We start from the raw sequence: 65,000 nt of genomic DNA on the forward strand, positions 1-65,000 counted from the left end.
TCCAAATTGCTATAAAATAATTGTTCCTGAAGTGCACTTGTTTATAGTCTTGCTAAAATAGATAAGAATATCATGATGATTTTTTTGGCTAATATGTATGGAGGATCAGGAGTGTCTTTGATAAAGCAATACATTTTTTTCCATTTTAAAAAGTTTTTGAAAATGCAGGGTGGAAAAGAAAATGGAAAAGGTATAGAGAATCACCATTTTTATTATAAGATAGAAAAGGGTATTTCTAACTACATTTAGGAATTGTGTTATTCAATTCAAAACACTATGCAAAGTAATCTTTTTATTGTATTAATTTTAAAATAATATTCAGCCATTTTTATTATATTACAATTTTTTAAGCCTTATGAAAATGCTGTATTGCTTTTCCAAAGATTCTCCTGGTCCTCCATATGAGGCAAAACTGATTTTACATAACATAATTACTGTGAATGAGAGAGCTTTAAAAATGAAAATTGTATGTGTGCATGTGAAAGTGAACATCAATTAAACTAAGAACTTCCAGAATTTCCTGAACCTTACACAAAATGAAAATCAATACTAACCCTTTTTTTCAACCTGGACAAGAATCTCTGAAAGTGTATTTCCGACAATTCCCTTCTTGGACTTGACGATCTCCAGGAAACGTGGTGTGTGGCGGTCCAAGGACTCAAAGAAGTCTTGCTCTAGATCCTTACTGGCCACTGTGGTGAACTCTGCAAAAACCTGGAAGGACAAAACAGAACAAAAACAATACCTTGTATAAAAGTGAAGACAGAACCACAAACTTGGTAAATAAATTAGATACGGGGAACGCGTTTGTGTTTTTTATTTTAATTTCTTTGCTTACCTATTGTTTCTTAAAGAGAGCTGGCCAGCGTTCTAACATCTGTTTTACAGAGGGCTGCTCTTCAACAATTTCCTCACGTCTCAAAGAGAAAGTCTGGGTCATCAGGCGATTCACGCAGAGTACATTTGGTGACATTTTCTTCATTTCATTTTCCAGGATCTGCCGAGAACTTTCAAGTGTTAATTCATCCTCACCCTGTGGAAAATTTGGTGGGAAGTTTGTCTCACTTCTCCTTGGTCTCTTCAGATTTTTTCCTGATGGTTGTCCATCTGGGTTCTCTCTGTTTTCTTATTACTGTTGACAGACATCTGCCATTCCACAACGGCGAAGTTTGGCAGTTTATTAAACTGAAGAGTCAAGTTTAAGTTCAATTAAACCATCCAGGATGACTCCACGCCATTTTGCAATCTAATCCTGTAAAGTGGGTCGAGACAAATTATGTTAAGTTACATACCAGAGCTTAAAAGTGACGTTTTCATTAGCGTTAGCCGCTAGCTTGAATGTCATGGTGAGGCTCATCTCTTTCTTCCCACTTTTCATCGTGTTAAAGAGCTAGAGCGGGCTGCTACTAGATATATACATTATATATGTTTTTTTATTTTGTAAGGTATGTGGTCAATTTCATGATCCATTTTGTATGAGTCTCACGTGGAAGCGGAGCTGGAGCCGGTTGCTTGTGTTAATATTAACATTAGTCTGCAAATATTTTTATCACCTTCTACATGAAAAAAAAGAAAAATCACCTGTCCCAATAATATGTGAATAATAAAGTCATAAATGACAAATGAAACCATATTTAAGTTGAATAACTTACCTAAAGAGGAGGTCGGAGTCTTCCAACGGTCAAGTCTGCAAAGTTTCCAGAAGCTTCTTTGCAGTGCTTTACTGCGCATGCGTACTGCTGAACTCAAGCAATTCCTCCAGTAAAAAAAATTTCAAGTCCAGTTAACACCAAAGAACTGAGTCTTACATCTCTTTTGGGCTAAAGAGGTACATTACTCACATTCCTTGAGTTCAATCAACAGGATAGTAAGACTTAAGTAAAGTATACAATAGTAATTTGAGTAAGAACAGAAATTAACTTTTAGAGTGTACTTTAGCATAATTTCCAAGTTTTGTAAAAAAAAAATATTCACTGTGTGAGACCATGGGAAAGGCAGATTACACAACTTGGATCCGTGCATTAGACAATTATAATGCCCTTTACGGATTCTGCATCATGCATTATAACCGTGTAATGCACGGGTGCTCGTTGTTTAAGCCTTACATATATACTTTGTGATGGAGCACATACATGGCTGCTGACATTTTCTGTGCCGCTCTTCTGATGGCACAAACACTGAAGAAACTGTTGCACCAGAGGCCACTGCAGACCACTCACAGATGAAAAACATGTATATGTCTGGAAGGGTTTTGGCCACCATGCAACTGTGCTTGTCGTTTGAAGTCATTTGAAACAACTCTTACAGACCTCACCTTTAAAAGAGGACATATAACAAACAGGTGTCCTTGAGGGTCTCTGTTCTTTAGTTTTTACTCATTTCCCTTCTTCAACACTCCATTTAAATGAATTAGATCCCCTCATAGCCATGTTCTCAGGTTCTACACCATACACAGCTTATTATGTATTAATGCCATCTTTTTTTTTTAAACAGACAGACTAAAAGACAGGGTGGATTCTGAAAATATTAGAACATCAGCTTGGTAATAGTTTGTTCTTGCACTGCAAAACTGGTCGTAACCTTTTGCTGGATTAACCAAAAAGTATAGTTTACAATGTACAGGGCGAGTTAGTAATACGGCAACTTTGTACTTCTATGCATCTTTTATGTTAAGTCAGGTCATCCACTAGTGGGCTGTGCTGAGTTCACTTCCACATTTTGATACCAGTTAGTGGCTGTAGTTGCAGAAACCGTCACAGGCTTTTAAATTCTCCTGCCACATTTACTATTGTTGATGTGTTTTTCTCCCCTGCTTTTTCCTTTTATGTCTTCTTTGGGTGTTTTTTTATTTGTCAGTTTCTGGGTTGTCTTCCTGTTCATCTTCTTCTCTGGTTTGTATTGTATTTGTGCAGTGTAAATGATGTTATTCTGTTTTCTGCATGAAGTGAGATATAGCTTCTTAAAAAACAATACAGGAGACAAACAACACTGGCAGTCTGTCTGCTTGTTCTGAACTTAGCCTAAATGATCAAAAAAGCAGCTCAGCATGGGGATCTATGTGGCCTATCAAGTTCTTTGGCAGGACAATTCAAGGTAAGATCCATCTTCTTTTGTGTCCATCGTGTAACAAAGGACTCCTAGAGACAAAGAAGATTAGGAACAGGTTTATTTATGAACAGGGTGTTGACGTTGGTCTCACCAAGCTGAGGATGAAGCAGCTGTAAAGAGGTGATCCAGAGGACAGGTAGGGGTTCAAAACCAGGATGACAAGCCAAAGAGTCCATGAGACGAGGAAGGATCAGAACCAGGAAATCAAGCGACGGAGAATCCAGAGACCGGCAAGGGGTCAAAATCAGGGAATCAATCCAAAAGCCATCTTCATGGTCGGTGAGTGAGTCGGAGCCCGGGAAGGGACAGAGGGCAAATGGCTGCGAGCAATTACAAGGTCCGACAATGAATGAGTGGAGAGTGTTTATAAAGCTGGAGGGTTGAATAGATGACAGGTGAGAATGATCGGTAATCAGGAGACTGACTGCGAGGGAAGATGGCTGGAGTGGGTGTGTCCGTGGCAGAGCCTCGTGCGGGTGTAACACAACGTCATCATCACAACTTTAACATTTGAGTTTAATGAAAGGTAACCATGGTAACATGTGTTGGTACCACTTTCCTTGGGTGATGCCTTCTTGGTCTGATGAGACTTAGTTAACGTTCCAGTTTCAATAAAGAAATTCCTAAACCAGGAAATGACAAATTCCACACTATGTGTTGTAATCCAGCTGGTGGTGATGGCAGCGAGTTAAATGCTTCATTTACCTTCTTTATATGTCAAATTTTCTGTCTTTCACTGAAACTGTAAATGTTTTTATAGTATTAAAGAACGTGTGCCATGTTTCTTTAAAGGTCTGGAGTCGGAGTTTGGCAGCTGTTAGACACACACACACCGTGTAAGGTCACCTTTGGGATGTGGGCTCCGACTCATTCATCAGGAGAGGAAAGGTTAGGCTACATGCTTCTACGAGGGAGCACGTCATGCATGATCATTCTTTACTCCAGGCTGAATGGAGTGCATCCTCTCCTGTATTTGGTCAACATGTCACATCTCATCTGTTTGTGTGTGTGTCAGCTGCTCTTCAGCTGTGTGGTCTTTGCGTGAGAACACCGTGCATGAATGTTGGCTTGATTTTTTTTTTTTTTTTTTTTACATCCACGTTTGCCCTCTTTTCCACGTCAATGGTGGATTTTTGTGTGAGGACTTAAACATAGATTCATTATTACGCCCAACACACACACCTTGGTCCACGGATGAGCCACAATCACAGGAAGCTCTCCATGTTTCCATGCGCTGCATCAGACAGCAGCAAATCTCAGGTGACAGAGGCACAGAGGAAATAAGCCTATAAAACATTAAACAGAAGCTTCCCTGAAGGACTCTTATTCATATATATGCATCTCAAAGCAACAACTTATGAAATGTGGCACGTCTGCTGCAGCATTTTGAGTGGCTACTTCAGTCCTATACAGCAGGCTTAATCACAAACACTTTGGTATAGGACCTCAGTCACAGGCGGCTTACTGAGGGGACAGCATGGCCGGATTGATTTCAAGTGGCTGCCAACGTCTTATCGGCCTCTTGCTAAGCACCCTGCTAAACGGCACTGTCAGAATACCATTGTGGACCCACTGTGAAGAAGATTTTGTCACAATGACAGTGAAAGTGTGTTTATTGTGTCAAAAGAAGTGTGAGAAAAAGGCAGCAAAGAAGGAGTCAAATATAACGAGACTTGCAGTTTAATGAGAGAGGGAAATGAGGGAGCTGAGAGAAAGGGGGGAGGGATGGGAGAATCTATGACAGAAATTGTAAGTCTAAGCAGGACGGCTGCTGATCTGACAGACGGATCGGTTTCCAATTCCAGTGCTCTCTGCTCCATTTCCACCTTCTATTAACATGCCTATTCCTCATCCTGCCGAGGGATGTAGGAGAAGATAGTATGGTAATGTAAAGTGGAAATGGAGCTTCTCTACCCCTCTATGGGTTATTTTTTAGTCATTATTAAAAGCTGTTACAGTAATATAGCATCAAGCATGCTTTTGAGAGTCGCAATAGGGTTTATAAAATAATATATAGTTATCATTTAAAAAGCTGCAGTAATGAGCAACACTTGAAAATATTTATATTTTTTTCTTTATATTTTCCTTGCAATGACATAAATAAACCTTTTAAGAGCTTTAGAAACAGCTTTTCTTTGGACATTGGCTGTTTTGTCTCTAATTTTCAGTCCAGTTTTTCTAACTGACTATTTTAGATTTGCCACTAAACACAAAGCTATGAATCATTTCAGTAAAATAGGACACCTAAATTAAAGGATGAACCAGTGCTGTAGCTACACAGACCAGACCATTTAATAAAGATTGATCCACTTTCATTACTGCATCAATGAAAAATAGTGTTTTTGCCCCAAAAAGGTGATTTTCAAAGTGGTATCTTGACTATGGGTGTATAGTGTGCAATGTGCTCAGGGAAAGATTGCGGAGCAGCTAAACATCAATCTCGTACATAGAAATGAGAGCAACAGCAGTTACATCAGAGGCAAAAAACTAACAAAACAATATGAAATGTAAGAATACTATAAATTAAAGCAAAAAATATTAAAACACAAGCTAAAAAGTATCAAATCAAAACATGAAACTGTGAAACATGAAACACTGAAAAGAGAAAAATCTTCACCGTAGTCTGGGACCCCAACTGTAAATGTGCAGTCGAGAACCAGGAACAATTAGTAGACCTTAGAGAATCCTCATGAGTCTGCCAGGAGGATGAGGAGTTATGAAATGTATTTAGATTCCAGATTGTTAAAGGCTTTTCTGGATGAAGAGGCGGATTTTAAACTGAATCCTGAATTTGACTGGGAGCCAGTGTAATGACATGAAAATCAGGATGATCTGAGAGTGATATGGGGCCTTAGTGGGTAGTCTTGCTGCAGAGTTTTGGAGAAAATGGAAAACTGGTGAAACTGCATGTAGGGTAATGAGAGTGTATTTCATATTTCTCTGGTAAAAGTTGCTGGACTGAAGATGTTTTTCAAGCTGACAGTTGAAGAGGACAGCATTTTTAGGAAATGTTCTTGCAATATTCCAGGAAGGCCTAGAGGGAGACCCAGGACCCGGTAGAGGAATTATATCTCTCGGCTGGCCTGAGAACACCTCGGGGTCCCCCAAATGAGCCTCTGGCTGAGGAGGGGCAAGTCTGGGCTTCACTGCTTAGGATGCTGCCCCCAAGAACAGAAAATGAATGGATGGATAGATGAATGCAAGATGGATGGATGGATGTAAGGATGGATGGATGTATAGATGGATGCATGGATGGATGGATGCAAAGATGGATGGTTGGAAGCATGAATGAATGGATGGATGCATGGATGGATGTAAGGATGGATGGATGAATGGATGTAAGGATGGATGAATGGATGGATGGGTGGTTGAATGCATGGATGGATGAATGGATGGATGCATGGATGGATGTAAGGATGGATGGATGAATGGATGTAAGGATGGATGAATGGATGGATGGGTGGTTGAATGCATGGATGGATGAATGGATGGATGCATGGATGAATGGTTGGATGCATGGATGGATGAATGGATGGATGCATTGGTGGATGACTGGATGGATTTTTGGATGAATGGATGGATGTAAGGATGGGTGGATGATGGATGGATGGATGGATGGATGGATGGATGCAAGGATGGATGCATTGATGTATGGATGGATGCATGGATGGATGGTTGGATGAATACGTCTTTGGACCTTCATCTCATCGAACTCCTGTTCGCTGAAACCTCATCAGTAATGCTCTCCATAGAAAGGCAGCTGGCAAGAATCCATTCCTAAAGAAAGAAAACAGGCAGAAAAGGCTGAAATCTGCCAAATGACACAGAAACATGGAGGAAAATCAGCGGAAACAGGTCTGATTAAGTGATAATCACCCCCACTCCACATCATCTTGACAGAGAACAAAACAAAAGGCAGCCGGCATCCAGAGAGGAGCTTTGGAAAGTTCTTGGAGACGCCTGGAGAACTATTCCTGAAGACTACTTACCGAAATGACGTGAGCTTGTCCAAGTGTGTCCAAACTGTGTTTAAATATAAACCTGTTCATAAATATTGATTTCAAACTTGTTAAAATTATACAAACTTTATATTTGCCTTTTTCTTTTTTACTGTATTCAGACATTATCCCAATTTGCTGTTATCCTGGCTACATACGAGGACATAAGAAGTGATTTAAAACTTTCACAGTCATCATTCTGATGACTAAATGTTATTTTCTCATAGGAGAATTTTAGGTGAGTGATTTAGTTATTCCGACAATGTCAGTAAACAAAAATAGATGTAAATCCTAACATAGGATGATGCAAAGACAAGCAAAGATGTCAGTTATTTCAACTTTGGAAAAAAAAAAAAAGGGAAACAACTCTTATCCTCAGGCTTTATAAATCTATTGTTGCATAATTGATGTGCTGGAGGAAACAGGAGAGCGAGAAAAATAACAGCATGAACTCGAGTTCACTCAGCTGTTGATGTAAACGTACATATTTGCAGCATGGGAAGCTTAACTCAAAGCTTGTGTGGTATTAATAATGTAAATTTGGTGGAGTGCTCTTTTTAATCTAGAAGAATTCACATTTTTGGAAGGTCTTTTGTTTTCTTTGTTTTTTCTTTTTGCAAATGAGGGATTTATTTCTTGCAGCAATAAGAACACCTGTAGGGAGAAAGGCAGACACCTGTATATGAAATTATGAGCAAACATGCTGTATTCAGCAGCACAGCGTGTATATACATCCCAGACCTCGGATAAAATCAGAGCGCCTGGGAAAATCCGATTGCAGTCCTCCATTTGTAGATAATCTTCAGAATGAGGCAGGGCAAAGAGAAACTGGGAATTCTGTTAACAAAATGAAGGAGAGAGGGAGAGGGGAGGGGAAAAAAAAAAAGAGCATCAGGCAAGCTTATCTCTGAAAGGCTCCTGCTACCCAACCAGGTCAGATGAATAAAGAGGTTTTAACCTAATTTCTCACATCCACCATCGCGCTAACCCTGCGCCACAACAGCAAACAAGAGACAGTGTGTGGCAAAGTAAATAATCCAGTTTTCTGACTTGGGGAAAAAAAAATGTGGCTGGAGCGCTATGATAAATGCCTTTGGATGAGGCCTCACATCAAAAAGATGCTGCCTTCAAACACAGCTTCTGTTTTCCATGATGCATCACAGCCCCTCATGTCAGAGTCTTAACTACAGCCGAGTGGCTTCATACAGGCAGAAGCAAATGAGCATGTGTGGTGTGAAGTATGATGCCTCAAACTAATTTACTTCCATCCTTAATAATGACTCATCACAAGGGAAATGATGGTGACGGTGCAGCAAAAAGCATCATGGTAGACTTGATGATGTTACACTGCCCCCTGCTGGACAGAGACAATAACCACTTATGTAATGAAGGTTACTGTTGTTCAGTTTTAGGTTACTTTAACACCAACAGCAGCTGGACTGGAGGGATTTTTTTCATTAAAACTGCAAATAATGCAAAACATACCACATAAATATGTCATGGATACCATTTAAGTTATTGACAATCAATAAACTGTATTATTTGAAGCTCTAAGTTGTTTCTGCTTCAGTACCTGCATCCACAGCATCAACTCTAATACATTAAAAGCTTAATAGAAAAGGAAAGGATGTGTATGTCAATGCTTCATAAAAGATATCACATCATACAATGTCACCAGACTGTGATCCAGCTACAATTTAAGTCGTTTTGCAGGTGTTTTTTTTTTTTCCTGTCACAACCTGCAGTAATGAAATGTCATGTGATGTTGTCCGTACTGTAAATTAAACTTGATTTTTGCATCAAAAAACAGAAAAATGGAGTTAAATCTATTTAAAGAAAGAAGAAACTGCTCAAAGGAAATATTAAGGTTTTATATCAACATTTGTACCCATCCAAGTTGGATCATCTTCAGGGAAGATCTTGCATATTTCAGCAAGTCTTCTACGCTGCATCGGATACATCTGCAGGAAGTACAGAGACCAGGGAGTGTCTCTGTACTTAAAGCAGCTTTAATCTTGTATCAGACAAAAATGGGACACGGTCCATAAACTGACAAACTGGTTTCATCAGTTCCCTGGTGTTTATAGACTGCAGACATGATAAATTCGGTCTTGTCCCAACTTTATTATTTCATTTGTACCATGCAAAAGTTAGCTTGCACTCGTTAACAGTCAAGCCTTCTTCAATATTTTCCTTTTACTGCAAACACTGACACAAAATGTTGGCAAAATCCTTGTACTGGGAGGGGAACTCGTTCTTTTGTGGTGTTCAGTGCCAGTCAGGACACCCTTCTAGCTCCAAATGCAAATGTTTTCATTTACCTTGATGACATAACTTCCTGAATTGGACGTTTCCAGTTCAAAGACTTGGGTTCAGCCTCATCCAAGACATTAATTCCAGCTTCCACAGCATAATCAAATCCTGAATGAAGTCTTTTTCTATCCAAGAAGAAGGGAAGTTGCAGACAAACATGTGTTTTCTGTGTAAAATAGTAAATATTTGAGACTTTAAAGTTTCTGACTAAAGCAGAAAATGAAGAACTTGGCATTTTAAAGATAGCACATGGTTAAAAAAAAAAAAAAAAAAAATGCTGAAATCCTTTCTTGTAGCTGGTTTACAGATCAGATGCAGCAGGTTTTTTTTTTCATGTGCATGCTCATTTTTTGTTGTATAAAATCCCAGCAGTGAAAGCTTCTATTAAACATAGCTAAAGGCTGAAATGACGAGGTAAATGTGTGAGTAATGGCAGTTGCTCAGGCCTCAAACCCCTGTGAGTTGTACCTTCTCTCTCTCTCTGGGCTGATGTTAGATTAGAACAAATGTTCTTATCTACTCTGTCGCTGCAGGCGCAGAACACCGACCGAGCGCTTGGTAAATGGATCTACTCATTCTGGGCATTTAATACAGTCCAGCGTCCAGATAAGCAACAGCACATTTGAGACGCAATGCAGCCATTTGAGCACAACAGAATAATATTTTACTGCTACTATATGTGGTAAATATACTTAAATACTGAGGATATTTACTGCATGTACACCTTGGGAATCAGGTATAATCTTTACAGAAATAACAGAAAAACAACCAGTGGTTTGGAAACAACAACAGTTTTCCAGACTGAGTGGAGATACATATAAAGTTTTCTCCAAACTTTCACATTCATAGTAGTTATGTTTTATATATATATATATATATATTTGCATATAAATAGTAATCTTAAATCAAACACTAACATATAAAACATGAGAATTACTTCAATTAAACTGTATTTGAGAAGATCTGGCAGCTTTAGGTGTAGTTACAGTCCAGAGACTGTCTGAATGTCAGTCTCATGGTGAGGGGATTGTTAAAGTAGGTTCCCCTCAGTTCCTCTCTAACACAGGCAGATAATTAGCCAATCACATGGCTGTGACTAAAACCATTTAACGGTCAACACAAGCAACGGTTTGTCATCCATTTATGGGATCATTGTTATAAAACAAATGCAAAATATAGCTATGGTTCACACATACACACACCAGCCGCTTTATTTGGTTCACCTGTTCAGTGGCTTGAATATCAGCCAATCACATGGCAGCAACTAAATGCCTTAAGTCACATAGACTTGGTCAAGACAACCTGCTGAAGAGACAAAGAGGGGATTTAAGTTACTTTGAAGGCACCATGGTTGCTGGTCTGAGTCAGAAACTGCGGATCTACTGGGAATTTTCCACACACAATCATGTTTAGGGTTTACAAAGGTCGTCTGAGGAAGAGAAAATACCCAGAATGCAGCAGCTGTCTGTCTGGACCAAAATGTGATGTTGATGTCAGAGAAGAATGGATAAACTGGAGATGACTGAAAGGCGACAGGGAGTCACTGATAGGCCTGTCGCAATAAGTCAATTAATCACATGATAAGAAAAAATGCGCGCAATGAGTTTGCCGGACGCAACAATTTTCATTTGTCTTTTTCTCTTTTTTACTCTGAGCGAGTGCTGCATTTGTTTTAAGAGAATATTAACCAAACACGGCAATACAACAAGCTTCCATCTGCACTGAAAACACATCAACTGCAGTTTTATCCCAGCTAAGAGAAAAAAAGACATTAACAATCTGCCTGGATGAACAAACATGTTACAAACGGCAAATCCACAACTTTACAGTGACATGAAAACATACTGAAGGTGATCAAAGACATTCAATTTTACCATCGCACCTCTGGTCAAGTCCAAACATGTCTGCTTATATGAGCCCTACCATAGACTATGTAACTGTGTTACAAGTGTTTAGAGACCATATGTTCCAGATAACCACGTTGCCAAAACCCCAGCAGAAATCCTGATCTGTTTCAGCAGACTGGAGACTGGAGGAGCATAAACTAGTCTGCACATCGAGCTAAATGTTCTTTAGAAATTAAAATATGTTGATCTGTGAAAGGGTGTACTTGCATTATTGATATTTTAGTTGAAAATGGTCTCAAAATGACAACAATAATCGCTTAGTGCAATATTATTGTCTATCGTAATCATTTCTGAGACAATTAATTGGATGGCAAATTATTTTACAGTGACAGGCCTAGTCACTTCATACTGGTGCCAACATGGCATGTAGAAGGTCTACAGCAGCAGAAACACACCGGGTACCAAAGCTCACACACACTCACAGAACAGGACAAAAAGATGACGGAGAAATGTTCTCTGGTCTGATGAGTCGGTTGCTGCTTTTCATTCGTGATGGGATGGAAGCGTTACGGTATCAATGTTTCACAGTCTGAACACCGCTCACCTACCCTCATACTGTTCCGTCTGATGGAGACGTTCCAGCAGGACAAAGCAGCACGTCCCAGAACCTCCAGTCAGCAGATCTCCATCCAGGGATGCGGTGGAACGAGAAATTCTCATCGTGGATGTGCAGAAACTGTGATGCTTCATGTCAATATGAAGCAAAATCTCTGAGGAATGTTTCCAACACCTTGTTGCATTTCTCAAACCAAGAATGAGGGCAGATTTGAAGGTAAAACCAGGTGGCGCAACGAACCGCGTGGAATTGAGCTTTATAAATCAGATTGCTATGATTACTGGGCATTAATGCCTCAAGTTAAAACGCTGTACTGCTGCGGTTTTTACCGTTTGCTGTCACTGCGTCTGAGGAACAAAATTGTCAAATTCATCCTCGTATGATGATTTTTTCCCAACTGGTTTGTTTATATAAAGCATTGCTTCATCTGCTTCATTGATTTTCAAAGTTATAAAAAGGATTTAACTTCAACAGTTTATTTCAGACAGTTGAATAACTTAGCAAAAAGTTTTTTTTCTTCCCTCGTACCGACTCAAAGCTGCGATTAAAGGAGTTTCTGAATAAAAAAGTGAACAAAATGAGTTTCTGTAAATGTGCCGGGTCAACCGTAACAGTCATTACTCACTAAAGAAAGGTGCTTTAATGGAAAGCTGGGAAGACATTTTCTTCAAGTGGAAGTTTGACAAATAAAAATGGGGAAAATAAACTGAACAGAGAAAATGAAGAGAAAACTATGAGGAAAAATGAACAGATTGTCTTGTGTTGAAGCTTTAAGCTGCCCTGCACTACAGAAATGAACAGAAACGTCCATTTTTTTTCTGCTTCTTAAAGAAGTGTACGATGAGGAAGATGGAAACGTCTCTTCATGTCAGACCGGCCGCGTGAGCGCCACAAACGTGCCAGAGTTTTTCTCCGTTTTCCTCTGTAAGAAGTCTTGTATAGTAATCGGCAATGGCTCAATGTTGTCCCTCCTCGGAGCGCGAAGCAAATCCACCACCGTGGAGCCGGGCTTGGGACGCCGGCGCCTCAATGCCCGTTTCTCTGCGCGAGTCTTGGGTGGTGGGAGGCCGTCGCAGATCCGAGAGCAGGCTGCAGTGATGCCGCAGAAGGAGGGGTCGTCTGAATGCGACGACCCCTCTGAGCTGCCCTCTGACGGCGAATGTCTGAAGGCAGGCTGAAGCAGCTGTTTGGTAAGGAGTGTGGCGTTTGCGGTGCCGGCAACGCCATTGCAAACAGCTCCGTTACACAGTTCAGGAGCGGCGTGAAACGAAGCTTTCAGGGTCTCCACTTTGTCCGTAGGTTTTGCTTTCCGACGTCTCCTCTGGGTCACAGAGATTGGAGGGAAAAAGGGGGGAAAAGCACAAGGTTAGATTAGATTTTTATCCTGCCACATCCTTCTAGTTTAATCAGAAGCTTTCACTGTCATACTGGAATTCTTCCAGTACAACAAATCTCACACACCTTTCTGCTCGCTGCACAATGACTCTGAGTTTCCTCTTCATGCAGTTCTGGGCCTGTTCACCAAAACATTTATATAAAAAGGTAAATTTCTTGTTCAACAGATACAGTGCTGTTAGTTACTTGACGTCATCCTTCATGTAGTCACGGTTACCTTCAGTGGTGGCGAACTGGAATGAATCCGAGTGGATAAGAGGGTAAGATGCACTCCTCTTCAAGCCCGTCTCATCACAGGAGAACTGCCTGCTGAGCAAACGGTACAGTCATGACTGAGGAGGAAAACCTTCATCAACAGAAGTCATGAATATCTGGTGTTTCCAGTTTCCAGATTTAATATTAGTTGATAACTGTTGTGTCGATAAGCTGAAGCCTTTACAGGCAGTGTAACCTCCGCTTGGTTTTAAGTGATTAATGAAGTATTTACCTTTACCTCTTGAACTTTTATTTTCTATCTAAAGCAACAAATTGTATTTTTTCTTTATTATGTTAAATTACAGGTTGTTTCGTTTAAAAATTTATACACCGTATATTTAATGATACATGTAGAAATCCAGAAAAAATAAGTTATTCTGATCTAAATTATTTAATTTAATTTTTTAATCACCTGCAATCGTTATGTTACTGCAGGCTGCAAAAACTCTAGCTTCTCTAGTTTTACTTTTTCTGCTCAAACAGAGTGTCTGGATGCTCTTTGAGCAGGTGAAGAGGTGAAAGTCACTGTTGCAGCTGGAGCAACAAAAACAATCAAGTTTGGTGTGATGGTAGACTGGTTACACCCCACTAGAAACCAGCAGAACCATAAAATACTGACGGCTGTACACTCCATGCAGCAACTTATGCTGCACATCTACCAACCAGCAGGCTTAGGAGCCCAAACAATGGGACTTATGGAGATGCACAGGAAAGATACAGCTGTAGAGAGTCCTGATTTTCAGTGCCAACATCTGTGATCATGCAAATCATCACTGAGAGGACAAATAGCCCAACAGCCGAGCCGTTGACATCAGCATGTGCTTTGAGGCCTATTTAACACTACAGTAGTAAACAACTGTGTGCTTATTATACTCTGGTATACAGTCATGGAAAAAAACGACTGGACCAGCCTTGTTTTCCAGGAATTTATGTTTCTATTATTAGCTGGGACAACTAAAGGTATATTTGTTTAGAAAACAAGGCTGGTCTGGATCTTTTCCCATGACTGCATAATGGCAAACCTTAGGAAATAATAGGAAGAAATGTTAGAAATCATTTGCTAATGTTGCTAATTCAGCAGCATACAGGCTCTATTCAGCACACAAATTCTTTTCTTCTCTTCTTACTGGAAACTCTTCCTAATACGCTACTGGTTGTCAATGGCTTAATGAGCTTACTACGTATACTTCCTCAACAGTGGTCACCCCCCCCCACTGGAGCTAGATCAAGTCGGTATTTATTATCTTTCTGTTGTTCTTTTGGTTTTGAGATCAAAAAGCATAACGGAGTCACTCAACTGTGTCAAAAACATGAATCTGCTGAACGTACAGAAGAAAAAATGTTTGCCTCTCTCATTAACAACCACCGTGCAACTAAAATCCTTAAATAACCCTCCCTACAAGCATCACGATACGCGATACCACCCCCTGGTGGATGGGGAACTTATAACAGAAACATGACTCCTACACCTTGTTTTTACATGTTTATCCATTCACTCATTTTCAGAATCACTTAGTCCAGTTAAGAGTTGTGTGGAAGCTGGAGCCCATCCCAGGAATCAGGCGAGAGGCAGGGTGCACCCTGCACTGGTTGCCAGTCCATACAGGTTGATGTTCATCAGCCTTGTCATACAGTACAAGTATAACAGTCATACGGTTTTTTTTAGCGTCCAACAGGAAATCGTTTTTCAAGTGGACAAAACTTTGAGATTAAAACAACATCCTTTAAGTCATAAACAGGTATATTTACTCCAAATCCTGGTTCTTGTTACATTGTCTTATAGTTTAAGTGACATCCTCATCATCCTACCTTTCAGGGCAGCAGTAGGTGTAGCTTTTGGGTGTGGGCGGCTCTGGTTCTGTGGTTGGAGGAACAGCGATGCGGCGGTGGTTGACACACAGCAGAAGGCCGAGACACAAACACAAGCCCAGAGACAGCAGCAGGTAATTTTGCCTGTCTGACACCTGCAAACACAGACGGATCACAAACTCACCGACACAGCAGCATCTCAGAGAGGGAAGAACTGGTAAACAAAAAGGCTGCACAATTATACATCTTTCATGCACAAATCCTCTCTTTTGTTTTATGTCATCTTTACTGTATTCTCTTCCAACTGTACAGCGAGTTTATTCAGAAGTGAAACAATGACTATAAAAGATTGTCATCAACAGCTGTGATGAGCCAAAACTCAACACCTTTTATTTTTTCTTAACATATATATGTATATTAGGGGTTTAAAGAACTAATCCACTTTTTGGGAGATCCAATCCAGATATCTGAAATTTGAATATCTGCTGATACCGATATATGCCAAAACCAGATGTGTTTATGTGAACATTATTTATGGTTATTATTGCTGTTATAACTGTGTAAGATTTCATTAGGTTGTAATAAATGACCCATCCTTTCTGAAGTTACCTCACCAATACAAATATAATAACATTACAGATCATACAAATTTCAACAAGTTTTATTCTGATTTGGGACATTTTACCTAAATACAACTATAAATGTGTGGTTCTGAAACAGAGATCCAGCTTTTAGTGCCGTGTTCCTCATCGCATGCGGCTCACTGACTCTTGACTTGCGGCTCGTGAAGCAGCCGCTGGCTTTCTGAAAATGCATCTAAACAAGTCACGATGATCCTCAACGCTGCATTTCTCTCCACAAACAAGAGCTGCAGGCTGCTTGCAGAAACTTTGCTGTCCTAACGGCCCGAACTGACCCTGTCAGAGTTGCCAGTTTTGGCTGATTTCAGCTGCACCGAACTACAAAGAGTCGCTCCGTCGGTAGCTCCGTATATATAATGAAAAAGAAACGCCGACATTCTGGAGGCATTATTGTGTTTTCACCATATATTGTTGCATAAGAATGTTGTTACTCTGTGTAATATTTAGGATAACGGTTCCTTGCTAAAAAGCTGAATGTTACTGATTTGGCAACGTAGCAGGACACGTAGCATGGCAAAGCTTTACATATAAAGCCCTCCACAGCCAGGCACCACTATATATCAAAGTCCTCATAGTTCCTTATATTCCAACCAGAGTACTTCGTTCGCAGACTGCAGGCTTACTTGTGGTTCCTAGAGTCTCAAAGAGCCGAGCAGGAGGCAGAGCCTTTGGTTATCAGGCCCCTCTCTTATGGAATAAGCTCCCGGTTAGTGTTAGGGAAGCAGACACCCTCCCCACCTTTAAGACTAGTCTGAAGACTTATCTTTTTGATAAGTCCTATAGCTAGGGATGGTTAGCATCCCTTAGTTATGCTGCTATTGGTTTAGACTGCTGAGGGACATTTCCTGATACACTGAGCTTCATGATGCAACTTCAGTGTTGCATCATTAACATGTATGTCTCCTGTCTCAGCAGGTCTCCCTGGCCGGGAGTAGCAGTTCCTGTTGTCTGTTGTCTTTCTGTCCTCTTCCCCCCACACAGCAGAGGCAGATGGCTGCCTGTCCTTGAGCCGGTTTCCTTCCTGTTAAAAGGGAGTTTTTTCCTTCCCACTGTTGCCAGTGTGCTTGCTCAGGATGGGAGATTGAGTTGGACTCAACTCAATCTGTTGGTTTCCTTATGTAGGCTATTATGAATTGACTCTCATTATGTTTTCTTCTCTGTCTGTAAAGCGTCTTGAGATGGCATTGCCGTGATTTGACGCTGTATAAATAAAGTTGAATTGAATTGAATTGAACATTCAAGCCATTTATTTCATTTAAAACATGTCCGAAGCATCAAACACATCTGTGCTGGCTGGACTAGTTTGGTATCGGTTGTGGCATCGGTACACTTTTATTAATACCAAGTACGAGTACACACACTTATTATTGAGCTGATATAAATACTGGTATCGGTACATCACTAATGTATATGTATATCTTGTATATTCATGAAGGTGATATCACTATGGATGTTCTTATGGTCTCAGGAGGAGAATTACTGTCAGAAAACACTGATGTGAGCACTGCTCTGATTTGTTTTCTTTCTCTGTACCTGTGTCTTTCTAAACACCCTGTATCACTAGTGCTCCAAAAAAATAAAAAGGTTCTCATCATGCATCTCAACCTGTTGTGGAAATGTACCAGTAATGATTCAATTCTGAAGAAAGACTAAATCCACTGTGCAGTTATTGGAAAACACACTGTTTACAGACGACAGCTGGAGCGGTGCATCTACCTCGTTCTGCAGCTGGCTCACTCTAGCCGACAGGTTGAGAACCAGCTGGGTCACATTCTCCAGCTGACCCTGCAGCAGCTGGATGGATTCAGTCTGACGCAGGTCCTGTGAGAAACAGCAGATTGAACGACCAGTGAGTAACTGGGACGCTGTGTAAAGGTTTTCGGTGTTACAAGGTGGAAAACATGCAGCATTGTTAAAAGCTTTTTCTTGTTTTAGACCACAGATTCGCAGGAAGGACGAGTCCAGCCAGTTTGGGTTTAAGAAAAACCAGAAAATAAGCAAATCACAGAACCCAGTCAACTTTCAGTGTGTTGGCTGCTGGTTTAAACTTCGCTGCTGATAAATCAGAGTATTTCTAGGAAATAAAAAGTTTTAGGGTTGGTAGAATATTATGACTGACAAAAAAGGGTGACGTTAACAAAACAAAATGACTATTTTATAGATTTATGCAATTATATTAACTGAAGGAGGTATTTTAAAGAAGCAGTGCTGCCAACTAGAATACATGTATGTTGCAAAGTTTACATATATGGTTGTTTCTATTAATCGCTGTATTTTCATAACTTTATAAATCTACAGGATTGAAAATTTAATAAATCAATTAATTTCAGTTTTGATGGCTAGAAATTACATTTATCCTCAAATAAATTCAAACGCTTTCATTAAAGAAAAGGCTGAATTTATAACAATCACTCAAATAACTGGAGACTGAAAAAAGGAACAATACCTAAAAAATTGGCTCAATTATAAATTAATAATAAAAGACTGTTTCTTTCATTTAATTGAGTTGAAGAAAAAAAACAAAACAAATTAAGACAAATTAGAGCACTTTTCTGTTGAACAGTGGGACAAAATACCTGTCAACAGGTGCAGAAGTCTGACTGAGAGGAACAGAAAACACCTGACTGGAGCGGAAACATTAAAGGATTGTTCAACTAAATATTAGTTTATGAGTGATGTAACATATTATTTTATCTTATTTGTTTGCTTTTAAAAAAGATTCTATTGAACCAGAATTAGAAAATAATGTAATGATTTTCATGAAATTTTTATTTATTCTTACTTTAGTCAATTTTAGCTTATTTCCCAGGCAGCTGTTTTTTTCTCCTTTAATAAGAGGGTGTGAATAAATCTGTATATTGTCGTGGGTTGCAGCTTGTTTTATTAGATTTATGTTCTTTTAATTTGACTTTATTCATTTTTTCATCTGCCATGGGATGGAAATTAGCAGGTTGGCAAAATATAAATCTCTATTAATCTCCTCCAAGATTAATATTTTGTGTGCATGGTCCCCGACAGATAAAATAATTGACTGAATAGAGGGGGCTTAGGAAGGATGGACCTGGTGTTCTGAAGGTCTTTTTGTTGGTTAATAAACTCCAGGGATTTGGCGCATCGCTACATTATGTAATGAAACGCAGGAATTGAGGGAGAAAACACATCTTATGTAAAGGGAAAAGGGGGAAAAGGATGGAAAATCCTCAATGTAAGAGATAATATAGAAAAAAAACAAACGATGGAGAAGCACTTCCTCTCTACTGTTGAGTCTGGATGGAAGAAACTGAGGAGATTTTTCAGAACGCCTTCCTAAAATAAACTTCCACAGAAAAACGTTAAAGCAGTGGAGATCCTGAGGTGAAGAAACTGCAAATCGTTTCCACGTACGCTGGTCTTAATTCAGTAGAGTAGGACTGGAGCACGGCCCGTAACGGAAAAAGTAACAAACCTTTTGTTTTTCAGACCACAATGGTGAAAAGGGAATATTTGAACTGACAGCTTGTTGGAAAGCACTGATCAAGGAAATGGATCTATCCCTCGAAAGAAGACTGGATTAATGTGATGCACCTTATTAATGTGATGGAAAAGCTGACAGTCGCTATGAGGGAGGATTTGGACGAGCTGTACATTACAGAAACCCCTTTCAGGTCCAATATACTATCATATTACTTTGTAACATTTTTCTTTTTATTCTCTTTTCTGTGGTTTTTTTTTTTTTTGTGTTACTGAATAACAAACTAAGAGTTGGATCTGTAACCAACTGGTTGTCTACAGTAATGTCAAGTCGCAATCCTCCAGAATAAAAAGTGTAACATGAAGAGGAAAGAAACTGCAGGGTTACCTGCTCTTCTGCGATTCTGGAAGTGTTCTGGAGTTTAATGATGGTTCTGTTGAAAGCCCTCTGCATTTCCTCCATCTGCTTCCGATACCTTGAGTCAAAGGTGGATGAAATCTTAAAACCAGGTTTTGTTTTGTTTTGTTTTTTTATTTGGATGTTGTGTGCTGGTCTTCCTCACCTCTGACTCAGCTGCTCCAGGTAGCGCCCGCTGAGCGACATGTTCACCTCCAGGGCCTTGATGCGGTTATTCAGTCTCATGAAGACGGATTCCTTCTGGCTGGTACCGTGCACCTGATTCCCGTTTTGCTCCGTGACATTAAAAGGCTCTGCATAAATATCCAAAAGGGACGACGAGGTAGGCGTAGAAGGAGTCAGGGAGGAAGGAAGCAACAAATGGCCACTGATGCCCGAGGAAGCCGACAGGTCTTCTGAGAAATGCTCCGTTTTGGTATCGGTCGCAGCCGCAGGAGGTTCGGATTCTGCCACAGTATCGGGAGCAGGTTGGGAGGCTTCGGGGGGAGTGGAGCCACTTTCAGGCTCGGCTGGTGGCCCAGCTTGATGCTCTAAATAAGAAGATGTGGGCAGGAGCAGCAGAGATTGATCTGTTTTATCTTGGATTTGGGCGGGAGTGCTAACTTCTGGTTGAGGATCATCGACGTCAGGCTTCTCCTCTGTTGGTTCCTCTGATGCTTCTTCCACTGAGACGCTGCTGCTGCTGCTGGGTTTATCGTAGGGAGAGCTGCTCAGAGTGGCTGAAGGTTCAATGTGTTTCTCTTCAGCCAACACATCGTGGCTCTTTTCTGGGTCTGGCTCCTCAGAAGACAGCTGTGGTGTTTCCTCAGTAAGGCTTGTAACGGATGACTCAGTGGCACTGGGTTTGGGGAGGTTCACGGTCTGACTTGGCTCCAGTAAAACTGGTTCAGAGATGGATTCTTCTGAGTTCCCTGCTGGCTGGGACACTTGTAATACCACTTCGCTCTCTGGCTCCGGCTCAGAAGTTTGTTCCTTTTCCTCACCACCATCGGACTGAGGCTCAGGGCAGGCAGAGGGGGGAGGAGGTAAGAGCCAAGTGGGTGTCTGAATGGGAGAGATGTTTGGCTTTGTGTACATTGTTTGGCATTTCCTCCGTTTGGACAGTGAGGCTGAACACTGCTGCTGGACATGCTCCTGGAGGGAAGGAGCACACGAGCAGGGAGAAGAAAGAGAAGCAAGCAAAGGACAGTACTTCAGGTTTTCCTGCTGTCGTTCTTGATGAACTTTTTTCTCTTTGTCTTCATCCAACTCTTCGTCCTTCCCCAGGAGAGTGATTGTAGAGCTGATTGGTTCTTCCTCGTCTTTCTCTAAAGGGATGACTATTTTTTCCTCCACTGGGGGGAGCTGTTGTTCACTATCATCAGTAGTCGGCGTCTCTGGCGAAGGGATGTCAGAAGGTGGGGCTTCCGTTGGAGGGACAGCAGTCTCTGGTGAAACCGGCACTTTTTCACTGTCTGGACTAGAGGGGCAGAAGGACACAGTTTATGTTAAATACAGTAAAATAAAAGTAGAAACCAGTGAAGAGTCTAGGCAGATGGCTGCCCTCTCTGAGCCGGGTTCTGCTGGAGGTTTTCTTCCTGTAAAAAGGGAGTTTTTTCCTTCCCACTGTCGCCTCATGCAGCTCAGGATGGGGGATTGGATCCAAGTCATGATTCGATGCAATCAGTTGGTTTCTATTATAGGCTATATATGAATTGGCTTGAAATGATGTGGATGTAAAGTGTCCAGAGACAACATTGTTGTGAAGTGGCGCTATACAAATAAAGCTGAATTGAACTGAAGGTCACTGGTCACTTCAGCTTCATCTAAAAATGTCTAAAAGATTCATCATTTCACAAAAAATCTTAATAATATACTAATGGGCTTATAAAGTAGAGACTGGTACATCATTTTGGTATATTTGGGACCTGATCTCATTAACCTGTTGCTATAATACCCAGGAAGACAAGTAAAAAGATCAGCAATAAAAATAACAAAAATGTTATAGGACTTTACCAGGACTTCCTAAAAAGAGCAATAAACATCTGCAGCTCATCCAGAATGCTGCTGCGAGAGCTTTAACTGGGACTAAGAGATCTGAACACATCACACCAGTTTTAACATCCTTACACTGGTTTCCAGTTAGTCACAGGACAGATTTCAAAACCCTGTTGATTGTTTACAAATCCCAGAATGGTTTAGGACCAGAATACATGTGTGATACGATCAGAGAATATAAACCAAGCAGAGCTCTTCGATCCAAAGACTTGGGTCAACTAGTCCAGACCGGAGTCCAGACCAGAGTCCAGACCAGAGTCCAGACCAGAGTCCAGACCAGAGTCCAGACCAAACATGGAGAAGCAGCATTTAGCTGTTACACTGCAAACAAGTGTAGATTAAACTCTCACCAAATGTAGAAACTTTTAAATCCAGGTTAAAAACATTTCTTTTCTCATGCATCGATGCATGACATCTGCACAGTAACTTTTAATTTGTTCTGCTTTTAATTATTTTAACATAATTTGTGATTTTATTGTGATTTTGCTATTTGTATTTTCTTTTATGCTTTTTTCTGTAATGCTTTTAATGTTTCATGTAAAGCACTTTGAATTGTCTTGTACAGGAAAGGTGCTGTACATATAAACTTGCCTTGCCTATAGTGGAGAATTTTTATTTATTTGAAAAAAAAATCTTTTTTTTTTTTTTTTTTTTTTTAAATTACATTGTGAAGCAGAAAATCCAGATTTTTGATTTTTGGATTCGACTTCCCATCCCTCGTAAATATGTAGTTTGTTTATTAGTACCAGAGGTAAAGTGAATTCCCAACAGAAATATTCTTATAATAAAAGGTGACAGCTACTCACTCTGATGGTAGGTCAGTGGTTCCAGTTTCAGAGGTGGTTTCAAGCTGTTGTGATGGCTCAGTCATGTAATGTTCCTGAGATGAAAAGTTGCCTTGACAACATGGAAAGGAAAACATCATGATGACAAGCTGCAAAACCGATTTATGAATTCAATGTCTACATTTTATCAATATAAAGCAGAAAACATATCGGTTGACATTGTATAACATTAAAAAAGAAAAAGATTTGTAGATAAGAGGATGCCGCCAAATGTGCTGTCTGTACCATTCATCTCCGAGTTGCCTCCAAGAGCATTGACAGCAACGTTTACAATGTTCAAAATGGCATCTGAGGAGAAAAAGACAAAACCAAAGCCACAGTTTGAAAGATCACTGAGTTAACGTATTAATCTTAGTGCACAAACAAATTCAATCACAGACCTTTTGCAGATCCAATGAGGTTCTTGGATGACTTCACTTCACCAGGTGCAGTTCCTGAAGGATAATCTGAAGATGTAAGAAACAACATCCAATAACAAAGCATTCATTTCTACTCACAGCCAATATATACACATTTTATACATATATATAAAATGTGTGTGTGTGTGTGTGTGTGTGTGTGTGTGTGTGTGTGTGTGTGTGTGTGTGTGTGTGTGTGTGTGTGTGGAGTTGCCTTGTACGTTGTATACATGTGGTGCAATAAAAACACGTTTTTCCAGACACAAAGAATAATTGTGATTAATAACTGTTATTACAATATTGATCAAAATAATCGTGATTATTATTTTGGTCATAATCGTGCAGCTTTATTAAAACCAGACATGTTTTAGTAAAACATGTCTTCACTGAGAGAATATCTGAAGCATTTCAATTGTATTTATATACTACTTATTACCAATAACTAATGCAAACCATAACAAACTGGCTGCACTAACTTGAGTGCATTTTAGCCTCTAAACATAACAGCGCCCTCTGATCTCACCCAAGTCATCTTCCTGATCATCTGGTCTTTCGGGGGGATCAGCAATCTCATACTCCTCCACCATGCTTGTGCCAAACACCCTGATCACAACGAAAAGAAAGAAAAGCATGAACCAAACCTTCAGTAAACACAGTGAAAACAACCATGCAGTCAAGAGTGGTTCCTCTTGATATGAGAACATTTAAACATTCACATGAAACTAGTGATTTAATACAGAAACAACCAAGCTGTTTTCTTACTGTGTCCTTAAGAACGTTTAATGTCAATATTTTCTGCTCCCCTTCTATGCAGCGATGTTATAAGTCTTGTTCATACCAATACTTTTGCAACAGCAGAAACATGGCTGCTAACATACGTGCATAACATCCACCTGTTCCAGCCATAGGAATTGCATGAATAACTATCATCACATGCTGACTTTTACACATTTTTATAAGTCTATAAAGTATGTAACACGCTAAATCCTGCTACATCCTCTACGAGAAGCGAGAACTTTTTGTTTTCGAGGCCCTGAGAACAAAATGACGTCATTTCGTTTACTTGCGGACGTGATTGAAGACAGTTCTCGACACATCAGGCTGGCATAAGTTTTTTCTTGTGGGGCTCAGAGAAGTATCGTGTGATTGGTTGGACATTTGAGGTGGGCGTGTTTAACACAGAAAAACAGGAAGCAGACAGTCGTTATTTCTGTATTTTTGCTGTTGCAGGGAAAACAGATTATTTTGATAAAACAGCTGATGGAGGTGGTGAGAAAGTACCAACGCGTTTACAACATGTGTCATAAAACAAGTGTGAAACCCGTCCTACTATGGCCGAAGTCTCTCAGTAAAATATGAAATAACCGATTTCTTTACACATAAAAGCTGACATCACCGACCACAGGGATACCTCCCCCCGGGTGCAGACGAAGCTTCTTGTGGAGAATTAACAAACCAGAAGAAAAGAATTTTCTCTTGTTCTTGCAGCCTCGAAAACAAGAACAAAGTTCTCGCTTCTCGTGGAGAATTTCACAAACTTAGGATGTAGAAAACACTTCAAGTTTTAACAGCTCCCAAAAGCAAATACTTGTAACAAGTCACATTTACTGCTGTATCTCAGCAGCTTGTTTGATTCCTTTGTTTGTTGCCTACCTTATCAGACTAAGTGGACAGAAATGTTCGGTACCAAAGTGAGAGACCAGCTCTACCTGGAAAAGGTATGAGAATCACATCAACAAAAACATGTAGATGTGTCACACCACATAAAAATAATCACTCTCAGAAGCAGTTAGAAATGGCAAAGCGTTCACTGTTCTGTTGCAAAGAGATCAGTGGAGTGAGTTAGAGTGTGAGTAGAGAGAGAAACATCTCAGCGTAAAGGAAGTTTAATCATGAGGCATGAATACGTTTGATTTCTGAAATGGATTCGAGTTGTGAAATGTTTTTTTATATGTGATGAGAACATAGGCAAAGAGCATGTATTGATAGGAAGTTAGATCGCTTTCTATTCAATGCTGATTCATTTTGAGGATCCATACTCAGTTCCTCCAACCGCAGTGCACTACAAGAAGAGCAGGCTAACCTTTATGTACTTGGTGAACATCTGAGGCAAGAGAAAAGGGAAAAAACAGAGAAAGGTCTTAAAGAAGTGCAAACATGCATTCAAACCAGAACTAAATAAATGCTGGTTTTATCTGAATCATCTCAGCATCTCAGACACTGAGTCTAACCACATTATAAACACATCTCCGCTTTTAGTTTAATCTATAAAGCAAAAACGGTAGAAGAAGGATTCTCTGCAGAACGGAAGTGGGTGTTTTTCAATTAAAAAACAATTAAAATGTGATTAACAGGACTAATATTTGTGGGTGTGGGTGCAATTCTTTCAATTGTGAGGCACTTCACTGTTCGACTTTCACGATCAACAACTATCAACTTATCAGTCAGAAGAAACGACGGCTAGCTCTCAAATTCACCTTAGAAACACGTATAACGTGCCAGGAGGAAGAAGACACAAGTAGTATGTTGTAAAAACCTTTTATCTTTACGGTGAGATGTACAGAAGCATCTCAACAGGAGACTAGTCCAAACCAAATTCTGATCAAATGCATTGATCAAATTAAAGACTGGATGCGCCAGAACTTCCTTCAGTTAAATGAAGACAAAAGTGAAATCATAGTTTTTAGAGCCAAGAAAGAAAGAATAAAAGTCAGCTACGTTACAAACTAATGACAAAGCCAGAAATCTCGGTGTAGTCCTGAACTTCAGCATCAAACTTTATTTATAAAGTGTTTTTCCTGCCAAACACAAAGTGCTTCACATGACAAAAACATTGTTTACATGTTGAAATAAAACTGGTTTCCACATGTAAAGATTAAACAAGGAGCCGTGCATTACGCGGTTATAATGCACAATGCTGCATCTAGAATACAATGACGCGTTGCTATGGTGACACCCATAACAGAGTTACATTACAGTCATTTAACCTGCCGAACTACTTGTGAGTATATAAGAAAATATTGCAGAAAAGTCGGCATTAGAATTATCACTGACCATGGTTTAAAACAAATAAAACATAGGGATGTAAAAACACACATCATCGTCTCTCACATAATTCACCGCAGGTTTTCCTCAATGTGGCTTTTTCGATCCAAACACACAGCTCACAAACTTCCAGCACCATTTAATTTATTTTCATCAAGAATCTAGAAAGTCTCGTTTCGGTTTCTTCTCTCCGCTTTGTTGCAGCTGTGAGGCTGCATGCTACTTAAACTGCAGACATCTACTGTATATCCTGTCGTCATCAGGCAATGTCAGAGACTCTCTTTAAATTATATAGTTAAAGTTTGTACTAAAATCACTACATTCGTAGCAGATTGCATTAAAAACAGTCCCTGAGTGTGTCTGAGTCATTAGAGATAATAACTGAATCACACTGTGAGATAGAAGATCACATAGGGATTGAAAAACACCCACTTAGCCTGGCAAACACCCACGTCCGTTCTGCACAGACCTCTGCTTGGAAAGGCATACAACACTAGCATCACGCTACTCTTTTCACAGAGTTTCTGAACAGATGCTCTACAGATGAGAAGCACTGGAAAAAGCACAAAGGAGTCAAAACATGCATCCAAATGGATCCAGAGGACTCTGCCTGAGGTATAATGCTCAATATTTACACATAATTAAAGACTATTACACATAATTAAAGACTACATTTTGTTTTTTTTATACATAAAAGTAGAATAAAGACCAACACAGCGGCGGTCCAACTAAAATTCAACAAATACATAAATAAAAGATGCTCACCTTGACATATTTAGCGTAAAGATGCTCATCCAATGGGAAGCTCTGCAGCGTGCGCTCATCACGGGCATGAAATGTCCCCAACTTTAGCCACTTATTTGTTGGGTATCTGAAAGTGTTCATTCATAAGGGCAAGGTCAATTCAATGTGGACGATCGTGGTTACAGCTTGGTTTTATTCCACACCGTGTCAACATTTAAGAGCTTCAGAGCATCATACCTATCGCTTATAGAGACAAGAAAGTCTTTAGGAGTGGATGAGAAAAGCTCAAAATTAGCAATGTCCAACTGCTTCACCTGGATGGGCTCACAGAGCTCAATAATAAACCTGAAGAAAAAAGAAATTACATTAAAAAAAAAAAGAAAATCTTCGTATATGGAAAGCAGCAGATTTCTTGGTGCAGCATACCAGATTTTGTTACTGCAGGGGTTTAGCATGTACAAGTCCATGTTCTCCTTCAGTATGGCTGAAGTGCTCTGGGTAGAAAAAAATAGAAATATATCAGTTTCTATACAGCTTAGTAACAAAATTCAGAAGTAAACATTTCTGAAAAAGCATGAGATGATGTGAACCTTAGCCTCGGGGTTAGCGCCAAGTATCTTGGCTCCACACTCCACTGAGGCGTAGTTATTGAAGTTTTTCTGGACCTTCTTCACCGTGTTTGAACCCCCGTTGCTCGAAGTGTGCGTTGTCAAAGCTATGAAGACAAAAGGAGGATTCAGAGCTGGAATTTGCTCCTTATGTTAACATCTGAGTTTAATGTGAGTTGGAATCTTACTTCTCTCTTTCTCCACCTCCATCACTTTCCGTTTCCACTCATCAAAAGTGGGGATGTCCTCGGGGTCTTTGGTGGTCGCGCTGGGATCTGCGTCTGCAGCGACTGGGGAGCTCAGGTCCTATCACGGATAATGAGAAGAGGAGAGATGGGACTCATCCTCAGGCAGAGAGAGGAAAGTAGTTCACACTGCATCTGAGCGTCTTACCTGCTCTTTCAGCATGTGGGACGTGTTGGCTTCCAGATACTTAGTGCCGTGAACAGCTGGAGGACTCAGAGGGGGGTCCGGATGGGTTTTAGTACCTATGGTGTGAGCATTGGAGGTGTTCTCCAGAACCAGTGGAGGGCTGTTGTGGGAAAAGAAAAAGAAGAATTCCTGTTCAACAAAGTTAAGAGTGCCGCTTGTCTTTTAAAGGAAATACAATCAGCTCCTCCTCCCCCCCCCGATGTCGTAATGAAATGTCCGTTACTGAGCGTGTCCCAGCAATTGTCAGGTGAGGAGCAGGGTCCCTTGACAGGTTGCAAGACTATCACAGGGCCAACACTGAACCACAGTCTCACACTGGCTCAAAAGGGAGAATTCCCAGTGACCAGTTAACCCAACGTGCATGTCTGTGGACTGTGGGAGGAAGCTCACAAAGCCTGACTGGTATTAAACTGGCCATTTTATTCTGAAATACTTTTATTTCCCTCGTCTGCATTTGGATCCCTACAGCTGGTAGACTACAGACTATTGCTTTAGACACAGTCTCTTTTCAGGTCACGTGTAAAACTGGTCCAAAGTGTTCCTGCTGGATCTAATGGCCACTGGCCAGTTATTACCATAACAGAGTGATGTGGACGGTACTGTCATTCCTGCATCATATCTAGGCTCCATAAACTCCGTACACCCCTGTTAACTCTGTGTTTTGACATTAAGAATTGTTGTTTATGTGGTCGATATTTCTCTATTTTGTAACACTGCCGTACCAGTTGTGCATTCAATACAACTGGAAATTGATTTTTGTTGTTATTCATGTTTTTATCAGTTTGTCTTCTTATATTTGCCCCGATGATTTTTTATGATCCTTTATCTCTGAAAAGTTTCAGGTGTAGCAGCTGGTTGTCTGGTTTCTGTTACATTTACAGATGTATTTTTGTCTCTTTTTTTCCCTCCTCACACTCCCCCCTCCCTCTGTATCTCATTGTCAGGTCCAGCAGAAACATAGAACGTAGCGACAATCCAAATTTATAACGTTTGACTTGCTTAGAGACTTTTTTTTTTTTTTAACTCTGGGTGAACTGTTCCTCGTCCTGATAGTAGTCTTTACATTTTGTAATCATGAACAATAAGAAACATAACTAGACCCCTCAGTTTGGTGTAAATTTGTAAAAACTCTGACCAATCCAAACGTTTGGACTGAATTGAAGTTGTTTATTTCTATTATTTCGTAAGCTTCTCCCGGCTCCCCTCCTCCCCCTCCCACAGTGCATACCTGATAGCCACACCCTGCATATAAATAATACATAAATATAATTATAAGGATGAAAATACAAAGTAGTGAAGAAGAAACTCGGAAGGCAAACATGTCTGAGAAAATGCAGAAAGGATTTCCCGACCCGGCTCGGTTTATTTACCTCCTCCCGCTAAACAGCCGAGAAAGAGAAAATCTTTGGTGGAAAAAGCTGCAAAAAAAAAAAGCCTCGGATCACTTATGGAGCAAAACCAGAGGGGGAGAAGCCAAGACAGGGCGCCACTTTCACATCTTGCTAGCTCCCCAACATTACCGACCCCAGCTTCAAATTAAGGAATATTTTAAGTTATTTTAGTTTGTTCACTTGCTAAAAAAAAAACTTTTAAAGTACTGACAGAGCTTATTTACTGATGATAAGTGAACTGTATAAGTACTGATGAGGTTATGTTAAAACTAAAACAGAAGCAGTGATATGTCCCCTTCACAACTGAAGTTAGCCACATACTGAGTTGCTGTCTCACAACCAACTTCTGATACTTTTAACGTTTTTTTTTCCCCTTTATACAGACAAAAATCTAATATACCAACCTGTCACCGTCATACGGGTTCGCCTCTTCTTCCACACAGTCAGCTGGAGGCAGGTCAGAAGCAAGGGCCTCAGCAGTGTCTGCATCAGGCGCATCACTTGAGATACTGAAATAAAACAAACACATAAATAAATAAAATGCCAAGTTTAAGTAGGATTTTAACTCCTATAAATGTAAAACATTTCTGTAGCCAAACAAACAATCTGTGATGACATTTTTAATTTAACTCCTGAACAGAAATAAAGCTAAGACAATATCTTCTGAGGAAATAGTCACGTGCCTGTCTGGGACTTCTTCTTGAAGGTTAAGTACACTGGGATTGTCTTTATTTGCAGCAGAATGAACAAAGGCAGAGTCAGGAGAAAGCTGTGAGGGGGCAGATTTCTGATCTTGAGAGATGGATGTTTTGGGATGCTGATATTGAGAGCTTCCCTCAAGCTGCGAAACTCTGTCAGTCTCCAGTTCTACATCTTCAGCAGGCTCCTCTGCTTCAAAAGCCTGATGGAAAACAGATAAATAACCGATTAAGTGTAATGCTTGACCCATTAAGCAGAGCTGCACAGATCAATACAAACTTCAAATGTTCCAAAGAAAAATCAATACAAAGAGGGGTATAATCTAACATAATATAATATGTATGAATGCTAAAAGGGCTGAAATGATTTATCAAATAATTTGAGTAACTGATTAAAAAACATCTCTGATGGAAACTGTTGACTTTGCAGCAGGATGTATGTGATGACACAAAGGAGGGAAGCAAGAAAAAACAAAGATGAGAGAAAAAAAAACAACAGAAAAGACTAAAGATATCTAAAAAGTGACCGTGACAAACAAAAGAACAGTGATGTTTGCCCACCTGATGAACCACATTTAGTTTATTACAATATATTCGTCTGGCTGCAACAGATTGTCAGGAAAAAGCAGCCAGTTTCCTCGGAGCACACGCAGGCTAACGGTTAGCATTTCAGTGTAGATCAGTGTGACGCTAGTTGTGCTGAATGCTAAAGAACATACGTTAACAGATGCTTGGATTGACTGAATACTGACTCATTTTTGTCACTTTACACATTCAAAAAAATCTAATATTATTGTGTGACTGGTTGACGGCCTTGTTTTAATTATTAATACATTGAAGTGATTTCAAGTCTTTTTAAAATTTAATTTATTTCATTTCAAAGTTGCTGGTTTTGCTCTTTCAGCATAAAGTTGTTTAATCTGCTGCTTTACAAAAAATAGAAAATAAACCTGTGATGAGATCTGTCTATCATTTTCCAACAGTTATTTTTCTTTGATATGCAAAAGTCTTTTATTAACTGTGTGGTTAATAGATAGATTAATTTGCCGCAGTCTTAGATGTGACTCTTGTTCTACGACTCTTGCACAGATTGAATGGAAACCAAATGATGAAAATATCATTACTGAAATCATAAAAAACATTAATTACATAGCAGTTAAAACCAGTTTAAAACAATGCTTAAACTGTATTAATTTACTAAAACTTCCTTCTAATTCATTCATTTTGTCTTTTCTGTTATTCTGACACATATTATACCCTTCCTTACTGCTATTGCAATCTCTTATTATTCTCTATGATTGCAGCGTGTTTTTACTCTTATCTACTCATCACTTTAACTGCTTTTTAAATGTGTTATTTTGATTTTCTTTATTATTTTCCCTTATTGCTTTTATTCATTCAAGCACTTTGGGTTGCTTGAGTGCTTGATAAAGTTTAATATGAATAAAGTTGAGTAATTAACATCTGGGGATTAATTACTTTCCTGTTCATCTCTGTGTGAAATAATATTTTGCACACAGGATGGAAATATTACAACAACAACAACAAAAATCTAGTGTGTGTCGCCACTGTGTGACTGAGTTTTCAGTGAAAACATAAAACTACAATTGCATGAGTTTTACTACTCTACAGAGATTGTGTTTGTCTCTCGCCGGATTTTAGATGAAGAGAAGCACAAACTTTTCTTTTACTGAACACGTCACCTCTGAGTGTTGCTTTTTCTCCACATCTTGTGTTATCTGCCCGACTTTTGGGCGATCATCCTTTGTCAGCTGCTCATTTTCAGATAAGGATTGAGCAGACAAGGCCGAGCTTTCCTCATTCTAAAAGACAAAGAAGAAGAAATAACCTGTTAAGTCACATGAGCTCATCCTATGCAAACCTTTGAAATCTCTGTGCCACGAGGCAGCTTATATTATCACTCAGTTAAACCATACTACCTGCTGATGATCAGTGTTTTCTTCCGTCTCCTTCTCTGAACTGACACCCTCTGAGGATTTGGGCCCCTGAGGCTCTGGATGTGACTCCGTACATCCAACATAGCAACTAGGATACCCAATACAACACAGTACAAAGGCAATCATAGGTCATTGGGATAAAGAAAAGCAATGAAAAACATTTTTAAGGCAGTGATTCATCTGTATGACTCACTACATGCAGTGACAACCTAATGTCACAACATGACGTGTCATGAAAGTCCAGGCGGTCTGTATCTTATCCATGTGTAGGGACACTCAGAGACACACCTCTACAAGGAGTATACTGCTCAAGATGACTGGAAGACCTTTGATAATAAATATCAAAACACATGTAGAACCGTTCAAGTTGTTCGCAGGCCATTCATACCCTGATGGGAAGTGTTTGTACTGTTATCTGAATCATTTAACATTAGTAAAAGCAAAACAGTTTGTTTTTTGTCATTCATGAACTCATATGAATTAGATGATTGTCATCTACTGATGATTCTATGACTGATGAAGCTGACTCGTCCAGCTTTGTGGTAACATTTAACAAGCATGCATGCCTTTGCCTCAGAGTAAATGCGGATAGGAAAGCTGAGCAACTTAATGCAAACAAAGCAGTTGTGGATAGCAAAGAGCATCTTCACTCAGCAAGGTTCACCAGTCAAGAACAGGTGGTCAAGGAAAACTAAGAAAGTTGAGACAAAATCTCAACTACAAGGAAACTTTTGGATGAACCGGCTGCGCAGAAACACAAACCATAACTCCATAAAACTGCTGAAGGGCTGCAGGAAAGCCAGTTTAACCATGCACATAAACATTTCAGCATGCCCATTACTGGTCTTATGCACAGCTTCTAATCCCATTAAGTATGAGACAGTCACAACTCGGCTGCATTTGAAACACTACTGTAAACAGTCCGAGGACAGAAATACCTTTTTAGCACACCTGTAAAGAGTGGTCATGTTAATACAACTACTCTCCTTGATTTGGGAGTGAAAACAACACAAATTAGCAGTAAAAGCCTTTAAATAACTGCAGTAATCACATTTCAGCCTGCATTATTTCAACTCAGTTATTTCCTGTTGTCAAAGCCCATGCTCCTGTGACTGGCCAACAATCCAGGCTATTATTTGGATTTCATTGTTTATTCCAGGTCAGCTACTTGGCCGCTGGTCTCGCCAACACAAATGTCATGTTGATCTAACTCGAGGTCTGACCAAACACTTTAATGTGACTTCCAAAGGGAAATGACTGGTGTTGAGACATGGTTTGTCAAATGAATGACTTCATGTTTACAGACAGGGAGTTGAATATTTCAGGATTGCATCATGTTGGCTGGTCAAAGAAACGGTTTCTGATAGGAAACTAAATTTAATCTATGATAGGCGACAATACTTCAACCATTTCTGTAGCTGCAAAGAAAATAGACATGTTCAGACATGGAAGCTTCACACACAAAAATCACGTTTTTAACAGAAAATTATGATCTCTCTACGAACTTGACCATTGGTCTTTTAGTTAGAAAATGTCATTAATGCATAATTTTATCTGCACGAACCCTCATTTTAGAAAATAAACATGCACACATCTTCATTATATTTTCCCTTTCTATCTAAAGAACAGTAATCTGTATATGTTATATTGTTGCTTTCCCTTAACGTCATAGCTTCAGCACATAATCTCTCCCTGCTGGCTTTACTGTGTTCTGTCAGATTTACATAGACCCAACAACCTCAGACTGGCACGAAGGGCTTTAATCCAGTCGGCCGCTGAACCAAATCTATTTCATGTGGGCAAATGTAAAGTTTAGGTCACTATGATTGCGATTTAAGTCCCACTTTATGAGCAAACTCACCGGGGAGGGGGGGGGGGGGGGGGGGGTTGGTTTTAGTCAGGTGCTTCACATAAAGACTGTTCATCAAAATGTTCCCAAAAACACAAGTTTACACCAAAAATAATAAAGTGTGTCAATTTATGCACGAGGTGTACTGAGTTAATAATTTATATTGAATGATAGTTAGCCAAGCCCGTTTAAACTTAGTTAGCAACTCATGCTAACTGAGCGACAGGTCAGAAGTCAGCCAGGTGCCACATCACAACATAACACCTAGCTAGCTAGCTGCTGCGTCGGAAACTACCTCAACCTCGCGTACTACTAAGAAACTGTTTGACCCCCAACCTAACAATAAAAAAAAAAAAAAATAGCAACGCTATTAAAATAAAAATAGGTCACATATGCCACACTTACCGACAGACTACAGCTACACATAGCCACACTGACACAATACGCCAGAACAGTTGTGTCATCTTCATCCCTCTCCTGCCGGGACAGACATCCTCGCCGTACAGAGAAACGTTTATCCCTTTTAATAAAGCAGGTCTTTTCAGTGGTACATTACACAAATCCACCCGCTGTTTTGTCTTAGCTTGACTGCCGAGTGAAGTTTCCACGGCTCAAGTGTGATGCTAAGCGCTGTAGCTCACACACAACTTGCTGTTGACGGTCCGATTCAATGTTCAGCAGTCCAATGAAACGACCGCACCGCTGTTGCGCAGTTTCAAACTCAAAGAGTGCAAGGAGCGCTCGTTTTCTACGCTCCTGTCGCCCGATCAAGTTGGGGGCATGCACAGTTGAGTGTATGAGGTCAACACGCTTGACAGGACAAGGATGTTAGTGCCAAAAACTATCTTTTGTTGTGGTAAATACGACTGATGGAGTCAGAAATAGTCAGGTATTGGTACATATGTGTTAAGCACCGGTCAACGGGACGTGTAATATACAAACGACAAAACAACGTTTGAGCCAAAATATCGCGAGATTTACATCAACAGCTGGCAACTGTATTTACTCCAAGATGATGGGAATCCCAAATTATAGAAATTAGAAAATGCTGACATCAAACTCCTGGATACACAAATTATAGGGTTTTTTTTATTTTAAGAGTTACAGGCTACAGAATAATTCAAAGTTTTGAGTTAAAACTATAGTTTTTATGCTACGCTCACTAGAGGGAGCTCTCTACTCAACTATGTAACATTTACTTTTGGTTTCATCAGCTGTTTGGAGGTGGAGATGTTACTGCATTACTGAAAGATTTCTTTGTTGAGTTTTTCTCTGGTGTCTTCTAAATGTGTTTGAATGGACTTAATTGGGATAAATGTAGCTTGTTTTTCCTCCATGATGGACTGTTTCAAGATGCACCTCGCCTCTTGCATTGTTGCAGCTGAGATAGGCTCCCCCCACAACTTTGAATTATATAAAGCAGGTATAGAAAGTGAATGAACTGGCTCATCATAATGAGGCTATTGGTAAAAGGCTGAATGAAAGCAGCACCACTGTAACCACAGGTAGATATAACACAGGTGCATTAGGAAGTGAGATGTAGCAAGAGGGAGAAAAGAGGCAAAAAGGGTCTTGTTCAGTTAATGATGATAATAGTCTATTCTATTTTCTTAGTCTACAAGGTGTCTTCTGGTATCATGAGACTTAAAAGGGAACCGTGAGTGTGATTTAATACCAATCACACTTTTTTATGTACTGCAGGAACAGAAACAATCTCACAAGGTACTCTTATTTCTTGTTCATTCCTAATGGTGTTGATAAAATATTTGTCAAAACTTGGTCAAAATGTCATGACTTTATTCCTCTCTTCATAAAGCAGAAGCTAGTTTTCTGCAGTTGAGTAACTCCACCCCTCTCTTGCATTGGGTGTGCTACTTTTGAGGCTACAGATTTCCACACAAACATTTGTGTTGTTTCACATAATAACCCTTAAAATACAATACTATAGCATAAAGCACCCAGCTTGACAGTCTGGCACATGCTGTAAACCCTTATACGATCACACAGCAAACTTGTAAAACAAATAAATAAATAGAAACTTGACCGGCAATAATATTCTGAAATACTTCCCTGGTGAGCAGCTCAGCTTCAATCAGTTGCCTAATCTGGTTGCAAGAATTGCACCAAGTTGTTCAAATGTCGCACAGCAGGTAAGAAATGCTGAAGAACATAAAACCAAGCCAAAAACCTTTCTGCACAAGTCTGTTGCTTCTAAATTTTCTGGCTTCACTTTTGTTCCACTCCTTTATATTTCTGTTTAACTTTAAGAGCAGTTGCTGACATGGAAATATAGCTGTTAAAAATGTTGGTGCATGCGATGGCTAATAAATGCCCACAAGAGGTCAAATCATAGGTCAGGATATTATTTATACATTTCATTAAGAAAACTAATAGTTGACACATTTTGATGCAAATTTGCTGTCACAAGGATAAGATAAAACTAAAGCTTAAAATTCAGGATAAATTTCAGTGTCCTTCAAAGTGATTTTGCCCTTTATTGACATGATAGCATCACACATGGTGCAGATTCCCAAAGCTGCTCTGCTGGACTGACATCTGGTGACTGCGGAGGCCGTCGGAGGACAGTGATGATGTGGGCTTTGTGACATGGTGCATCATCCTGCTGGATGTTTCCATCTGAAGATAATAATTTTACTTCATTAATCCTGGTTAGGAAGTTTGGTTCTGCTTTTTACCCATCCCTAGATTTCATAGAGAGCAGTAGGCTGCTATGTTTTGTTACTTGGGGAGCAGTATGGCGCCCTGGACTTGACCCAGGTTTTCCAGAGACAAGTCTACCTCTCTAACACAAGGTTAACCCAGTGGTCATAACTGCATAGACATGGTCAGCAAGAAATCTTATGTAGTTTGTGATGTTTAATGCTATAAAGAGAAGGCAGATGGGAAGTATTAGATCGTGTTCAGCAAGGTTTTGAGCAAGTTTTTAGTTTAAAGTGATGCAAAAAGTCTGAGAAACTGTATTTTCACATATGATACATACACCATGAATAGGTTAAATGAAGTTCAGTTGGTACTGAGGAACCTAAGGTGTCGTAGAAAAATATCCCACATACCATGACACCACCTTAAACCGTGATACGAGATGGGATGGATCCATATGTTTATAAAGTTTCCACCAAATTCTGATTTAGTCATCTGAATGTGGAGCTAAAATGGAGACTCGTCAGAGCTAGAAGCCATTTATATAGTCTATCATCCAGTGTTAGTGAGTCTAGGTTTCCTGTTTGACAGGAGGGGCTGCTGGTGTGGTCTTCTGCTGCTGTTGACCATCTGCTTCAGTATTGGACATGTGTTTTCAGTGAAGCGATTCTGCATATCTTATTTGGGTTATTCGACTTCATGTTGCCTTACATCTCCAACCAGTCTGCCCATTCTCCTCTAATGTTTGACTTCAAGGTATGTTGACAAAGACTGTTGATTTTTATCTTTTTTTTCAACAGTGTACCACCTGTAGGATCATTTCTCAGCCAAATACCCAGTAAACCAGAAGTGTCCATTTACATTTTAGTTCAGAGGCCACATGAAGCACAATCTGATCTCCAGAGGATCGGGCCAGTAAAAAAACAAAAACAGTGTTATAAAACATAAATAAAATGTGTAAATTTAATTGTTTTAGTACAAATAAATGCAAGTATGTTTGCATTTCATGAACTATCCTTTTAGAAAATATTATAATCAACCTGACAATTCTAGAGAAAGAAAAATTCTCCTCGCCTCAGTTACACATTTTCACAGCTTTATTTACATATTTTTCTATTTTTATTTGATATCTTTATTATATCAATATTTATATAATAGATATAAAATTACACATGTAGATTTTTTTTTATCAGATATATATAAATTGATAAAATACTTGAAATAAAATGTATTTATTAAATAATAAAATTGAATTTCTCATCTGTATTAACCTTTTTAAGATTTTTAGATTATTTTTTTAAATTACATATTGATACATTTGACATATTTATACATTTATTACAGCATCCAGATCACAATTGATTTATTAAAATAAGCAAACATTTAATCCTAGCTTTACAAAAGTGAAAGAGTATTTCACATTATGATCAGAGTAACTTCCTTATGGGAATCTGTTATTCCTGATCTGAAAGTTATTTTAAACATACATACATGTACATTATATATACATTATATATATCAACACACGTAGTAATCCTGGCCACCAGAACTGACTTACCTCATAATACAAACTAAAGTTAATAATCTTCATTTACTGTGTTATTTACTCCCTACAGTGTCTCCAAGTACCTCCAGGGTACATGTACAACACTTGTCTTGATCAGTGTTGCCCACTTGGACCAACAACCACATAAATCTCCCTTCTTCATCATTCTGATTCACAGTTTGAACTCCAGCAAGTCATCTTGACCATGTCTGTATGTCTTCGTATTAGTAGCTGCTACCATGTGATTGGCTGATCAGATGTTGGTGTTAATAATGAAAGTTTGTATTTAATAACATTGCAGGTGAGTGTATGTTCTCCAGCAGATCTTTCCTCATAATATTCTCCTTTTAATCTAACTTTAAGTGTAATTTCTGACCATGTTTACTGTATGTAAACCCTGCAGGGAACCCACTGGCTTAGAGAATGAGGACTCGGCTGACAGGAAGGACATTATGAGGAAGAAGTTTATTGAGGAGCGATACAGACACAGAAAATAACAACTGATGCATTTCCTCAGTTTAACATTATGCCCTCTTCTAAACATGGAACCAGTTTGTTGCTGGTCTTCAGCAACTTTTTTTCTTTTTAAACTGAGCCATTCTCCTTCTGTATTCAACTTTGGCAATAAAGAATTGTAATTGATGCCTGTAAGGCAGTCTAAATTAGAGAAAGGAGAGCATATAGTGAATAGAGACATAGAGAACAATTAAAGCGCTAGGATTCTTGATGAGGTCTTAGTAGTCCACAGGTACAGTATCTCCTTATCATTACCTATATACACCAGAACAAAGTTTAGGCCCACATACACAATAACAAAGTGACAGAGAAGCACTTGAACATTGACGATACAACCTCAAGCTCTGATGCAAACCCTGACAGACTGGCTTTGGCGTTTTGAAATGAGAAAAAATGAGGAGACTAAAGAGAAAGAAGTGTGCGTGGAGTTTCACGAGAACCTGAGAAGAAAAAAAAAACTAAATACAAATTTTGTGAAGACTTTTTATAATCTATTTAACAGAGAAACGTGTGTTTTTCCATGTTAATGAACTAGTTGTGATTCAATCGCAAGCTGCAGCTCCATCCATCTGACCAGTCAGCATCTGAGTCGGAGCTTAAGGCCGTAAAGGTCACAGTTTGACCATCGTTACAGCACAGGTGGACACCTATGACAAGGTTACGAGTATCATTGAGGCTGTTTTCCATATGGAGAATACTAGAGGTGCTCCTCAGCCTTGCTATGTGTGTATGACTGCTACCACAACACAGGAACAGCTCACAAAGTCAAACATTAAATTGACCCCCCGGAGGGCTTTAATGTGTCATCATTAACAGCTTTGACCATGAAAACAAATAAAACTGAAACACCAACAAACGTGCAGACAGACGGCACATGCACACGTGTCCTCACACACCCCATTTACACTCACACACACACATACACTTGTATACACAGCATTGTTCACACAGAAAACGCATATACACACGTATACTAAAATACAACTTCTGTTCCTAAGAGAACACCAAGCTGATAATTAACACTGAAGGGAGGGACATTATACAATAAATTAATACAATACTAAATCAAACTCAGCCTACATATAGGCAAATTAGTCCCTCCCTCATATACATACACACGAAACACACGCACACACGCTACATACACGCACCCCCATGCAATAAAAGCAGCTTATGTGCCATGCTGCATTTTGGAATGAGGAGGGCAGTATGACTGCAGAGCATATTTTCATTTAGAAGCAGCAAGTGAGGGGATGGCGTGACTAGATGGAAGAACTGGTGAAACTGGGATGAAGGATGATGGTTTCCAGGGAGCTGATATTGGATAGTGGACCTGCGAAGCAAACCTGAATCACAGGCGAGCAACAAGCACACATACACATACACCACAAGACAAGTACCATACTGTACATAGATATATGGACGTCGTCACCTGGCAGGAAATTTAGGTTCAAAGGGGTCAAAGACTTCGGTGTCTGCACTAAGAAGAGACCAGGACAGCAGAGCCATGGCTAGGAGAGGAGGGATGGAGAGGACGAGGGAAAGGAGAGGAGGGCAGGAAGCATCTCTTCAGATGATCTTTATGGGGCTTGTCTTGTAGGTGATGGAGGTGGCCGCCGACTATGGAGAAAAATCAGAAACGATGTGGAGAAAAGTGGAAGAACAATGAAATGAAAACAGAAAAAGACAGAAGAAAAGAGAGGAGAATTGTAATTTGTTTCCCTTTAGTTTTACACAAGTTTACAGAAAAAAGAATAATATACATTTAAATACATCTATCTATCTATCTATCTATCTATCTATCTATCTATCTATCTATCTATTAGGGGTGGGAAAATCAAATCCAAAAATCGAAAATCGCATTTTATTTGCTTAAAAATTTTAAAATAGATTTTTTAACAAAAAATCAATTTTTTTTTCAAATAAGTAAAAATAATCCATTATAACATTTTTGTCATTATTGTTTTTATTGATTTTTTAAACATGTCTTCTTGGGCATTATAGCAGCAGAATGATGGTCTGGCCACTGTTTGTTTTTTCCTAATTGAAATAAAAGTTTTATACATTTATTTTGCTTTTAATCTACCAAAAATCAGCAATATCGAAGAATTGTGAGAATCCCAATTTAAATCACAGCCCTACTATCTATCTATCTATCTATCTATCTATCTATCTATCTATCTATCTATCTATCTATCTATCTATCTATCTATCTATCTATCTATCTATCTATCTATCTGATTATATTAGATTACCAATATTACATTGAACCCACACGTTGCCATATTTTTACCCATCAATACTCTTAGCAGAGAAAAACCAGGACAATGACTGATATTCTGAGCGTCCCTGTTACTATAGTTACTCCCATCTCCTACCAGCCTCAGTAGCAAATGGCGGAGGAAGAAAATGACAGATGCTGCAGGGGAGAGGCTGACTGGATTACACTGAGCGGCACACGTGGGAAAGAAATTCTAAGGCATTTCTGGTTATTTTTTGCTTTCCGCCGTATCAGGCCAAATCTCTCCATGAGGCGCAGAGCTGTGACTGAGCTGCTCTGCTCTGCCTCACTTAAGGGTGCAATGTCAATCTAGATTTTATGTATCTTGATATGATCAGTTCTGAATTTATTTTTCACTGCAAGAGAAAATGGTTGCGTGACTTGGAAGTGTAATTAAAATGTCAAGCTCAAAATCAGCCTCAGTGTACGAGAGCTGGCTGATTGTGTCTTTCTCAGACAATACACACAATCGTTCAATGCTCAGCTCTGAAAAGAACCACAGATTTTCACATGAATGCTTTTTCTTCCCTCCATTTTATTTGTCTGCGAATCAAACTGAAGGTATCTATGTAGCTACAAAATGCTGTGAGTTAGCTTAGCACAATGACAAGAAGAGAGAAAATAAGGTCAGGCCTATAGCTTCAAAAAGAATCAGAGCTCAGCTTCTTTTAAAGCTGTCTTATTGTACGAAACAGAAGTAAAATTAACATTGTGAATCACTTTAGGGCTATAATTTAGCCCTAACATAAACAGCTTGTTTCAAGCTAACTTAACTAACCATGCTAAGTGGTTGATTCATATTTTTGGTAAAACACAAATACAAACATCTATATTTTCCTGTAACTCTGACCAAGTAAAAACACAAGGTGTATGAGGCAAACTCATTTAATATATGTTTAAAATCATTTGCTATTTTTTACAAAGGATGACTATTTTAATCCTTGTGTTCAACAAGTAAATATATTTACACTTGGTGAATATTTAAGTAAAAAGGAGTTGTTTTCTTGTTTTGGATAATTACATGCTGTAGCTTTAAGAGCAGTCGTGTGGGTACTATTGAGACAACAGAATGTGTTTGGTTTGTGAACTTTCAGTTTTTCACCAACTGTGGAGCCACACGGTTTTCTTACCGTGTCTATGTTTGATTTAATATCCAGCAGCATTTTGATAATATTTTTGTAAATATCGAAAGGAAAGAATAAACTTTTATTTTTTCTTTAAACCAAGACGACTGGGACTGGATGATTATAACCAGCAGGAGGCACGTGTAGGCCACGGCTTCAGTTGGTAGACATTGCAGCTGCAACATTAGGTTTCCAAAAATGTTACCAATCAATACTAAATGATCAGGTTTTTTTTTTCCAAACAGATGTTTCCCCATTTTTTCAAGCTCCAAACAACTTGCTTGTTGTTCTTTTTTAAGTCAAAATTATTTAAAGGGGTGCTATTATGGTATTTGGAGTTTTCTGAGCTTTCTACAGTGTTACAGTGTTGAATCCTCATCAGACATGTGAAGGGCGCTGTTTTTTATCACCTAAACGCATGTTTGAGTTTGAGTTTCAGTTCCAGCACTCTCTCCATTTGGTTTCCATGGCGACGAAAAACGCGTCGTTTCCGAGAGTTTTTTCTACTTGGAAATCCTTGTGACGTCCCGGGGGATAAGGTTCGGTGATTGGTTACCTTCTACTGGTTAACAAGGGCATGTACAAATACATCAGGCGGGTGGAAAACGTGGGATAAAGTTATTTCCAACGATGGCTGGTGAGTTTACCAAAGAGAGACATCCTGCTGCATTCGTTGCTGTGGGTTGCTGTTTTCCACTTCGTTTTCAGGGTCTGATTCAGGTTCCAACATGTAGGGCTGTATGCTATGTGATGACATTGTATTTTGTTTTTTGTTTTTATTTAGTTGATATTAGCCTAATCCTTCTGTTTATGAGATGTTACAATGACGGCGAAAGCAGGTGCGGTGCGCGCTCCCGATGTAGTGCAGTGGCGGGAGGCGGGGCTTAATGTGGAAGAGTCTCAATCCACTCGTTTTGCCCGCAGGCTGATCTGACAGCCTACGGAGAGGGTTGGTCTGAAGTAAATAAAGCGATTTGTGACAATAACTTGATCAATCCCAGCCCTTCTGGTCTCAGAAATAAAAATAAATTAGCCTGAAATGCACATAATAGTTCCACTTTAAACTTATGAAACATGATGGGACACTAGGTTGATTTAAGCTGACTGCTTGTTAGGTGTTTGCAAAATAAATAAATAAGTAAATAACATGAATGTCAACATCAAAGTTTGGTTAAAGGAAAATCTATCATTTTTAGTTGCTTCTCTGTTTTAGACGAGAAAAAATGACCATCGATCTTATGGACAAATGAACTTTAAAAGACAAACATCATGAAGAAGTAGAGAGGATGTCTGCACTCACCTGGGGATGCTAGGAGGGGCCCTGTTTGGGCGGCTGGGAGCCTGAGGGCTGTCAGCACTATTATTAAAGGGCCCCAGGGGTCCTGGGCGGTTTGGTGGTGGCGGAGCCCCTCGTGGAGCTGGGCGCTGGCCGGAAGACATCCTCCTGGGGGCTGTGGGGCTTGGCGGAGGCGACCTAGGCAGGAGGGGAAAATACGTGGTCAATGTAAATTGTAAAGTATTTCAAAATAAGTACTTTTAAAATATCTCTCAGATATTCGATGTAATTTGAAACATTTGCAGCCTGTTACCTGCGACCACCGCTGGATCCTCCAACCCAGGACGTGTCAACAGGTGGAGGCAAGGGGACGGTGATAGTAGAGGTGGAGATGTCACCGATGATGGCCAGGGCCTCCTTCAGCGCCTGGTGGGTCCTCAGCACCTCATCCCTTCTCTGGGCTTGCTCCTGGGACTCATCCATCAGGGCGTTCTGGTCGCCTGCTGAGTACAGCTGAGCCAACAGCTCTGCATTGATGAAATCTTTCACCTGGAGGTAGGAAGAGGATGATCAATCACTTAATCAATGAGGACAAGGCAGAGGTTGTGTTTGTAGGTATCTACAGACGCCTCATCATCATTATTCAGAGTTATTGTTATTATACATACTTTATACTAGTAGCTTTAAAATCACACTGTGCAGCATGCCATCAGCTGTTTCCTGCAAAACATCACTGTGCTCTGCAGTGCAGAATCAGCCGTGCATGTGACATACTGTTGGAAACTTACAACCGAAGTTATTTGTTAGATGCATTAATCTTGTAATGATATGGGATACAATAAATGGCAAAAAAAAAAGCAATTCAATAAACTTTACTTTCCTGACAAAATTGTTATTTTTACAACCGTCGACTCAGGAAGTTCTACTTTAGACCCCTCTACCACCTCGCTTTGATCCTGTAGATCATAGCGTTATGTTGTCCAGACTGGAACAATGTGTCTGTGTTAAAGGCTCTGTCTTGGCTTGGTTTAAATCAGGGGTGATAAACTTATTTTAGTTTAGAGGCCAAAACTGTACATTACAGTTTGATCACAAGTGAGCTGGATCAATAGATATATAAGCTATAAATAGCCTATAAATAAGAAAAACTGTAAATACTCCACAAATACTTTACCAAGATGATGATATTTGGAGAGTTAACATTTTAGAAAATGTTATGAACAGCCTGATATTTCCTGAGAAAAAGAACTTTAACTATTTTTTTTGGCTTAAAGTCTGGACATATTTATCTATTGGTTTTATTCGATTAGTGTGTTCGAACTTTAGACTGATGATGTACGCATAATGTTGGCCTAGAGGTTAAAGAGGTGGACTGGAGGATCCACATTCAAGTCCCCAGACAGGCAACAAGGTGATCTGTGGCCATCAAGCAAGACCTTGACTGTATTTAATTGTTAACTTAACTGTATTAATTCCAACTTTCTTTCAATAACATCGACTGTATATAAAAAGATGGACAGATCCTCCGTGACGTCACCAATTGGTTTCTGAAGAGCCGAATTGACGCTTAGTGGGCGGTTCCTACCAACGCCATCTTGGCAGGGGCATGCGTGTGGTATTGCCTGTGAGGGGGGTTGTGAGCCTCATGGTGGATGATTGACATCAAGCGAACTCCAAACTTTCTGTAGCTAAGAGCTTCCTGAGCTAACCCAGAGAGCTAACAAGAGCTAACCAGCTAACGGAGGTAAGCGGGCTAACGCGAAGTCACCTTGTTAACCGGCTAAAAAATGCGATTGTTCTGCGTTCTTCTTACTTGAAGCGGGAGATTGGTACCTGTCAATCAAAAGGACACGCCCCTAAATATGAGATTTTTGAGATTAAATTACTTTTAAACGGGCAAGTTAGAAAAAATTCTCTCCCCCCACAGTTGTCATAAAGGTAAACCTGACCTATAAACCTAAAATGGATTTTTGTACCAGGCTGTAAACATGTTTATTTCTGCCGTGAAGTTGGTCTTTTTAACATGGGAGTCTATGGGGATTCTGTTTTGGAGCCCCTAGTGGATGAAGGGGGGAACTGAAGTTTTGTGCACTTCCACATAGGCTTCACTTTTAACCGCTGTAGGTTGCTGCTTGTTCATTAATCTTTTAACTACTGTATTCATAGGAAATGTAATTGTTACTGTACATACTAATGTTTTATTAAATATTAAAAAGGCAAATAAAACAAAAGATCCAATGTAAAAAAAAAAAAAAAAGGTATAAACTGTATTTTCAATGCAGAATTTTACTGTAGTTTCACAATAAGGTTATTGCTGATATTTCCACAATATTTTACTGCTGTCCCAGCTGCCAGAATATTAACATCAATAAATGTTTTTTTTTTTCATAGAGCACCTCTTAAACTGTTGATGTGCAACTGTTGATGTGCAAGTCACAAAAAGTTAGTTTTATCACCTTTTGCTATTTTATCTTTTGTCATGTTATTGCTACGATGCTAATCTTAATTGATTTTCATTGACTGTAAATCACTTTGACCATTTTTGTGTGTTTGTTTTGTGCAACAAAGATAAACTTGACTTGACAATAAAAGTCCATGGTCAATCCAGTGTTTTTAGCCCAAAGATATAATTTCTACCATTGTTTCCAGTGATCCAGTGTCTAATCTTTCGCATTACAGTAGCTAATGATAATCCACAACACAAGAAAGTAAATGGCCTATATTGACTGAGCAGATGCTTCAAATAGTTAATTAGATTTTAAAAAATGAGAACATTTCATTCATATTTGTAGCTAAATGTACAAAATGTGTTATCCCTTAAAAAACTGAATTACATTTATTTTAAGCGATGCCATGAAAAGCCCTCTTAGACGAATTTTTGCAGGAACTTATTAATAATTTATATTTTAATTAAATGTTTGTCTTACATTGATGATCATCAGATGCATGATGGTTTTGGGAATGAGATCGCGGATGCACTTGTTGACGATAGCCATGTAGGAATCCACCAGATTACGGATGGTTTCCACTTTACGCTCAAGCTGAGGGTCCATGGAGAAGTTATCCGAGGTGGTAGTGGAGGACTCGCTCTCAACCTGGACACGTGGAAAGGCAAAACAGACACTTATATTTAACTTCAACTAACTAATATAGAAATTTACCCATGGTTGGTGATTAAAAGCAAAAACCAAGAGAGAGCCAGATGCCAACATTAGTGAAAGTGTTTAGATTTGACGTAGTAGATGTTCTGAATATGATGAGTTTGCTATCAATGGCATTTTATTTCATTTACAAACCGTAGTGGTCTTCTCCGGATAGACACCGGCTCGTAGGAGGGACGACTTCCAGCTGTCCACATCATCCTGAGAGTCACAGGCCAACTCCAGGGTGCGATTGTCTTTGTACACATTCCTAAATACGTAGGCAAAGATAGTTTTATTAACCCTTTCATGCATACCTGAATAATTATTCATGATTTATTTTTATGCATTCTACAAAGTATTTATAAAATTATATAGAATTATAATTAATTTTATATAATTTTTCTATATTTTACATAACTTTTTTAATATGATGTAAATGTTTTATAAAATATTGTTGGATTATTTTCTTTTCCTATTTATCACAAAGGCAAACTAACATAATTACAATGTATGCATTTATTAGGGGTGGGAAAATCGAATCGAAAAATCAAAAATCTGGATTTTTTTGCTTCACAATTTTAAAATCGATTTTTTTTTTTGTTAAAAGATCTAATTTTTTTTTTCAAATAAAAAAATTAATCTCCTATAAAATTTATGTCACTTTTATTGTTTTTATTGATTTTTTTACTTGTCTTCTTGGGCATTATAGCAGCAGAATGATGGCCTGGATACTGTGTTGTTTTTTCCTAATAGAATTCAAGAAAAATGAAGAGCAAAAATAAGTTTTTTACTTTTTTTTTTAATCTACAAAAATTAGCAAAATCAAAGAATTGTGAGAATTGCAATTTAAATAGAATCGGCACCCAAAAAATCGGAATCGAATCAAACCGGGACAAAAGCATATTGTCACAGTCCTAGCATTTATGTTAAGTTATATCATATATGTATTTATTTTTCAGTGAGTGGTGATGTATTGGATGACTCACTAACATTTACAATTATACCTCATTCATAAATAAGCAAGAAAAAAGCCTGTAAATAGACATCTACTGCCCACTAGGCATGAAAGGGTTAAAGATTCTTTTGAATTATGATTATTTATTGAGCAAGTAAAGCTCCTTATTGTTATGAAGTGCATTCAGTCAATGACGTCTGGAAGTAACAGTTCTTCATGTCATCATTTTCTTGATAATGTTATTAATCTTCGTTACTGTTGTTTGATCCATTCTTCTTCCTAATGTTGCTTTTACTTATTGATTTGTGGTCATTTATTAAAGCTCTCACCACAACCTTTAAGTGGACCATCAAATCATCAACAGCAAATCATCGGCTGCCAACTCCATTCATATACTTGTACTTTGACACATGTTTTTACGCTAGATGCCCTCCCTGACTGGGAAGAGAAGATTTGTGTCTGGCTAAGGTAAGGCCGGATTAAAAGTGCACAAGTCCCTGGGCCCAGAATGTTCCAGGGGCCCCCTTCCCCATATTGTGAAAACTGAATAATACACTGAAACAACATTTCTAACATCTCTGAGCCAGTGGTAGCAATAGCAACACACTAGACACTGTGGTGTAACTATCTGGCTTTTATGTACATTTTGTTTCATGTCCGAATTGCTGTTGTATGCCCTATGTGGGCCCCAAGTGGGTCACAGGGCAACCGGCTCTATCACCTGAGTCACTGGATCATCAAAATCCAGCAGCTGTCAGTAATCAGATAAATGTGATAACTGGATCTGACGCATCTTCTTCTGAAGTGTGATTTTTTTTAAAAAGAAAACAAAAACCTTTGTAGACATTTTCCAGTCCATTATCAGATTTCTTCTGGAGTACATACGAAGCGACTTAATGCCCTGTTATTCTGACATCTTGTGCTTGTTGAACATGGAGACGTCCATCGTCTCAGTGCTCACTGCTAACATGGGAGCTAAAAAGCTACCAAATAGGCTACGAGTGAACGTTTTACCTCGTTTCCGCTCAGAACTCCCAGTCCTACATGCCATTGTGTTTTGCTTTTCTGTTCCTCTCGCATTTATACTTTGCCGTTTTTGAAAACAGTGAAAAAACTGAAGCGACAGCTTTTTCTGTGGATGTGCAGATGCATATTAGGGAGAAATCTAATTAATCGCATTAATCCAAATTTTCAACATGAGATATATTATAAGGAATAACAGATTATGCTGTCTACATGGTCACTGGATTTTCTGACATCTCCAGCAATCAGGTAATGATCATATTTTTGGTGTGGTTGTTCACTGCAGCAGCTTGATTGTTCTCTTTGTCAGACACTTGTAGATCTGCTGCTGTGTTTGGATAGTTTTTACTTTTGCATAAACTCATTTCAACTCACATTCAACTCCAGAATACTTCAGATTACAGAGGAGATGATGGTCCACTCAAAGACCATAAGGTTTACAGGTCCTGTGGCTGCAAAACACGCCCAAATCCTCATCCTTCCACCACCATGTTTAATAGCTGGTTTGAGGTGTTTGTGCTTTGAGGTTTTCACCAAACAAGTTGGTGTGTATCATGACCAAACATCTGCACTTTGGCTTGACCGGTCCAAAGGACATTGTTCCACATGTGTTGTGGGCAAAAGTTGAACTAAAGTGCCAAAACTTGCAGTTCCCTCCTCATCCACTGGGGGCGTCAAAACAGAGCAAGTCCTCACAGACTCCCATGTTAAAAAGACCAACTTCAGAAGAAATAAACATGTTTACAGCCTGGTACAAAAACCATTTTAAGTTCAATAGGTCAGATTTACCTTCATGGCAACTGTGGAAGGGGAGGTGGATTTTTTTGTTTTTGTTTTTATAAATCATCATTTCAGAAGTAATTTAATCTTAAAACATAATTGGGGGCGTGCTCTTTTGATTGACAGGTATGTAATATTTGGCAGCAAAAAGGCAAAATGTAGCACAACTGCAGTTTTTAGCCTGCTAACAACGTGACTTAGCTTTATACAGCTTATCGCCATTACCTGGTTACCTCCTGTTAGGCCTGGGTTTGCTCAGTTATCCCTTAGCTCTTAGCTACAAGCAGGTCAATCATCCACCACCGCTGCCCCTCCCCCCCTTCCCCTGATTTCTACCTCTTTGGCCATTTTTATGACTTCTGGTAGCAATGGCACATGTGCTCAGCAATTAAGCATATTTAATGAGAAGTGCTTAACTGCTACTTAATTATTGTAAAGACAGGAAGGTACATTTGGGTTTTTTAACACACTCCGACAATACTTTGTCCCAATTTTCATTCAATAAGAAAGAACAAAGTGATGAAAACACTATGGTCGTGGGTTTTTTGGGTTTTTTTTTATGAGCTCATATCTACATAATTTTATGTCCTTCTACATTAAAAGAGGTGATCTTGCTATTAATGCATCTATGTGGTTTCTGCCATGAAGGATATTTTTCTGGTGGATGTTTTATTAGTTAAGCCAAGACAAAGAAAAGAAGTCACAGACTGCAAGAATTGCTAAAAAGTTCAGATACTGAAAATTTTACATGGATTCACTGTAAATGGCTCATGTTGTTGAAGGTTTTAGTCTTATTTTCACCAGATTGTGATCATCAGTTCACTCTTAAAACACTGAGACCTACGAGGAGTTCATGTTTCCTGACGAATCTTTATAATGACTCATTGTCTGGTCTTAGAAAATGTTGGTCCAGGATGCACTCTCTGTCTGTATTTGTGCATGTACACATGCACACGTACTCAGCATGACGCGTAATCTGAAACATATTTCGGCCTCTGCTCACAGGCCTGTAAACTCTGCTGCGCTCAGGAATCTTGGTTCCTTTGATTATTTGCGAATGAAAATTGCACAAAGTTCAATACAACGTAAAAATGTGGACGCCGTGCAGCAGACCTGGACTCTGTGTTGAAGATGCTGAATATGTGCTTGCTGGACATGAAACTTTTCTCCACATCGCGGACCTTCAGGTTGTCCAGGGGAAGCATGTACTTCTTTTCTTTCTCCTGTGGATGAAGAAAGGAGTAGAGTCCGAATGAGTTTCATTAGTTGTGGAAAAGGGCAGCAGTATATGATGCAGGTAAGAGAAAGGTGAAATCAGGTTTGGAAAGTGGAAGAAAGAAGGCTGAAAGAGCAAGGGGTGAGGGGAGGGAGAAAGGAATGAGGGAGAGATGAGATTGGGAAGTAAAAGAGAGGGGGGAGTGCGTGGAGAAGAGGAGGCAGAAAAGGAGAATGAAAGCACATGTGGAAGTCATTACAGCGCGGGTCAAGACACAGTCGTTGTTCACGGTGCGTTTTGCAGAGGAGTGCTGGTAGCGAAAGGCTGACGACGTTCCAGTCGGGGTGAAAATGCTGATGCACAAAAGCACTGGAGGTCCAGACACGGCACCTCGTCGATGCAGGCGACCCCTCAACCCCTCAGTTTACACTTCATCACAGCCTATCTTTCCCAACTCTGTCTGTCTCTTTTTTTTTTTCTTTTATCCCACCCCCTCAATATTTTTTCAATATTTTTCCTTTCCATTCCAGAGGGGCCCACTTCCTGCCTGATTTTTTTTTTCTTCTGAAGGAGGGAGAGAGAGCGAGAGAGATTAAATGACAGCCTGGCGTTAAAACTCAACATCTGGTAGTGCTTAGCAGCACACAGAGACGGCAGGGAAGGAGGGAGAAGTTAAGGAGACGGCGGGTGAAGGAGGAAAAACCATGAAGAAGAGACACTAAAGTGGATTTGCAAAAGATTTGCAGATGAAAGCCTGCATCTGCTGTGGCGGTGCAGAGGGCGGCGGTTGGCGGTCGCAGGTAAGAGTTGGAGGAGGACGGGGACAGAAGAACAAGGGAAGACAAGCAAACTCTGCAAACTCTGTCTAAGCTCTATTCCCCAAAGGGGTCACAGCCGCCCATATATGGTCACACGGGTCTCCTCCTTCTTCCGCTCTTTTCCTCTCCCTTTCTCTCCCCCATCTCTCTCCCCCCGCCTCCATCTCCCTCTTTCCCTCTTTTTTGTAATATCCCCTCCCTGAACGTGCAGCCAGTGTGTCCCAGTCGTCTGAGTGAATATGCCACGTCAAGGCTGGATACTCTTCATGGCCGGCGTGACCGAAATGGACCTCGAGGAGGGACCCGGAGCTCAAACACCCACCAAAAAAACAAACAAACAGGCCAAGACGGGGCGCATCGGAGAAAAATGGGGGAAAGCGACAAACGCGGATGAGGCTTACTGTATTTTCTTTCTTTTTTGAGGGGTTTTCAGGATGATTGCTGCCAAAATGGAGATGGGGGCGAAAGGGAGGGCACAGACGGCAGAGCTGCGAGCATCTGGAAGGGCACAAAACTGCACACAAGGCCTGGTTCTTAACTCCGGCTCCGTCCACCCAGTGTTCAGACTACCTGTTCATTGTCATACTGGTGTACAGTAGTCTGCACATTGGTTAGACTGGGCATGGACCCTCTTCTGTCAGTCTGTCTTTCTGTGTGTCTCTCTCGTCTGTCTATCACCATTTCAGCTCTTAAATATGCTTTTTTTTGTGCATCTGTTGCTTCCACCTTAAACTTTTCTGTACATGACCTGTAACCATCTGTATTTTGTGCATTCTAACATCCACCGCTTTCTTCTAAATTTCTTTTTTTGGAATAAACGTGTATTACCAGTTTTTTTTCAACACTAACTCCAGATTTGACAAGATGTTGTAAAAAACCAGGATGTCGTATCCACGATTTGAGCCAAAAAGACGGCAGAAGATGTCAGAAGAAAATAACAATGACTCATCAAATCAAATGGCAAGCGCACATAATTTATAGCATGAATGAGTAAGTGTGCAGGCTGCAAAAGCTCATGATGAAGATGTGGTCCACTGGAAGGGGGAGGAGCAAATGTGGCTGCAAAGCATCAAACACGGGCCAAAGGAACGAAGGGCCAATCAATCAAGTGGCGTTTGAAAATACAGTGAGACACCCCAAGTGAAGTTATTTCAGTGGGTGGTCAGAATGGAGCTGAAAGGCTGGGAGGGAAAAGACACTGTTGCTTGAGTCTCAAATGACTCAAAAGAGTTTAAACGCGGCAGAAAATGCTCCAGCACGCATACAGCAACTCAACACATCAGTTAGTTAAATTAGTCTCACTGCTTTTTTATGAAATAGCACATGTTTTAGTACAAAAGTACAGAAACGGGGACTGTGTCATGAAGCGGCAGCGAGTTGAACGGTGAAAGGATGATTATTGATATCTAACAGAAATCTTTCCCTTCAATGAAATACTGAAAGCTGATGTTTGGATTAAAAACTTTCCTGCCAAGAATGCAAGAAGTTCCAAAGTGACTGCCAGCCACATTAAAAGGAGGGAGGAGGAGGAGGAGGAGGAGGAGGAGGAGGAGGAGGGTGTGCTCATGACTATAGAAAGTTCAAGGGGGTGTAAAACAGAAATATACGAGGCGACGGCAGCAGAGTCTATAATTTCCTACATCACCGCAATGAGGCTCGATGCTTTGCAGCTCCGTGTGCTGTCTGAGTGTGCTTTCATATATTTTTGGGTGTCTGTGAGTGAACATTTGGTTTGGGACTGGGACTGCTCCAAATCCAAAGAAATGAATGCCTAAACTCTCAGTGGAGAGAGGTGAGGGAAGAGAAGGAAGGAGAGAGGAGAGAGGAGGGAAAACTCCAAGACAAAAGAGGAGATTAATGAGACAGAAGGAATCAGGAAACTGAATCATGGCTAAACTCTTCACACACATGATTCAGACAGAAAAAGTGCTGGATCATGGTGATGATGCATCCTTTAAACAACCCACAAATCCTCAGAAACAGTGAACTGGCCTCAGGAGAAGGCGACACAGACACAACCGCTTGATGATCAAAGCTGCAGAGACTCTCTTTGTCTCTATCAGCTCCTCTTCTGCACAAATCTCTGCTGTGTGTGTAACTAAACAAAGTCCAGTAATCCAACAGCAAAGCAGCAGCAACCCCAACCGGCTGAAGGAGTTGCAGTGTGTCTGCCTATCTACACTTGCTGTGCAGAATATCCTCCAACCTGTACAGCAGGCACAGACAGGCAGATAGACGACAGCCTGCCAGAATACGCCAAAATGCTGCTTCTTTTTTATGCAAATGCTGTGTTTTACCCACTAAACCACAAGGCTTTGTTTGTCTTTCATAACTTTGTAAAATATTTGATGTGTAAAAAATAAAGTTTTACTTAAAAAAAAAAAAAATCCAAGTGATCTGTAAATAATTTATTCAGCATGATAGTTGTGTTCCGGTTTGGTTCTGCATGTATTGAGGCTCAGATCAGCTGAAACAGTGTTCATTTAAATCAAGGTTAAAGACCCACCTGTTCTCAGTCACATTTCAGCAGTTTTTTTTTTTTAATTATTATTATTCAAAGCTATTTTGAGTTTATTTCAAGTCTAAATCTGCATGTTTCTTTATTTCACATTATCTCTTTTTTCTTGCTTTCTTGTTTTCATTTTAAAATCTGCTTCTTATTTTCTAATGTTTTATTGTCTTTATGAATTACCCTGATGTTGAATTGTGCTTTATAAATAAACTTGCCCTGCCTTGCCTTTTATAGACTGGTTTTAGCTAAATTTATTACGATATATGTGGTTAACAAATCAGCCAATGAAGACAGGCAAAGATTTGCGCATCCCTTAATCTGATTTTGGACTTTTAAGCCTCTTGTCCCTCAGGTAAAATTAAGCAAGAACACCTGTGTTGTTACTTTCATATGAAAACAGAAACTTTTTTAATGCCAATTAAGTACTTCAATCTTTTCACATTGTTAATTGTGCCTTGTTTACCTTCAGTGCCCTTGGATGGCAAAGATGGGGATTGGATGGCATTACATTTTATCCTGGCGGCACCTCAGTGTCTGATGAGAATGACTCTGAGATGGTTAGACAACTTAATTATTTCTATCTGGACTGTAGACATTAGCCCACACAACATAGTATGCGGCCCGATACTTTATAGTTTTCCTTTCTGCCCATGAGTTGCTACTGTCACTTTCATATCGTCCATGTGAGACATTATAATGGATACAGGCGTGTTTCTATGAAGACAAAGCCAGTTGTTCCCACTGCTGCAACCTAGAGTGCAGCACCCTCTGAAAAATTAGTTTGTCCACAAAAAAAGAAAAAAAAACTGCAGTCATTTCACTTTTTGTTTTTTTTTTCCACAACGTTTTTATTGAGCATTTTTCAACATATATTTTCAACAGAGATATGATAAACTCAAGTATTTTGTATAAACAGGGATATACACAACAGAACAAAAGAAAATAAACAAATTAAACAGACAGTGAGCATAATCAAATATAATATGCAGATAAGAAGAAAATAAAAAATACTAATATGGATACATTTACACAGACCTTGAATGCAAATAATTAATAAAATGTTGCCAGACATTCTTAAACAATGATAGCTTATCCTTTAACAGGTACCTTATTTTTTCTAAATGTAAAGTGTTGGCCATTTCCCGTATCCACATTTTCGCACTAGGCACTTTTGGGCCTTTCCATAACATTAAGAGCATTTTCTTTGCAGTTATGAGTGCATAGGAAATAAACTGCCGTTGAGCAGTCGTAAAAGTCCTATATATTTTAGATGTACCGAGGATGATTAACAAAGGGTCTGGTGTTAATGTATTATTAAAAACTTGTGACATCATACTAAACACGTCAGACCAATAGGTAGTGACTTTGGGACAAGAAAAGAAGGCATGGAAAAGCGTTGCATCAGAGGACTGGCACTTATCACATATTGAAGAGGTATTAGGGAAGATTTTATGAATTTTTACTTTTGAGTAGTGAATCCTATGTAAAATTTTGAATTGTATAAGACAGTGTCTTGCATTATTTGAACAAAAATTTATAAGTTCCAAAGATTCTTCCCAAATATCTTCAGGGATTTGAATAGCCATGTCCGTCTCCCAATTTTCTTTATATTTATTGGAAGAGGGAGAAGAGGTAGACAATAATTTGTTATATATAACTGAGATAAACTTTTCTGTCTTCGTTGATACATTTAAACATTCATCAATTGTTGATTTTGGTTCAGTTTCAAAAGCCGGGAAGTGTTTCCGTACGTAATCCCGGATCTGTAAGTATCTAAAAAAATTATTGTTATGGAGTTTAAATTTTGACTGCAATTGTACAAAAGTAGCAAATTTACCTTCAATATAAAGGTCACGGATACAGCGTAATCCTAATGTACTCCAATCGGAAAAAGTTACATCCAGAATAGATGGGGCAAAGGAGGGATTATTGGCTATTGGCGTGGAAAGGGGTATCCATTTATGAGAAAAATGTGATTTGATTTGTTTCCAAACACGAATCATGTTATATATAATTGGATTATGACTGTATGCTGATTTGACTAAAGGGATTGGTGAAAGTATTACAGCAGCAGGAGTGTACGGGTCACAATCTTCCTGTTCTATAGTTATCCAAGTAGGGGATTTATCAGGTATTATAGTGAACGAGTTGATGCTTTTAAAAGCACATGCCCAGTAATACATTATAAAATTTGGAAGAGATAGACCTCCATTCACCTTGGACTTAGTTAAATGCTTTTTGGCAATTTTTGGAACCTTGTAGTCCCAGAGGAAAGGTAAGATAATTGAGTCAATTTTCTTAAAAAAGGATTTTGTTAAAAATATAGGAATATTTTGAAATAAGTATAATATTTGCGGTAAGAAAATCATCTTAATGGCATTTATCCTCCCAAGTAATGATATTGGTAAAGTTTTCCAGAACTGAATTTTGCTTTTAAGTTCATCCAGTAAAGGTAAAAAATTAGATTGTACAAGGGAAGAAAAATGTTTTGTGACTTCAATGCCTAAGTAAGTAAACTTGTCATTAGACACTTTAAAGGGAAATCTTGTCAGGATAGTTTGATCGTTGATATTAACAGGCATTAGTATGCTTTTCGTCCAATTTATACGATAGCCCGAAAATTTCCCAAACAATTCTATTTTATCAAGAATAGATGGAATAGAGCAGTGGGGGTTTGTAACGTAGAGCAAAATATCATCTGCATATAATGAAATTTTATTAATCGTGGAGTGTGTCTGGTAACCATGTATACGGGGATCTAATCGAATACTTTGTGCCAATGGTTCGATAGCGAGAGCAAAAATTAATGCCGACAAGGGGCAGCCCTGTCGTGTTCCTCTGAACAGTTGAAAGGGAGTAGATAGACTATGATTAGTACGGATTTGTGCACTAGGATTTTTGTACAAAAGTTTCACCCAATGTATGAACCTATCACCCAAATTAAACCGTTTCAATACCTCAAACAAATATCCCCATTCTATCTGATCAAATGCCTTTTCTGCATCAAGCGTCAGAATGACTAAGTCATTGTGTGTTTTCCTGTCTGTATAAAGAATATCAAACAGACGGCGTAAATTAGATGCTGAATTTCTATTTGCTATGAAGCCAGTTTGATCGCTATGCACTAACGTGTTCATTAGAGGATTTAATCTATTGGCAAGAATTTTTGCATAAAGTTTACCATCTGTATTTAAAAGTGAAATTGGACGATATGAGCCTACGTTTAAGTCATCCTTACCCTTCTTATGGAGAACAGTAATAGTTGCCTGAGTTAGTGTTGGTGGGAGTCTGCCATCTAGTTGGGCTTGTTTAAACATTCTATGGAGAAATGGGGTAAGAATATCACTAAATTTTTTATAGAGTTCAGCTGGTATGCCATCAGGGCCGGGTGTTTTTCCACTTTTAAAGGATGCGATAGCCTTTTGAATTTCTGTAGGATTGATCTCGGCATTAAGTCTATCCAAATCTTCCGCCGTAATTACTGGTAAGTTGCATTCATCTAGAAACTTATTCATGACTGAAGGGTCAGCATTACATTTTGATGTGTATAGATCAGAATAATATTGCAAAAATCTAGTATTTATTTCTTTTGGTTTAGTCACTACATTTCTTTTGTCGTCTCTAATTTTGTGAATGATTCGATCTGCTTCCATTTTCCTAAGTTGCTGAGATAATAATTTATGTGGTTTTTCCCCGAATTCAAAATATTTTTGTTTAGTAAATAAAAAAGTTGTTGTGATTTTCTTTGAAAGGATTTGATTGAGCTGGTATTTTAGGTTGGTTATTTTCCTATGTAACTCTGATGTGGGGCTTGATGCATTTTCTCGGTCAAGTTGCTGTATTTGTTCTTCAAGTTGATTACACTGAGCAGTTTCTTTTTTCCTTCTGGCTGCTTCGTATGAAATTACACATCCTCTAAAATAGGCTTTAAAGGCTTCCCATAAAGTACCAGAGGCAGTTTCTGGAGTATCATTTAGCTCAAAATACAACTTAGTTTGAACTTCTATAAATTCACAGAAGTCCTTCTCTGTTAATAATTGAGGATTTAGTTTCCAGACTCTGTTAGGTGGGTCCATGTCTTCCACTTGTAACTTAAACGTTAGCGGGCTGTGATCTGAAATTGATATTACATGGTATTTTACATCTGTTGTGAATGGTACTAATTGGGCATCAACAAGGAAGTAATCAATCCTACTGTAAGAATTATGAACTGGAGAAAAAAAGGAATAATCTCTACCTGATGGGTTGGCATGACGCCATAAGTCTATCAGGTTAGAATTTTTGAGATATGAGTTCAATAGAACACTTGAATTACTTTTGGAAATATTACGAGTTGAGGATCTATCAAGGTAAGGATCTAAAAGTGTATTAAAATCTCCCCCTATTATTAACTTAGTTTGTGAAAAATTTGGAATTGAACTAAAAACCTTTTTAAAAAATGCAGGATTATCTATATTAGGTGCGTATAAGTTGACAAGAGTTAACGATGTATTGTATAATTCCCCTGAAACAATAACATAGCGACCGTCTTTATCAGCTATTGTAGACTTATGGATAAAGGGTACCCCCTTCTTTATTAAGATGGCTGCACCCCTCGCTTTTGCAGAGAAGGACGAGTGATATACATCTTTTATCCATCTTGCTTTCAGTCTAGTATGAGAATTATTTTTCAAATGCGTCTCTTGCAGGAAAATTATATCTGAGTGCAAAGATTTTAAATGATTCATAATTTTACCTCTTTTCAAAGGAATGTTGCTGCCTTTTACGTTCCAACTAGTAAATGTCAGTCCTTTCTGAATACTCTGTTTATCTGTCATACCAAAAGAAAAACATTGGCAAATAAAGTACAACTGTGTAAACAATATAACTCTGCATTATTGATAATATGAACATGTTGCTCAACACATAAACAAACAACACAGATCCTAAACTTCTCAGGCTAATCTTAACGTAGCCACAGAAAAACTGTCCGAGGGAAGAAAACATCAAGAAAAAAGGAGAAAGAAAAAAAAAAAAGAAAAAGAAAAAAAACAAGGAAGAGAGTAAATAATAAACTTCCCTGTCTGAGTAACCTAACTTGCTAAGACTGTTACTCTCTGTGGGGGTGGCCCCTCAAGCCTAACTTTAAAATATCGGCCATTTATAAGTAAATTAAGCATTTTCAATACTAGAGCTACTTTGAAAATATTGAGACAACATAAATACAAATGGTATCGATAATAACAGGAAGAGACAAAAAATAAATCACAAAATACAGTATACCATCGAGTGATAGTCCAATTAAGAAGTCTTTCAGTCTCTATACTTTGAGTTTCGATAATGAATTCTTGCCAAAGCATTCACTCTATCTCACAGTCCCAACAATGACTCATATCAATGCAGGGTTTATGACACATAGCCATAGATAACTTATGTCCATTACTTAACTACTTCCACTTGCTTCTGGCGTCGTTGTTGTAATACGTACAGCATATTCCTCGGCCTTCTGCGGGTCCGTGAAGGATGTCTGAACACCGTCATAGGTCACCAGGAATTTAGCCGGGTAGATTAGCCCATATCTGATGCCAGGTTGGTTGCGTAGCAGCTGCCTTGTTTTGTTGAATAGTGCCCGTCGTTTAGCGATTGATGGAGCGTAATCAGGGAAGATCCGTATGGTTTCATCTCGGTATTGAAGATTTCTCACCTTGGTCGCTTTACGAAGAATCTCTTCCAGGGTATGAAGGTAATGCAGCCGAACAATGAATGGGCGTGGAGGGTCCGAAGGACCTGTTCGCAGTCGGAGAGACCTATGAGCTCGGTCAATGAGTGGCAATTCGTCCAGGGCGAACACGTCTTTTAACAAAGCGGCAATAAAGTCTCTCGGTTTTGTCATTTCAAGCCCCTCATAAATGCCGGTGATCCTTATGTTGTTCCTTCTCGATCTTCCTTCCAGCTCCTCGTTCTTCTGTTTAAGCGCATCAACTTCAGAATTGAGGTTAGCCACCTGTTGCTCTAGGTGGCTAATACTATCTGAATGCGATGTCGCAGCCTCTTCTACATCGGTAACTTTAGCTTGTAGCATCTGGGATTTAGCTTCAAGATTAGCAATGGAAACTTGAACGATGGTGTTGGCTTTCATTATTTCTCCCCGTAACTCGTTATACACCTGCTCAATGCGTTTGTCCAGCTTCTCGCAAATATCTTCTTTTATCTTATTCATTTCACCTTTAAGCGCAGTAATGGCAGCCAGTACTGCTCTGTTGGAGGGGTCCTCGTCGTCACCGCTGTTGTCTTCGGGATTCGCTGATTCAAGCAAGTGCGGGGCTTGACCGAGGCCTAATTCAACTATGGGTGTTTTCTTTGATTTTGTCTTCTTCATGTTGATATATCTCGTCAACGATAGAGTCTTGGTATCGTTGATATGAGTACGCTCCGGTAATGTGAGTATTATCCAGGTATTGGCCCTTAAAAATATATTTAAAAGGATTTGGCGACGGAGCTCGCGGATACGCGTCTTACTCCTTCATTGCTCAGTGGCGCCGTGTTTGTCATTTCACTTTTAATAATAATTTTCTGTTTGGATAAAAAAGTCAGATGTTGGTAGAAGCCCAAGCTACATGTTTTAGAAACATTTGAAGTGTGAATGAATGACATTTATATATATATATGTTTTTATATATATATGTATATATATATATATATATATATATATATATATATATATATATATATGTGTGTGAGAAATGTCATTTCTGCATCTTTGTTTATCTTTTGACGGATACCCAAAGTGGTCATAGTTGGGATCTATTTCATATTTCTAAATTTTGTTTAAAACAAAGAAAAAGAAAAGAAAAAAATTCAACTAACTTTTTTTGAGCCTTGACTTCTGAAATTTGAAGACTTTTGTGTTGTTATGATCTGCTGTGCCTGCTGGTTCTTGGCACAAATCAGCAGGCTGATGCATCCAGACCACCAACAAAATAGTATATAGTTGTATCGTCAGACACTTTATCAAGCACACCTGTTCAGTTGCTGTTAACACAAACATCTAATTGGCTAATCATATGGCAGCTACTGACAGGATTTAGTCATGTCGATGTGGTCCAGATGACTTGTTGAAGTTCAAGCCAAGCATTAGAATTGGGAAGGAAGGAGATTTTAGTGACTTTGAACATCTAGTGGTTGCTGGTGACAGCTGGCCTGTTCTCGGTATTTCAGAAACCGCTGATCTGCTAGGATTTTTCACCATCTTTAGAGTGTATAGAATGGTATGGAAATGAGGATATATCCAGTTAAACACAGCTGTTGGGACCAAAATGCCTTGTTGTTGTCAGAGGAGAATGGGCAGATTGGTTGAAAATGAAATGAAGGGAACAGGAACTCAACCATCGTTCCCAACCGAGATGTGCATAATACCATCTCTGGATCAAACCTCGAAACAGATGGGCTACAGCAGCAGAAGACCACACCAGGTGCCACTTCTGTCTGCTAAGAACTGGAAACTGTGGGTACAACTCACACACACTCACCACAACTAGACAAGATGGAAAAACATTGACTGTTTTGATGAGTCTCCATTTCAGCTCCACATTCAGATTGTAGGATCAGAATTTGGCCTAAACAACATGAAAGCATGGAGTCATCCTGCCTTCTATCAACAGTTCAGGCTACTTGTGGTGGAATGGTGTGGGGGATATTTTCTTGGCATATTTTTGGCCACTTAGAACTAATTAAGCATAGTTTAAATGCCTTAAAAGCCACAGCCTACTGTATTGTTGCCGACCACCATCTCTTCATGACCACAGATTTGCATCTTCTGATGGCTACTTCCAGCTGGATAATTCACTATATTACAAAGCTCCAAAAAATCCCAGTAAGACTGATATCTGAGACTTCTGCTTCTGCTAAAATTGGTCTTTTACCACACATTTAACACACTCAACACATATTCATTGTCACAAGTTTAAACTCACCTCATCATCCTTGAACCAGGAAAGGCTCTCAGCAGTCAACACAAACCAGTACTCCTTGGCTCCTCCTTTCATGATACTGATATTGTTGATGGTCAGCCAGCCTTTGCGGATGACCTGGGGGGAGGATAAGGCCAAATGAGAGCAGGATATATAAATCATGGATGCAGACAGAGACTTATGGGACCTCTTCGTCTGAAAAGATTCTACATCCCCAAATCAGAAAAAGTTCAAAGAAAAAAGATTAAACATATAAACAAATAGTAATCATTTTAGATCAAATGAAACCAAGAAGTTTCATATTTTGCCTCATTTAAATACATCCAAAATACATCTTCCAAAAAAAGGCCAAGATATTAAAGCTTTTATGACTTTCAAATGTTGCCATTGGATTTCAAAACACTAAATAGGTTTCCACTCATAAAACTCTGCTTTTAACACACACTGACATTCATTATTCGCATTACTGACATAGTTCTTGCCCTCCATCAGCCTAAGTTGAGAAACCACACTTAAAAATGTCTTTAACAGCCCAGAGCATCAAGTGTCAGCTGTGTTTTGTCTTACAGCACTACATCACACACCAGCAACTGGATATCAACACATTGGCTTTCATACACACACTTTGACTAATTCATCAAAGAAAGACAAGAGGATATTAATGAAGTAACTGGAAGAAATAGATAAATTGACAAAGCAAGGAATAAGAGAAGAGTCCACATCAGACCGACTTTCACACAGTGGAAAGAGCTCAGAGAAGAGACTAGATGTAAAATAGATACTGAATTGGCCATCCTTAGTGGTACCTTCAGTAAGAAAATATGCCAGAGTTCATTAACAGGGCTTTTTTCTATAAAAACAAGTGTGAACGCAAACAGTTGCATTGTTTGACTCAAAATTTACCATACATAATACACTGGAGGGTGGCCAGTCCAGCCTTCTTTCCATTCCCTTCCAGAGTCATCATCCTTGTTGCTATTGGTCTGGAATGTATGGCAAAAGATCTGTAATGCACTTCTAACGTGTTACTGTCCATCCTAGATGCCCCTGAGCCCTCAGACGCCCTCCCAGTACAAGGTTTACATAAAGCTTATATTTGTAAATATAACTATATTTTAAGGCTCAGTAATCCCTTGTCTATGTGGTTGTGTCAGATTTAGCTGAATGATGCCTCATGATGCAGTGTCATCAGAAATCCTCCGGACTTCCTCAGTCTTTTCATCACTGATGCTAAATTGTCCCCAATTCCAACTTTTTTTGGAAGATGTTGCAGGTCTGAGACATAAAAATGGATGTATAGAAACAAGTTAAACAAAGCTGACAAGAAAAACATTAAACCTTTCCGACTTGTATTGTCTGCAAAAGATGTTTTGTTTTTTCTGATGTGGGGTGAGAACAAAACTCACCCACCTCTGAAACATCAGATCAGCACAACACATGGTTAAAACTTGATCAGTTGATCAGCACACCACTGAAGCATGAACTGTGATGAAATGTGTGTGAAGGTCGAGTTAGGTGTGTCATTGTGTCTGTGATGCACTCAGAGCCAAGCACATGACCGTGTGTGAGAGCAGTCTCATACATAGAATTGTGTACACATGAGGACGCTCGTGTTAAGCTTGTTTAGTGACCACTGTGTTTAGTGCTTCGAGCCCACAATAAAGCATGTTTGTGTCCTGTGTGTTAGGCGTAATAACTCTACAAGCCCTGCACAAACAGGCCTGTGGGTACAGCGCCAAGTGATTATTAGGTTAGATTACTGTCAGACTTGGACCGCCTAAGACTCACTAAGGAGGTTACCCAAATCATTGCAAAGCCTTTCTCTCATAGGCGCACATGCCAGAGCTGATTTGTGGCTGAAACCAAAACATGATACAAAAACAAGAAGGATTTGTCACACAGATGATATTTAACTTGCTAAACAAAACAAAATGCTCAATAGTATATGTTTAGGTGGCAACCCCTTGTAGTCTGCAGGCCTAGGTGGGTGGAGGCGGTGTTAGAGAGTAAAGAGAGTAAACTCTTACAATCAGGCCTGATGCGGGAGGAGAGGAGGCCTGCAACAGGAGGGAATGTGGGGCTTTTAGACAGTGTGGCACTAAAGAAAATGGCACCTTTTATGGTGCATCTTGAAGACAAAAGCCTCTGCCCAACAGTAGTCTACAAAATCAATTAACAATCTTGAGTTGACAGAGTGGAAAATGAGAAAATGGCAGATTTTTTTTAATGCAGCAGTGCTGGAGAGCACCACACAATGGGCAGAGGTGTAACTGCAGGCACAAATGACATTGCAAACCATTACCCACAATGAGCGATACTCACCAACAGACACCCATAACAGGGCAGCTGAGATTCTCTATAAGGGATGGGGATGAAATGCAAGGTGGCACCTTGATGACACAGGAGGGGTTCAAACAAAGGGAAATGTCTCAACAACAACAACACCAGTAATGATGGTGGCAAAAAAGTAATAGAACCCAATGTGATTCTTAAAGAAGCATAAGAAAGAAAAACACTCTTCACAGTTGGGGCCCAGTTCAAACATTACAGCATGCATGACTAAAAGAGGAATTATAGAAATAATAATGAATCCAGAAAACATAATAAAATGTGAATAACAGAAAATTTGGTGTGATGCAAAAGCTCAACGCAAATGAAAGAGAGTATTTTTGCAGATCTCTTTCATTTCAGTGCATTTGTATTTTCTCTGCAGTCGCCATCTTGTCGTCGTGTGGGTGTGTAGTAGTTCCTTGACCTTTCGCTCCGCTGTTTGGATGTGACACGAAAAGACGTGGCAAGTGCTCACCTGATTTCCAGCAGAACTCTGGCTCTTATTAGTCTGACTGCTCCGCTGCTGAGCGCTGCGGTGAGGAAACAGCAGAGCGGAAACGTCACAAGAGGAAGAACAAAAGGAGGGAAAAGGTGAACATGACGGTAGAAGGAGAAGAAGCTGTGATGAGGTTGAGAGAATTCACTTCTTAACATTATCTTTTTGTATCCTGGCATGTTAGAAAGAATGTGCCAAAGTGGAGAAAAAGGAGACTGAATCTTTACTTAGCAAAGCCGATAAAGTCCTCATGGTTGGTGTTTATGTAAGAGAGCTGGATGTCAATCAACAGGATAACCTGAAATAACACAAAAAACATCAATCATCATCTAAGTTTCAGATTGTTGCTCACACAAGGCAGATAAATATATTGTTACTATTCAGATTTCTTTGTGCTTCAGCACAAACACTGTTACATCTTTAATTCTTTCAAACATATATACATATATATATATATATATATATATATATATATATATATATATATATATATATATATATATATAGATAGATAGATA

General features: G+C 39.3%; 2 protein-coding genes across 4 annotated transcripts in view; both read right to left on the reverse strand.

Moving 5' to 3' along the window:
* Positions 1–12,065: 12,065 nt before the first annotated feature.
* Positions 12,066–34,521, reverse strand: LOC306757885 (SUN domain-containing ossification factor). Of its 3 annotated transcripts, none has more exons than XM_079243059.1 (24): positions 34,261–34,521; positions 31,989–32,094; positions 31,752–31,871; positions 30,034–30,251; positions 29,755–29,859; positions 27,921–28,059; positions 27,716–27,833; positions 27,510–27,634; positions 27,346–27,413; positions 27,157–27,264; positions 26,941–27,046; positions 25,214–25,234; positions 24,784–24,839; positions 23,654–23,733; positions 23,113–23,178; positions 22,958–23,020; positions 22,694–22,784; positions 19,996–21,309; positions 19,821–19,908; positions 17,699–17,803; positions 15,342–15,496; positions 13,495–13,583; positions 13,344–13,396; positions 12,066–13,203 (listed from the first exon to the last, which is right to left on the reverse strand). In XM_079243059.1, the coding sequence occupies exons 1-24, from the start codon at positions 34,323–34,325 to the stop codon at positions 12,751–12,753; spliced, it is 3,912 nt and encodes a 1,303-aa protein (XP_079099185.1). In that variant the 5' UTR covers positions 34,326–34,521; the 3' UTR covers positions 12,066–12,750. The 3 variants fall into 3 exon arrangements, with proteins under 3 accessions (XP_079099185.1, XP_079099184.1, XP_079099186.1); XM_079243058.1 differs by having other exon boundaries at positions 13,495–13,586; XM_079243060.1 differs by lacking the exon at positions 25,214–25,234 and having other exon boundaries at positions 13,495–13,586.
* A 5,637-nt stretch (positions 34,522–40,158) lies between these two features.
* dnm3b (dynamin 3b) overlaps positions 40,159–65,000 on the reverse strand; it is a gene marked incomplete at both ends in the record, with an annotated part of 40,998 nt that continues 16,156 nt past the window's right edge. The window contains 9 exons of the mRNA XM_079244270.1: positions 40,159–40,198; positions 43,284–43,457; positions 43,573–43,808; positions 46,187–46,354; positions 46,556–46,670; positions 50,274–50,383; positions 61,659–61,772; positions 64,462–64,516; positions 64,710–64,780. Coding sequence (XP_079100396.1) covers positions 40,159–40,198; positions 43,284–43,457; positions 43,573–43,808; positions 46,187–46,354; positions 46,556–46,670; positions 50,274–50,383; positions 61,659–61,772; positions 64,462–64,516; positions 64,710–64,780 — 1,083 coding nt within the window. The remainder of the gene's footprint in view (positions 40,199–43,283; positions 43,458–43,572; positions 43,809–46,186; positions 46,355–46,555; positions 46,671–50,273; positions 50,384–61,658; positions 61,773–64,461; positions 64,517–64,709; positions 64,781–65,000) is intronic.

This window comes from Telmatherina bonti (assembly GCF_933228915.1).
Source record: "Telmatherina bonti genome assembly, chromosome: 7".
Taxonomy (NCBI): domain Eukaryota; kingdom Metazoa; phylum Chordata; class Actinopteri; order Atheriniformes; family Telmatherinidae; genus Telmatherina; species Telmatherina bonti.

Excerpts from the sequence above, each read along its gene's own strand:
- LOC306757885 (XM_079243058.1), bottom strand. The coding sequence starts at position 34,325 with ATGAAGATGACACAACTGTTCTGGCGTATTGTGTCAGTGTGGCTATGT. Across the intron at positions 31,872-31,988 it reads AAAACACTGATCATCAGCAG|AATGAGGAAAGCTCGGCCTT; the intron begins GTAGTATGGTTT and ends TTTGTCTTTTAG. Across the intron at positions 13,204-13,343 it reads ATTGTGCAGCGAGCAGAAAG|AGGAGACGTCGGAAAGCAAA; the intron begins GTGTGTGAGATT and ends TCTGTGACCCAG.